The sequence below is a fragment of the Camelina sativa genome, chromosome 20 (genome assembly GCF_030686135.1).
Source record: "Camelina sativa cultivar CO46 ecotype springtype chromosome 20, ASM3068613v1".
Taxonomy (NCBI): Eukaryota; Viridiplantae; Streptophyta; class Magnoliopsida; order Brassicales; family Brassicaceae; genus Camelina; species Camelina sativa.
The window spans coordinates 19,481,441-19,546,611 of NC_141899.1; the positions used below are offsets into that span (position 1 = coordinate 19,481,441).

The following is a 65,171-nucleotide window of genomic DNA, read 5'->3' on the forward strand; positions in this document are numbered from 1 at the left end:
TTTTTATTCTAGATAACAAATAAACACACAAAATCTTTTTCATGAATCATTAAGAATGAATTCGAGTAGTCCACTTGAAAAAAATTCGAGGTTATCAAACTACTTTCTCGTCATGATAATATCAATTTTTCCCTTCAAAGATGCTTTGAAGATAAGTGTTATGTCGAGACGATGGAGAAATATATGTAGTGAAGCTATAAACATGAAGCCGAGATTGTGGGGACTTACCCCGATGCAAAAGATGAGGAAACCAGAAGGGCTGAGTTCTTTTGATATATGGTTGACTGGGTTTCCAACATTCCTGGTGGAGTTATCATAGCTTTTGCGCTCTCTTTTTCAAAATCGGTCGGTTAATAGGATATTTAAAAGATTTTGTACACATATCAAGGTTGTTTGTGTATACTTTAAAAGATTATACACTTATTCAAGCTCGAGTTTCCTGCATCGTGTTTCATTGTTGAAAATATTTGATTTTTGTTTTTATGTCAATTGGTATGATTTCAATTAAGTTATGATTAAATACGCCTATTAACATAACCCGCAGGGTCCGAATCTAGTTATATAACAAAACAGGGTTACAAACAACTTATTGTTATATGAATATTTATATAATACATGAATAATATCAATAGCTTATAAGGCACAGCTCACACAAACAACATATACTAATTATTAAAAAAAAGAATTCAAAGAGCATAGATCACACTAAAATGATCTAAGAAGGAATTCGGAGATAGAGAGGGATTGGATTTTTAGTAACCGGTGGAGAATCCCATACTGAAAATGCACTTTCGGAATTCATCCATTTATCGGTCATTTCAGGATAATGACGATCAAACACATCCTTGAGACTCTCTGTGGTATTCACCCATTCAAGTCCCTTCTTCGTATAAATCTTCTCATTGAATTCGCTTGTGAAAAATCTGTCCGCTTCTAATCGCCTAACATGTGTTTAACAAATATAGTATCAGATTAAGCTCTACTATGCTACTACATATTTTCCTATAAATTTTTGTTTTAAATTTAAAACAACCAAATAGGCAAATAACATACCTTGAGGCCATGATGAGGAAAATATAAAAAGCAGTCTCACTGATAGCGAAACCTTTGATTTTCTTCTCTGCCATAAGTCCAACTAGAAGATCAAGCTCCTCTATATCACTACCATACACATCATCCAGCACTTCAATCGCTTCCACATCATCCGTTAGATCTTCCCACTTGGCTATTGGAATCATAAACATAGCTCTCCTAAAATCGTTGTACCGTGCCACATTCCTCTCCCTGTCCCGGTAGACTAAAATAATCGACCAACCCAAATTATTCACGTGATAATCCACTATCAAAACCACTATGGTAAAACACACAAAAATGAACGGCTCAGATCAGATTGGCTTACTCTCTAAAGCAGCTAAGTCGACGTGGTCTGGACGTTCTTGGCCGTTGGGGTCTTGGGGAACTATATCTCTTAACCACATTGGATAGTTCATCAGTTCAAGTGCTCCACTTGCTTGGTGACCCATTGAGACCATTAGCTTAGTGAATCCAATCTGAGACATGTTTTGTTCGCCTTTACGACCAATCAAATTTTCCATATAAATCCTGAATCCAAAGGAAAAAAAAACCTAAATCTCTTAGAATCTTTGATTTGCAAGTTTCAAAATAAGGGAGATATATATAGAGCGATCAGAGGTAGAGTTATACTCTTCCATCAACGGTAGTGATTTATTAGTTCCCGGTACAACATCAATGTCACGCATCTGGAGTTGATCAGGTAAGAGAGAGTGCATTCGGTACACGCTAGTGAACTCCTCGGTTAAAGAATATGGGACACCATGATTTTGCGGTTTTTTCATACCCACGAGACCTCCCAAGATCGAACTGCCAGCATGTCCGAAAGAATCTTTAAACTTCTTTCCTAGTAGTCCGTACCTAAAAATTCACATTAATATTAAAACTGTTAGATTGCAACATGTGTAACAACGAGTTTGTCGATCGAAAAAATGTGCTATTCACCAATTCGCTCGCATTCCAGCTAGTAAAGTGTCGGTTTTGAGAAGCTGGGTTGTCCAATCTATGGTGTGAATCTTGGCTATCACTGCTGAGGTTACTAGCCTCGCGTAGCGGTACAAATCTTCGTCTTCCAAGTCACTATCCTCATCCTATAATATTGAATAGAGTTTAAAATTGAATTGATTTTTATATAATCTGTTCTGAATCTCAGAATCCGTATGAAAAAATTGTAATAACTAATAAGTGTGAAAAAGTCGTAATTTACATTTTAGAAAAGAAGAAAAAAAATACAGATACTGAACCTTGAGGGCGTCGCATACGGCGTTGTGTTCTTTGATGAAAAGAGCTTGCAAGGCAGAGAGGCCGACCCAACTGTTACGAATGTCACCAGAGATGGTTAAACCGTCTTCATCATGGAGAAGGAGACCGGTGTCCTCCGATATCTTAAGTTTACCATCTTTGTAAGTTCTTACTCTCTCCATTGTTTTTGAGTTGCTTCCGTAGAGGACGCTCGAATCCCTAATTTATGTATTATTCTTTGAATTATATATATACTATATAGTCATCATAGTATTATGGGAATAATGTATGGTTTCTATGCATGGATATGTGTCTACGTACGACTCTACGTCCATATATGTCTAATTGTCTATACGTATCATGCTAAGGTTGGGTGTTTAATTAGTCCCACGAGTCGCTTAAACAGATTTGAAATCAAATCGAAACCAAACCAATTTTTTTAAGAAATAAACAGTTCGTGTGTTTTTGAAACCAAAAGAAGTCAAACAGAAAGAAAAAAAAAACAAAACACTAGGTACTTTTATTTGGATGTTTATTTTTTATTCAAAATGAGTCAAAATTTAGTAATTATAACCAACCGAAACCCAAAAAAATGTCCATTCAATTTTCTAAACCAAGTAATTCCCCAAAATTAATTGAACTTTTCAATCTAAAGTCTAAACGGAGCCCAAAAAATGCATGGGCATGTAGCAGAAAAAAATGAATCGTATATGTAAGATTTAATGATTTATTTTATATGTTATATGTTCTTTTTTAAGAAAGGGTTCATAATTTATATAAATTGTGTTAGAAAAGTATTAGTGGTATTACCACCAAGGTGTACGGATATTTTGCGAACCGGTCTTGATTTCGAAGAAACCGGTAGGGACTTCCTTTGTCTTGAAGAACCTAAAGGACTTTAAAGGACACTGGTTCGCTACTTCTTTTGGAGCCACAAGCTCGATCTATGTTACCAATAAATAACCAGAACCAACCAATTTAATTGTTTCGTTATATAATTAAGTATGTAAATGGGATCAAATTGAATAATAATTCACGAACCTGGTGAGTATCTTCAAGATGATCAATCCAATCATGGATCATAAATTGAATCCAAGAAGCTGCAATCATATTGAACTGTTTTCCTGTGTCGACAAACTTTCTCCTTTCTAATAGTTTTGTCGCCACCACCATAGGATCTGGCCTCAATAACTTCAAAAAAAAAAAAAAATCTCAAAACAATATCCTTTTTTATATTACTATTTACTACTAATCAAATTAATAAAAGTAGTATAACGTCAAAACCATCTTTTTGCTGTACACATATAAACATGTAAGTCAAAGTTTACCTTTGTTTTCTGATCGACCGGAGGACAATTTCTTCCGAAGAAGCTATTTTGACTGCCGACGCCTTCATTAAACGGATCATTGAATTTTCCGTCAGCAGTACGGTACGGATAATTAGCAGGATCAAACCGGGTTCCAACCGGAGTTTGACCGACGTTGAGAAGATTGTATTCTTGGTGAAGATGCCTACGTATTTCAAGATAGGCTAAACCCAAGAACACCGGAAGCTTGTGCCATGGAACCATCTTATCCACTCCATGCACGATCTTCACCATGTAAACATCGCATCAACAATTTTTCACAATACTTCAAAAAATACTTATATGTGTAAACCATCCAAACTTAATGTGTCACTAGGAAATAATCGTGAGATTATCTTACATATATCAAAAACCTCGAATTACCGAAAGCAACAACAAAAAAATAATAATAATAGTAATAATAATTTTGCGTGATAATTAAAAGAAATATTCATAACAATTTAAATTCATTCAGTTCCATATTTTTTGTGTGTGTTGATGTGATTCTACGTGCAGTATATGTTAAAGTTGAGTTACAGCTTACAAGAAGTAGGAAACGATCGAGGAGGGACATTCTTGAATAAATCTCACGGAAGTCTTCGTGGATAAATTTAAGCAAAATAGAAGAGATTAGAGAAATGATTATTTTCATCCTTTAAAACGTAACAAGAGAAATGTTTAAATAGAGTTGTAAGAATTTAAAGCAAAACAGAAGAGATTAGAGAAGTGATAACTTTCATCCTTGGTGTTGATCAATTGTCTATTTATAAGCATAAACCATGAGACAGAAGAATATTCAAATGCATACACTAATTAAAAATCAAATTAAGTTTATTTTTTTGTCCTACTGTATTCTTTGTCTTATCATCATTATTTTATTGTTATTATGATTTTAATAATGTGACTCATTAACTTTGTATCATTGTAATTTATATATGCCATAGTTTTGAGAGTTTTACACTGGGAAATTAGATAATGGTCATCTAAAATGTAAGTTAACTTGAACTCAAATAAGTTGTGGAACATTCTTTTGGGGGGAAAGAACCCAAAAAAAACATGTGCGATGTTTTCTTTGCTAAAAAAGTAAATATTTTATTAAAAATGAATAGAGTTTAGGATTACAGACTTTACAGTCCAGATTATAAACCTAAAATGGTTCCATGACCAAAAAGAAAAGTAAAAATTTGGAAGCATAAGTCAGAAAACACAGGCGCACAGCCCATCCACTCAACATAATTAAGCACATGAGCAAATGGAGTTAGACGAAGTGATGACGTTTTTGAAATTCTCCTCATAATAGGTGCTCGAGAGGAGGGGCGAATGCAAATTGTAGAGGCCTTAATACGAAAACTCACAGCATGGACTTAATACAAATATGTACGATATAGTGGTCACTTGATCGGTTGATCCAAAACTAACAATATCGTTCTAGTAATAGAGTTGAAATGGACTTGCAGAATCTATCAACTACATTGTTGTGAACTAGAGTCAAAATATAATATAAACCGGTCCTTTAACCGTAAACAAGAATAACCCTAGTCCCATATCACTGTTGGACCTAGCTCGACTAGGCTCGTAGCATTCTTCTTTATTTTTTGTGTCGGTTCATTTTATTAACTCATACTGTTCTTAGTTGGGTATAGTATATTTAGCTAAACAAAATCAAAGTTTAATTAAAAGGTTGCCATTCAAAATAATGATCCATTAAAATAATTTTTATACACCCATCATGATCATGCCGGTAGGTGTTGGGATATATTATTTATTATTTTATTTTTCCGTAGAGAAAATAGATAAGAAAACGTCCGAATCTTTGATTCTCATCAGATATGTACACGTTTGTTTTTATAATATATATAGACGAACCAAATGTCAAAATGTCTTGAATTAAATGTTAAAACAATACCATTCTTGCTAATATCCGTGCATGCTACTCAAAATTAATAGTATAAAATGTAAAATTTATACATTTCAACGTCACAAAGATTAGTTGACAAAAAAAAAATGAATATCTATTTTGGGTTGCTTAAGTTGAACGACTTAACAGGTTGAGAATTCCAAATTTAGAAGTTTATGATTTATTGATTTCATAATAACAAAAGTCATACAAGTAAACTCTTCGACTAGGGTTAATTCTTTTTGTGTGTGTGTTTTTCGATCAATATTTTATCGACAAGTATGGCGTCTATTTAAATATTATATCTAAGAAAACTTCAAAATCAGATGAAGCCATGAAGGGGTGCCAAAACGAAAGGGTAATGCTAAACTGGCCACATACCTGAAAAATAATTTCTCGCCTATACTTCAAGATTATTCGGTTCCAGCTCCTAATATGACATAGATATATGAGATAATGTTCAATTATGATATTTCGTTTTAAATAATAGAGTTTTATGAATGGAAACCAAATTATACGTGGTAGATTTGATCCATTTTAAAAATAATATACGTTGTAACTGGATTTGATTCATTTTAAAAATAATATACGTTGTAACTGGAATTAATCCAATAAAAAGACAAATAATAATTACAATTTGTAGGAAATCTGTCTTGTATATATGAGCTGCCCTAAGTTGACATTGTACTCCATATCATACTACTATATATATTGATTTATCTTGCATACTTTGATTTGCGACCTTACTCTATTAATTTCATTTTTAATGGATAATTGAAAATAAATGTAATACTTTTTGCAAGTATTTATTCGTTTTTTTTGTTCGAGCAAAGATAAGCTAAAAATTAGATAGTATCAGCAAATGACAATTATTTAGATGTTTGTTAATATCTTGAAGGTAACTAAGGTCTTCAAATAAAATGTCTGGTACCCTTTTTGAGTTAAACTCGCTTCTTCAGATTAAGTTGTAATGACTTATCTATTTGAGTTCATTTGTAAGAACACACGTTGTATTTTATTTGCATGAGTGAGAAACACACGTTCGTTTCAGCTATTTACGCATCTTCATTCGACTAATATGAAAAACTGTAATAAAAAAAAAATCATCCACGGGTTACGGTGCTAGGGGGTGACTAGAAACAACATCAAGGAAGGAATGGGTGAAAGTGCTTTATGATGTGTGTGATTTCTTGTACCCATACTGTTACTATAGATTCCTTTCAAAAGTTCAACCTTTTCTAAATTTATAGGATAAGCACGATCAAATCAACTAGAAGAAAGAACACATCAGAAAAGAAGAACAAAAAAGAAGAGAAAACAAAAAACAGAAAACTTCACCAAAATAAGAATGGTGGTACAATCATAGTTTGTTAGACAAAGAAATACAGAGAGTAGTGGTTTGGTACATCAAGAATTCTATAAAAGGCCAAGGAGGATGCTGAACAAGCGATCCCATAAAAAGCAGAACAAGACGAGTCATGGTAACCAACCTCTTACACGACTTTTCCTAATTCAAATCATATTAACCTAATCATGATGTTACACTAATTCTTACACGCTTTGCCTTCATCCAAATCCTATGAACCTCTAAATCCTGATGCTACACACTAGTTTGAATGTTAATAAGATGTTACTTTGTTTTCAAACAAGTTATATTGATTCACCAAAAAACAAGTTATATAGATTATTTACTATTACTTTTTTCATGCCAAAAAGCAATATGATATCTTACTTTACATTTATTCCATTTATATTAATGTCCACTATATATATAGGTTTGGCGGCTCATACAGTCGTCAAATTTATATAGTTCATGTGCTATATTTGTTTAATTTTAAATCAGAACTACAAGTTCATGTGCTTTTAGGGCATCGTTGCCGTTGCCGTTGCCGCTTGGTTTGGGCTCATAGTTTTATTAGGTTTGGCCTTTTTAATTTTGTTAAGTTGATTATTGTTATTGGGTTTTGCCTTATAAATCTATACTAAATAGAAGTATGAACTATAAGCTTTTTAAGGTGTCCATATAGGATTTTAAACAACCAATAGAGATTAGCAATCTCAGTAATTAACAATTTTTTAAATTTCCAAAATTTTCTATATTAAGAATTATTTTAAAGAACCTATTAGGATTTGACATATCATTTATTAACATTTTCTAAGTTTCCAGAATTTTAGATTTATGGAAATAAAAGAACTATATACAACATCCCATATTGACTAAAAATTATTTAGTGTAACATCCGTGAACCAGAATCCCGGTTTGGGAGTTGCATCGGTCGATGCAGATGGTGCATCGGTCGATGCATGTTCAATTCTGTGCGTTTTGACTTAAGTCAAACGCTGCGTTTTGGGGTTAAGGAAAACCCTTAGATGCGAGTTTTGTCTCATTCGTGGTGGTGTGGCCGTTTTTGAGAAAAAGAAAGAGAGAAAAAGCTTTGTGAGAGTTCTTGAGCGTTTTTGGGAGATTCTTGGAGGTTGGTGACATTTCTTGGTGAGATCTGAAACAACCCGACCCCCTTTTTTTTTTTTAACAATTAAATACAATGTATAATTAAGCATCCCATACTACTTAATTAACCAACCTAAATCACAACTCAACATTAAACCAGCAATAACATTAAGCACAGCGGAAACATAACAATAATACAAAACCAACAACATCATCAATACAATAACATTCCTAACCATTCTATCCGGCAACCTAACATAACACTAACCAAGGTTCCAACAACATAACCAACAAATCCAATAACACACAAACGAGACCCTAGATCATCCTCCTCCTCATTGCCATGATTCCACGTCACAAACCTGCACACCACAAACAACAATTGAGATGCGTAAGTATTATCACAAATACTTAGTGAGGCAATCCTCCCATCTACTGGGCTATACACACAAGCAACTGAGATTCCAATGCTTAACAAATGACAACCAAACACAACAAACCAGGAAAAATCACGAAACAAGCAACTTGGTGTCGACCGACACCAGAGAGGTGTCGATCGACACTGACCAAACATCATGTCGACCGACACCTAACTGGTGTCGATCGACACTCCCTTCGCAGACGCGAACTGCACGAATCCGAACGACGAACCTCCGTTTCCAATCATCTCCAATCCGTTCCAACCTCACCCAAAACCTTCAGGAACCTATAAGAACCATAACACAACCACCACAAGCAAGAACAACACCACTAACACAACCAATCAAGCAAGAACAACACCACAAAGCACCACCAATCAAGCAAGAACAACAAAGGATTCTCAGGCTTAGATAAGCCATGGTCATGCACTCACCTTATCAACTGATTATAACAACCAATACAACCAGTTGAGACCCTCCTAACGTCTGAAACAGCCCAGAAACGCCCTACAACAAGCCACACAACCAAAAACGACTTATAACAAAACTGGACAGAAACATCAGAAAAGAACAGTCTCAAAGACGAAACCCTAAAATTAAAACCAACCGTTAACTATCAAATCGCTCTGGTGAAAAGCTACCCCTAGACGTCACGAAGCTTCCCACAAAATTTCAGCACGATCAGGCACCACACGAGACCACGATCTCAGTTACAATCTCCGATGGTCCCAACTCGCGTCTGAGAAAACGTGTCTCACGAAACTGCCAATAACTCATCGAGTTTAAATCCAAATCTACTTCTGTAAAAAGACGAATGACGATGAAAGACTTGGAAATAAACCTGCCAAATTTCATTACCTTTGAGAACGAGTTGATATGCCGAAACTGTTTCCTCCCAAACCCTAACGATTCTGATCTTTCTCCTTTAATCTCCTTCACACCACAATAAGCTCTCTCCTCTCTCTCTATCTCTGAAAACGGCGACAAGACACCCTAAAAACCTTAATTTGTCGTTTCTCCACTTATAACACGATTTAGGGATTTTCCTTGAACCAAACCGAACCAAACAGCAATTAAAACGAACCGGACCAAACCAGAAAACATGGTGTCGATCGATACACTAAGGGTGTCGATCGACACCCACACCAAAACCTTAAAAATTGGTTCGCGGATGTTACAAGATCTGTAGCTGGGATCGTTGTAGGAGCTTCCTAGAGGCTTGTTCTTGCTTGCTAGAGGTTCAGATTCTTCTGTGGCAAAGGTAAGTGCATGACCATGGCTTATCTAAGCTAGAGATCTCTCTGATTTGCTTGTTATGTGTTGTTAGGCTGGTTAGATTGTTAGTTGGGACGTTGGGAAGCTTTCTTGTGGCTTGGGATCGAGTTTTCGTGGTTGCAGGAACGAAGATCCGGCGAGAAGCTTCGGAGGAAAACGATGCTCGGCATTGCATCGGTCGATGCACTTTGTGCGTCGGTCGATGCAGATGTGAGGATGACGCGTAAACTCTAGGGTTTTCGTGTTATGTCGAGCATGCGTCGGTCGATGCATATCTTGCATCGGTCGATGCAAGTTAACATTGCATCGGTCGACGCAGATCTTGCGTCAGTCGACGCAACCTCCACCTGGTGTCGGTCGATGCATGTTGGTATCGGTCGATGCAGAGTCCTGGTTTGTTATTGTTGATTGTTGAATGTTGTTTGATGGTTAGAGATGTCTCTATTGCTTGTGTGTATAGCCCAGTAGATGGGAGGATTGCCTTACTGAGTGTTTATAAAATACTCATGCATTGCAATATGTGTTTGTGGTGCAGGTAAAGGCAAAGTGTGATCGTGGAATCAAGGCAATGAAGAGGAGGATGTTCTAGAGACTCGGTTTTATGTTGTCTGGCATTGCTAGGTTGCTAGAGTTGAATCATTAGAACATTGCTAGGTTGCTGGTTCTATGATTCCTGTTGTTTTGGATATTGATTATGTTGGAATATGGTTATATTTTATTATTGGATTATTATTGAATATTGGTTGGTTATTTCCGCTGTTGAATGTGTTTGTGGTTAGGTGGCTAGTGGGTATGGGACCACTAGTTGTAGTTTATTTTATTATATTATATTTATTATTTATTATTTTTTTTTAAAAAGGGTCGGTCGTTTCATTTAGACAATGGTTCAGAACAAATATAAATAAGATTAATATGCTTCCAACAATGAATGAGCAGGAAAACTTGATTTATCAGGCGTCCAAGTTTAGAAGATTTATTCGGTTTGATCCAGTTTTTTATTTGATCAAATTAAAACTTTAAAAGGTTTCAAAAAATATTATAATATTTAAAAATTTTAAAAGTTTAAATATTATAAAATATTGAAACTTTCAAAAGTTCTTAGCTTTTAAAAGATTTTAAATACTATAATTTATAAATTTTAATATTTTAACATATTATAAATATTGAAACTTATAAAAGGTTCAAATATTATATTTCAAAACCTTTTAAAAGTTTAAAATTTTATAAATATTGAAACTTTTAAAATTTTTAGCTTTAAAAAGGTTTCAAAATATTATAATTTATAAATTTTAAAAATTTCTTAGCTTTTAAATGGTTTTAAGAGAACTATAATTTATAAAGTTTAATATATTATAAATATTGAAACTTTTAAAAGATTCAAATATTAAAAATATTTAAACTTCATAGAATATTTTAAAATATTACAATTACTTAACCTCCATAAAAATTTTAAAATATTATATCTATACTAATAAAAAGTTGAAGCTATAAACTCCTAAAGGTGTCCATAGAGGATTTAAAACAACCAATAAGAATTAGATATTTCACTAATTAACATTTATGGAAATATAGTAGCAATCTATATTATTAAGATTTTTTTAGAAAAAAAAAGTAAAATCTATAGAAATAAAAAAAATATGTACAACGTTCCACATCGGCTAAATAACACCCAATAGGGATTAGCCATCTCAGTAATTAACAATTTTTTAAATTTCCAGAATTTCCTATATTAAGATTTATTTTAAAGAACCTATCATGATTTGACATGTCATTCATTAACATTTTTTAAATTTGTAGAATTTTTTTGAAATTTTTTTTTTGAAATTTATGGAAATAAAAGAACTATGTAGAGTACCCCACATCGGCTAGAAAAGATTTAGACAATGGTTCAGAACCAGTATAAATAAGATTAATATGCTTCCAACAACGAATGAGCAGAAAAGCTTGATTTATCAGGCGTCCAAGTTTAAAAGTTTTATTCGGATTGATCCGGTTTTTTATTTGATCAAATTAAAACTTTAAAAAGTTTTTAAAAAAATATTATAATATTTAAAATTTTTAAAAGTTTAAATATTATAAATATTAAAACTTTTAAATGTTCTTAGCTTTTAAAAAGTTTTTAAATATTATAATTTTAAAATTTTAAAAGTTTAAAATATTAAATCAAGCTTTCCTGCTCATTCCAACAACGAATGAGCAGGAAAGCTTGATTTATCAGGCGTCCAAATTTAAAAGTTTTATTCGGTTTGATCCGGTTTTTTATTTGATCAAATTAAATCTTTAAAAAGTTAAAAAAAAATATTATAATATTTAAAATTTTTAAAAGTTTTAATATTTGTTCTTAGCTTTTAAAAAGTTATTAAATATTATAATTCTAAAATTTTGAAAAAGTTTAAAATATTAAAAATATTAAAACTTTTTGAAAGGTTCAAATATTATATCTGAAAACCTTTTAAAAGTTTAAAATACTATAAATATTTATGTAAAACATAAATTATCTTATTTATCTACGTTTGTGCTTTTTATTTCTTATGAGCTATACAACATATTTTTGTGTATGATTTTATAGATGAGTTGATATTTTTTCATTAATTGTTTATTTTTGGATCTAAGGAAGAAGGATTGACATCGCAAGACCTTAATTTGATGTTTAAGTCAAGTTTTGGGGTTTAAAGAAGAAAGATGGCCGACAAACACACATGTTTTATTAGCTATACATAGGCATGACCAGGGTTACGGTTGTCACGGTTATGGTTTATTAACCATTGGTTATGGTTAGAAATTTTGTTTAACCTTAACCATAACTATTTAATAAACGGTCAAAAGGTTACGTTTAAATACGGTTCCGGTTCAAGCGGTTACGATTATATACGGTTATGGTTATTTGAGAATATGATACAGTTGATATTATTTGATGATATAACATAATTGATATTATTTATTTATAATTAATATGTTTTTATAGTGTACTCATATTTCTATATATCATATGATTCATATTAAATAAATTATTATTAGTATATTTTATTATGTTTTTGAAATATTATAAACAAAGTAAGGATTTTGGTTGGAGAAGATTCTAAACGTGTGGATCTAAAACCAAATAAGTATATGGATAAAATTATCAATAATTGGATGCATGTGTTGACTATGCTGCTCTTCATGAATTTCAAAAATTTTATGAGAAAAGAAATAATTTTGTTCTTAGAGTTTGATGGGTTAACAAGTTGTGTGGTAGTCTAAAAAAAGGTTTTTCAGTGGAAGAATGTGAAGAAGTTGACGAAGAAGAAGAAGAAAAAGAGTATAACGAAGAACCAGACGGTAAAAGTAACAATGAAAATTACCACAAATTTTGACAATGGAAATGATAATATTAATATAATTTTTTTATACGATAATATTTTATTACCGTCATCAGTCATATATAATTTTCATCAAAATATATCAAATAAACCCACGCGTCATGGGTTCAAAATCTAGTCTATACTAATAAAAGTAGAAGCTATAAGCTCCTAAGGCTGTCCACCTAGGATTTAAAACATCTAATCGGAATTCGACATGTTACTAATTAACATTTTTTAAATTTCCAGAATTTTCTATATTAAGATATTTTTTAAACGACCAATCGCGGTCAGACAGCTCAATATTTAACATTTTTGAAATAATGTTAAATTTCTATATTAAAATATTGATAAATAAGTGTATTTATAACTTTCCACATCAGCTAGAAAAAATTAGACAACGGCTAAGAACCATTATAAATAAGTCTAATATGCTTCCAACTACGAATGAGCATGAAGCTTGATTTATCATGCGTCCAAATAATTTTAAAAGTTTAAAATATTATAATTTTTGAAACTTTTAAAAGTTCAAATATTATAAATATTTAAACTTTATAGAAATATTTAAACTTTATAGGATGTTTAAAAATATTATAAATACCTCCAAAGAAAGTTTAAAATATTATAAATATTTAAATTCTATAAGAAGTTTAAGTATTGTTAATATTTAACTCTAACAATTTTTAAAAAGTTCAAATATTATAAATATTTAAACTTTATGGGATGTTTAAAAATATTAAAAATATTAAAAACATTCAATCAAGATTCGACATGTCATTAATTAACATTTTTTAAATTTCTAGAATTTTCTATATTAAACGACCAATTGAGATCAGACAACTCAATATTTAACATTTTTGAAATTATGTTAAATTTCATATTATAAATACATATAAATAAGTGTATTTACAACGTCCCACATTAGCTAGAAAATTTTAGACAATGACAGAGAACCATTATAAATAAGACTAATATGCTTCCAACTACGAATGAGCAGGAAGCTTGATTTATCAGGCGTCCAAATTTAAAAATTTTAAAAGTTTAAAATATTATAATTATTGAAACTTTTAAAAGTTCAAATATTATAAATATTTAAACTTTCTAGAAATATTTAAACTTTATAGGATGTTTAAAAATATTATAAATACCTCCAAAGAAAGTTTAAAATATTACAAATATTTAAACTCTATAAGAAGTTTAAGTATTGTTAATATTTAACTCTAACAATTTTTAAAAAGTTCAAATATTATAAATATTTAAACTTTATGGGATGTTTAAAAATATTAAAAATATTAAAAACATTCAATCGGAATTCAACATGTCATTCATTAACATTTCTTAAATTTGTAGAATTTTCTATATTAAACGACCAATTGAGATCAGACAACTCAATATTTAACATTTTTGAAATTATGTTAAATTTATATATTATAAATACTTATAAATAAGTGTATTTACAACGTCCCACATTAGCTAGAAAATTTTAGACAATGACAGAAAACCACTATAAATAAGACTAATATGCTTCCAACTACGAATGAGCAGGAAGCTTGATTTATCAGGCGTCCAAATTTAAAAATTTTAAAAGTTTAAATTATTATAATTATTGAAACTTTTAAAAGTTCAAATATTATAAATATTTAAACTTTCTAGAAATATTTAAACTTTATAGGATGTTTAAAAATATTATAAATTCCTCCAAAGAAAGTTTAAAATATTATAAATATTTAAACTCTATAAGAAGTTTAAGTATTGTTAATATTTAACTCTAACAATTTTTAAAAAGTTCAAATATTATAAATATTTAAACCTGATGGGATGTTTAAAAATATTAAAAATATTAAAAACATTCAATCGGGATTTGACATATCATTCATTAACATTTTTTAAATTTCTAGAATTTTCTATATTAAACGACCAATTGAGATCATACAACTCAATATTTAACATTTTTGAAATTATGTTAAATTTCTATATTATAAATACTTATAAATAAGTGTATTTACAACATCCCACATTGGCTAGAAAATTTTAGACAATGACAAGAACCATTATCAATAAGACTAATATGCTTCCAACTATGAATGAGCAGGAAGCTTGATTTATCATTCGTCCAAATTTAAAAATTTTAAAAGTTTAAAATATTATAATTAATAAAAAATTTTAAAAAAATATTATAAATATTTAAACTTTATAGGATGTTTAAAAATATTATAAATACCTCCATAAAAAGTTTAAAATATTATAAATATTTAACTCTATAAGAAGTTTAAGTATTATTAATATTTAACTCTCAAAAATTTAAAACATGTTCTTATGTATGACTTTATAGATGATTTGATATTGTTTCTGTAAAATTATCTTTTGGGTCAAAGGAAGAAGGATTGACATCGTAAGATCTTGATTTGATGTTGTTTGAGTTAATTTATGAGGTTAAAGAAGAAGAATCGATGACAAGCACACATGTTTTATCAGCTATACATGTGTTCATATTACTCTGTACAAGTAATTTACAATTTTGTAGTATTAAGGATTTTGGTTTGAAAAGTTTCAATATGTGTGGATATAAAACCGAGTAAGTATACAGGTGAAAGTATCAATAATTGGGTGCATGTAGTGACTAAGCTGGTCCGTAAAACTGCACAAATTTTACGAGACAAGAGGCAATGATTTTGGTATTAGAGTTTGATGGGTTAACAAGTTGTGTGGTAGTCTAAAAAAAAAGGTTATAATGGAAGAATGTGATTGATGGGTTAACAAGTTGTGTGGTAGTCTAAAAAAGAGGTTATAATGGAAGAATGTGAGGAAGCTGATGAGGAAGAGGAAGAAGAAGAGTATAATGAAAAACCGGACGGTAAAAATAACGATGAAATTTATCATAAAAATTTGACAATAAAAATGATGAGAAAGAATGAAGAGTAAGAAAACAGTGAAAAATAAATCACGAAGACATAGATGGTGGTGGCCAATTAAATATGAGAAAAAATATTAATTCATGATTATAAAAATGTTTTGTTTGTCTGATGGTCAAAGAAACGGTTTAGGATATGCTAGGTCACCAGTTCGATCCGCCTCGCCTGGACGTTCAATTAATTTCATGATTCTTTTGATCAGATTTGATTTTTAGTTTTTTGAAAGTAAAATTTTCATCAATCAATTGTAATTTAAAATTTTATATAAGCTAATATTTCTTAACTGTCATCAATCATATATAATTTTTATTAAAATATATCAAATAAACCAACGCGTAGCGTGAATTCAAAACCTAGTAACTTAAAAAAAAAATGAATTAGAAAAGTTTTGGTGTACAATTTCAAAACATAAATGTTAGTAAATAACCAATCCAAACAAACGGATTTCCTAAGTAACCCGAACCAAATTTTGATGGAAAATCGGTATTTTCATACCCCAGTTAAAAGGGTATGTTGAATTCCTACCCCAACTTTGACATTGAGCAAAACCATACATTATGTTCAATAATATTCAAATTCACGACACCAACTTGTGAAACTGTGTTGAATCATACACAAGCCGTTAACGGCTGCTTACGTGGAAGCCACGTAAGAAACGACGTCGTTTTGAGAAACAAAAGAAAGGGCTTGTTTTGGCTAAAACGACGTCGTTTCTATCTTCTTCTTCCTCTTTTCTTTCTTTCCCGAATCACGTTTCATTGGTAAATCTCGACTCTTGAGGTTTTCATAATTTAGGGGTTTTCTCATTTGAGAGAACATAACAATGTTGACGACGTTGAATCCTTGGTCGATGACGTTGCTGCTTTCCCCGTAGACGGTGAACTTATCGTCGTGTGCTGCGCTGTTATGGCTGTATCTCCGAAACGAGTTTGTTACGACGTTTCCGTCTTTGGAGTTGTTCTTGAATGAGTCATCTCCTTTGGGACGACCGCTGCTGTAGTTAGTGAAGTTCTTTTGGTCGTAAGTGGAGAACTTGACGCCTTCGTCGTGTTTCTCGAGACTGTTCCTAAATCGGGAAAACAGAAGATGTTAGCGCCAGAGCAGAAATCGGGAAACCGAGTCGGGAGCGAGTTGGTGGCGGCGAGTTTGGAGAAAGTGGCTGAGTCGATGGCGTTGAGTGACGAGGTTTTGAAGATTAAAAACTCCGATCTGGGAGATTCGCTACGGATCTCTTTGTTCCAGTAACTGACTATAGATGCTTTAGGTGTGAATGGATTCTGCTCCGCCGAGAAACCGCCGCCGATTAAACGTCCTCCGACGATAACAACCTGCATTGCCAACAAAAAACCACGCTAATTAATTTAACACTCGATTCAGGAAAGAAAGAAAAGAAGAAGAAGAAGATAGAAACGACGTCGTTTTAGCCAAAACAAGTCATTTCTTTTGTTTCTCAAAACGACGTTGTTTCTTACGTGGCTTCCACGTAAGCAGTCGTTGACGACTTGTGTATGATTCAACACAGTTTCATAAGTTGGTGTCGTGAATTTGAATATTATTGAACATAATATATGGATTTGCTTAATGTCAAAATTGGAGTAGGAATTCAACATACCCCCTTAGCTGGGGTATGAAAATATCAATTTTCCAATTTAGATTCCTGTCTATTCTGCCTAATACTGAATAATTCGATTTGAACAACTCGATTAGTATAAATTTAGGTAACACAAAACGATTTAGAAAATGACAACCTAAATCTCGAGATGGGTGGGGCTTGTAGCTCAGAGGATTAGAGTCAAAACGTCCACGACTACTATTTATGGTTAGGATAATTTATTTTTGTGCTATTAAGAACAAAAACAAGAAACTGTACTTTCACAATATTAATTGTTGTAGAATTACTTAGAAAGAGGCTATTTACTTTTAAATACATAGCTAATGACATTAAATATATTTTTTTATTATTAAAAAAAAAGGTGCAAGATAGATTTTAATTTTATGTCCAACGAGAGTGTTGAGGGATAATCTCAGAAGTCCCTAAATTTTTTTGACAAATCTCCTATCTCCTTCTCTATTCTTCATACCCTTACCTTTTTTAATAAGAGGTGGTGAGATGATTTTAGCCTTCTAGTTTCATTGATTTAAATTAATTTTTTTAAATAAAAAAATAAACCCAGCTGCTCTTTCAATTCAAGAAACCGACCTGGTTACTAACCTCTCAACCCAGCCGCCGGCGATTCTTCCGTTGTCAGAGCTCCTACTGCTGTCGTTCTTCACCAACTCAAGTTTAATCAAGTTGTTCTTCAAAATGCAGGTGCGTTACTTCACATTAAAGTAGCTTTTGGTTGAATTTGTTTTTGATTTGTAAATTTAGAAATTCAATTGGATTTAGATCGAAGAAAGCTTAGCACATTGGATGTTTTACAAAGGTTTAGGGGTCGATTGAGCTATCTATTAGATAAGAAAGGGATTTGGCTTTCGATTTCAGTGAATTAAGGAGATTAGAACTCGTTTACCATTCGATTCGATTCTGATACGAGAGAGAGAAGGTGGTGAAACTGGTAATACTGGTATATTTAGTAAAACTAGTAATACTGATTCATATAGCACAACTAGTAAAACTAGTAGTAGTACTAATTTAGATTTTTTTTATTGGTTGGTTTGGAAGGATACAATATGTGAGAACGTTAGCCTACATTTTAAACTTGAAGGTCGCATGTATAGTATAATGTTCAATAGGAATATAACATTGTTGATGTTAAAAGCAAGGATACAGAGGAAGCTTAGGTTTGTTGAAAGTAACGTTCAGTTGCAGCTGAGCTACAAGCCACTACTGGTAGAAACATTGGAGCATTGTGAGCTTAATGATGATGAGGATGTTAATGTTTATCTAGACTCCGTTAATTATGAGAAGCAAAGATGTCTGTTGTTTGTGAATGTCATCCCTTCCGAGCCTCAGCCTGAGCAAGTTCCCATAGTGCTCATAGTGCCCACAGTGCCCACAGTGCCCACAGTGCCCATAGTAGACCAAAGTTCTGTTGGTATGAACTTTGAAAACCAACATGCGAAGGATGGTGAAATCGGACCTAACACCATTGTTGTCTACGTAGGCAAAGAAAAGGCTGTAGAGGGTGATTCTAATAAAGAGGGTGAAGTTGTATCATGTGATGAAGGTGATGAATATACTGAGTCACGCCCTGTTGTAGAACCGTGTAAGTATATTGAACCATGGGATGATGGTTTGGGTCTGACTAAACTTCAAGAATTTCCAAACAAGAAGGCATTGCAATATGTGGTGGATAGAGCTTCATTCGCTAACTGTTTTAGTTTTGAAATAGTAAAGTCGGACAAGGTGTGTTATGTGCTCAAATGTCCTAAAGAAGGATGTAACTGGGGTTTACGAGGTGGTAAGATTCGAGATACAAATATTTTCTCGATTAGAATGCACAACAAGATGCATACATGCTCTCGGACTAGTCAAAGTTCAAGCAACAGTAAGAGACAAGGCACTCCACAATTAGTTGCTTCTCTTTTACATGGTGATTATCCAGGGCAAATGGAAACTCCACCTCCGAAAATTATCATGGATCTTGTCAAGACAAAATTAGGTGTTGATATATTATATTCCACGGCATTGAGAGAGAAAATTCAAGCTGTTACTTATTTGAAAGGTAGCCCAGAAGAAAGCTACAAGATGCTGCGATGTTATCTGCACATGTTAGAGAAGGTTAATCATGGTACAAGATCATATGTGCATTGCAATGAGAATAAGAAATTCATGTACTTGTTCATAGCTTTGGGAGCTAGCGTTGAAGGATTTAAAGTCATGAGGAAAGTTATAACTATGGATGCAACTTTTCTAAAGAACGGATATAAGGGTGTTCTTGTTTTTGCGTCGGCTCAAGATCCTAACCGTCACCATTATCCCTTGGCGTTTGGTGTTCTTGATGGTGAGAATGATGCAAGTTGGAATTGGTTTTTAGAGATGTTGAAAACCGTTGTTGGGATTCTTCTGAAATAGTATTTATGACTGACAGAAATACAAGTCTCATAAAAGCCATAGCTAATGTGTATCCTCTGACTCATCATGGTTTTTGTATATGGCATTTATCCCAAAATGTGAAAGGTTATGCTCGTAACGTCAAAAAAGACGTTGTTGCATGGAGATTCATGGAGTGTAGTAGGTTTTACATAGTGGATGAAATCAACATTGCTTACGCTTCTTTTACGACAAGATATCCTTCTGCTGCCAAGTATCTTGAAGAATCAACCCACAAAGAAAGATGGGCAAGATGTGTTTTCCAGGAGATAGATACAACCTAAACATTAGCAACTGTGTTGAATCGATGAACAATGTATTTAAAGATGCAAGGAGGTACTCCTTGATACCCATGCTGGATGCAATACTTAAAAAATTCTCTGAATGGTTTAATGAACATCAGAAAGATGATGTGTATGGATCAGTCGCAAATAAATTGGTGCCTTTAGTGGAGAACTACTTACATGATTTATGGGCAACTGCTGAGAAACTAAAGGTGATAGAGCTAAATGGTTTCGAACTTGAATACAATGTCATTGACATTGACAGAAAGCCTTATTTGGTGAAGTTGCGATTGAGAAGTTGCAGTTGCAGGTTTTTCAATATACAAAAGTATCCTTGTATGCATGCATTGGCGTCTTTCATTACATTCCAAAAATATGGAGGTAAGGATATCGAGTTACATGAGTTGTGTTCTAAGTATTATTGGACGGAGCTGTGGGCAATTGCATATTCCAGGACAATTTATTTAGTACCTGATAAGTCTCGATGGGATGTCCTAGATGAAGTCCAAGATATGCAGATAATTCCTCCGAATCGGAAAATAAAAAGGGGAAGAAAGAAAACAAAAAGGTATGCATCTGCTGGGGAAAAAACGACCAAAAACTCGACCTAGGACGCAGAATAAAAGGTGCCGGAGACAAGGACTTCAATGGTTGTTATTTGGAGATTCTTTGTAATGTTCATGTATCAACTGTGTTTGGTTTGACTACTCTCTACTTTTTTATGGCAGAACTCCCTCTTGAAACTTAATCTGAAACTTAATTTGAAGTCTATTAATGTTATCTTCTTTCAAAATATGTGTATATAAGAGAGTAAAACTGGCACAACTAAGATAAAACTGGTAAAAATGGTAAAATTGATACTACTGAAAATAATAAAATTGGTACTACCTAAAACCAGTGTTGACAATACATATTGTATAAATGTTCTACATAGGTTTTTACTTTAAATGAATATTTTTCCAAAATATACTAATTTTAATTTATTTATGAAAGAATCCCAACAAGTGTTTCCTTACACTTTTAATGTCACTTTGTAAATAATAACCAAGTAAGGATGAAAAAGTTATAGAATTACAAGTTTTAACTTATGAAGTTGCAAAAAGCTTGTAATTGTATGTTAATTAAGTTTAATCAACTATAAAGCTAGAAAAAGTAATGCTAAGGTTTAGTATAACTAATTAAACTGAGAAACCTCTAAAGTACAACTATGTGCAAGTTTAGTGCAACTGCATTAATCAGTAAAACTGTGTGTGAACACGCAGTGTGAACGCACACATCTTTTACACGTGGCCAGAATTTCCTTTTTTCTTTCTTCACCACAGCCCCGAAGATTTTTCTCAACTCAATCACTCTCATCCATTATCTTCTCTCTCTTCATTCTCATCCATTCATTCATTTTCTTCGAAACTGAAAGTCTTCTCTTCTCTCATCTTGAAAGTTGAATTCTAGATCTATAATTTCTCTCTTCTCAAACTATAGAACAATTTGAGGCCGACCCATACTATGCTGATCAGAAGAAGGCGAGGAAGTTAGAAGCGTTGCGACAAGCGATAGCCGATGGTGATTTGGGCATGCCTCGAATATGCCCATGTGGCGAACGAATCGTCGAAGAGATCTCTCCAACAGAAAAAGAGAAAAAGATATGGTTTACTTGCGTTAAGTATAAGGTAAATTGAATTAAATTAAATACAATTGAGAGATCTGAGTATGATGTATGTTCGTTGATATATTTTGCAGGATGATGGATTGCACAGGCGGAAAATATGGGCTGATGCAATTGAAGAAGAAACAAAAAGCTTAAGGAAGGATGTTGATAACCATTGGGAGAGATTGAGGGAATTCGAACCCCATCATACTCAGATCTATAATTTGCAGATGCAGCTTCAGGAGAAGAGTGACGAGATTGCCAAACTAAGGGAGGTGGTGGCGGAGCTTTCCAGTCGAGTCGATCTCCTTGATAAATTGTGTTATGATTGATATTATCTGAGTCGATCTTCTACGTTGGTTTAAAACTTGTTGAATCAGTTTCTTATCTTTTATATGAATTCTCTTGTTGAATCAGTTTCTTATCTTTTATATGACTTCTCTTGTTGAATCATGTTCTATATTTTTCTATGAATTCTCTAGTTTTGTTTAGTTTTACGTAGTTTTACCAAAAATACGAACGGCAAATCCAAGAAAATAACGTAGTTTTCCACAGTTTTACTAGTAATACCAATCGCAAATCCTTAAGAAAATAACATAGTTTTACATAGTTTTACTAGTAATACTAATTGCAAATCCAAGAAAATAACGTAGTTTTACATAGTTTTACTAGTACTACGATGACAAATCAAAGAAAATAGTTTTACTACTTCTTAGACCTTTTTCTCTTCGTCCCTCTTCCTCCTTCTTGTGAAGTACTCGGTTGCTCATCATCTACAGGCGCATGACGTGAAACCAAATATTGTTAACACCTTCTAGTATTACCAAGTATTATTATAGTATTACGAAGTATTACCTTTGATTTCTCTTGCTCGTTCACATATACTTCCAACGGTTCGATCCTTTTTTCAAGCCCATCAATCTTCGCCGAAATGTTACCGAACTGGGTTTTCATATCCTGCTTCATGGTGCTTAGAAGATCCACTAACTCAATAGTATTTTCTCTCGGTTGTTCATTGGCGTCTATTTCCTCATTCGCATCGTTTTGTCCTGAACGAGAAGCCACATCTGCTGTGTACATCTACTCCAAAAGTACAGGAAGTCCTCTACGAAGACGCCACATCCAACTGGCAACAACGATATCATGGGTATCATCTTCCTCAGCTTCTTCCATGATTAAATTGAGAAGAGGAATTTCTTCATCAATAGGAGGGATCACACTAGCAATTGCCTGTGTAAACGACCTACTTTAGATACATTACAAACCAATTTATTCAAATGATAAATAATTTTAGTTGTTAAGATAACTAACCATTGTTGTACCAAGTGTATCACCTATATCCATTAGAGGAAAACCTTTCTGACCGGTATTCTTAAATATCCTCCTGCACATCCTAGGACAACTTTCATTCACCTCAGGAATTTGGTCAATGTAAGTGTTCGCCAAAATTAGAACTGCCTCAAATAGTAAAAACTTCACAACACAAAAAAAAAACTAAAATCAGCTTCACTTATAAGAAATATCAACAATGAAAAGACTTCATATTTTAAACTAACTAACCTCCAATGGAATACAGAAACTTGGAACAGGCCATAACGCACCCTCTTTATGCACGACCCCGTTAAAATGCCTCATTGTATGGGTAATCTCTTTTAGCATGTTATTGAATGATAATCTCTCCCAAAGAAAAGACACACAAAAATCTAGATCATTCACTGCTCTTACAACAAAATCATCGATACCCGTAGCATCTTTCCCCGAGTCTTTTGTATGGCTTACAATGATGCTTCCTAAAAAGTAGAGAATCGCCATCTTCAACCTATCACGAGTACGACATGGTTGCATTACCATTAGCTTTTCCCTCACATCTTGAAGTCTAACCTTTTTTCGTAAAAAATACTTCCTTCGAAACTCGTCACTGCCGGCTTCCTTGTAATCAAGTGGATAGCACCGACAATCTAATCCAGACATCAACGTGTGTTCTCTCATACCATAACAGATTGGAACACCATTCACAACAAACCATGCTTCCTTCTTTTTATCAATTTCTGCCGTTCGAAGAAAGAGCAACCACATTCCCATAAGCTTGTGGTTTGGGTCCCTTGGCATGTGGAAAATGTGCTTTAATTGTGGATGTTTCTCAAACCAATCCCTCTCAAAACTAGTCAGTGGATGCTCTAATCCGTCAAGCGTTGTCAAAGTTTCAAAAATATGACACCTTGATTTTCTTATTGTACTGACTAGGATTGAAGTGCATTCCTAAAGGTTGCATCGCTTCTGTTTCCTCCTCCGATTCCTGCAACAATATCAGTTTTACAAGAGTTCTACTGGTTATACACCAACTAGTTGTACCAGTTCTACTAGTTCTACACCACCTAGTTGTACCAGTTCTACTAGTTCTACACCCAATAGTTGTACCAGTTCTACTAGTTCTACACCCAATAGTTGCACCAGTTCTACCAGTTCTACTAGATCGATTTCAAATTCCAATTCAATTCCGAATGACACAGACTAGTTGTACTTACACTTGCATCGTTGTTCTCCTCGTGCTCCCTCTCACTTTCGCTTGTACTCCTTCTCAAGTTACCTGCCGAGTTCGAACTTCCCTCCATATCTTCTTCTTCTTCTTCTCCTTCATCGTCTTTTTCTTCCCCTTCTTCTCCTTCATCGTTTTCTTCTTCCCCTTCATCATCTTTTTCTTCCCCTTCTTCACCTTCTTCTCCTTCATCGTTTTCTTCTTCCCCTTCATCGTTTCCTTCTTCCCCTTCATCGTTTCCTTCTTCTTCTCCATCGCTTGATTCCACAGAAGTAGATCTCTCGTTATCTCCTCCTTCTTCATCATCTTCTTCTCGATTACTTGATTCCGGAGTACCAAATTTTGCTTTCTCTCCTTTGTTCGCATTTTCTCCTTCGACCACCGGATTGGGTTCCTCCGAAACTCGAGTTTCACTTTCTTCCGCCACCGTACTCAAAGCTCTCTCTCCTCCTACTGTCGCCGGACTCACACCTACTTCCAGCGAATCGGATTTTGCTTTCGAACCTCCATCTCCTTGTGAGATCTTCTTTTCTTTCAAACGATCACTCCTCCTCACACTCTTTCAAACATAAATTTTACAGTTTTTTTTTAAAAGATACCGATTCAGTTTTTCGGATCTTAGATCCGATTTCGTTTGGTTGGGTGGATACTACCTAAGTATTTTTTGTAAATATCTTAGTTTTCTTTGGAAAATAATGTAAAACACCACTTTTTCGATTTAAAAAAAAAATCAAAGAGAAATTCCAGAAAAGAGAGAAGCTTTTGAGATTGTCAGAAATCTTTTAGGGACTGTCATCAATCATATATAATGTTTACTAAAATATATCAAATAAACCAATGCGTAGCGTGAATTCAAAACCTAGTAACTTGAAAAAAAAATGAATTAGAAAAATTTTGGTGTACAATTTCAAAACATAAATGTTAGTTAATAACCAATCCAAACAAACCAATTTTCTAACTAACCCGAACCAAATTTTGATTCATGTCTATTCTGCCTAATACTGAATAATCCAATTTGAACAACTCGATTAGTATAAATTTAGGTAACACAAAACGATTTAAAAAATGACAACCTGAATCTCGAGATGGATGGGGCTTATAGCTCAGAGGATTAGAGTCAAAACGTCCACGACTACTATTTATGGTTAGGATAATTTATTTTTGAGCTATTAAGAACAAAAACAAGAAACTGTACTTTCACAATATTTTCCTACTTAGAAAGAGGCTATTTACTTTTAAATACATAGCTAATGACATTAAATATATATTTTTATTATTAAAAAAAGAGGTGCAAGATAGATTTTAATTTTATGTCCAACGAGTGTGCCCTCTCTCGTCCTTCTCTCACACACGCACGCACTTGAGTCCAGGCGCGTGACAGTCACTTTCGAAACGGCGGCGCGTCCTTGTCGCTATCGAAATCGATAGAGCATCATTTAGTAGAGACCGGCAAGGAAGGCGTGGCAAACCTCATCGAGTAATCTCGGTACGGAAACTCGTTGTCAAAGTGTCCGGTTTGTTTCCCGTCATCGAAATTTAACGAGTAGCTCAACGGATCGTACCAGAATTTACCGTGATTATGGTTTCCAGCGCAGCCACCACCACCACCACCGTTTCCTCCTCCGCCGCAGCAGCGGTTGCGTCCGAATCGGCGGATAAAAGTCTTCCACCTAGGACCAGCAACAAGCTCAGACCACTCTCTCATCTTCCGCCACCCTCGAATCCACCATCATCGTTGGTCAGGCTCCACGGTCCTGATCCGTTGCCACCACAAAGATCCGCCGTGATTCGACGGCTTGGATGAGGCGAGGCATGGCATAAGGAAACAACATCCTCTCTTCGCGAACAATGCTTCGTGCATATCATCGGTGGCGTCCATTTCAGAGATCGGCGACGATTGAGGTCTCATCCTCAGTGGCATGATTCAGATCTCTCTCTCTCTCTCTCTGTGCCTCCTCAGATCTTCGTTCCTCTTCTCATAGCCTAAACCCTAATTTTCTCCCTCTCTCTCTTTCTCGGTTTCTCCAATCAACGCGTCTCTTTTGAGCTGGAACTAAAAACAGAGCAGCAGACGCCGTAACCGCCAAATACTGATTCTCATTTAACCGGATATAACCGGGAATTTCAGCTGTTAGTGATACATAGAACCATAATTAAATTGGTCCGGTTCTCCCTAGCCCTAAATTGGTTCGGTTTCTCAATTAGCTGACTTAGCAAACTTCTAATCTTATAGTAGTATTCCTAGAACAGATTCATTGCAGGTGAATGTTCTAACCAAATTCACCTAATTTTTTTTTTTTTCCTTTCTCTTTGCAGAAAATGATAATAGTAAGTAGGAGAATATCTTAACTTTAGTGGGATCACCTACTAGGCTATTACTGAACTAGAGACTTATGTCAAAATGGTTTAGCATAATTGCTCATGTAAGTTTTTTTTTTTATATATATAAATATCATCAATTCCAATGGTCTAGAAAAGGAGGAAGACAAATGTAGAGATTGTGAGACATAAAACAATATTTTCACGATTCAAAGATGAACTAGTTCATTACCCATTATCAAAGCCCTTAACTTCGATCAAGAAATGTATTGAACCCTTATATAAAACTTGTATCAAACAGGTTTGATCCTATTTGCACTAGCTTCATCTCGCGTTTGAGATTGCGACGTGGTATCCCCTAGATTCACTAAAATCTACATTTTTCACACAAAAAAAAAAAAGCACTAGTGTAAATGAAAATATTTAATTCTTTGATATAGGCGGAGTAAAATGTACATAACTCTTGGAATTACTCAAATTTCAACTAAATGTATATAAATTTTGGAGTGAAAAAAAAAAAACTCTTCAATTTTTCTAGAAATTTAATTGTTTCTACAATTATTCTAGAAATTTAGTTGTTTCTAATCATAAAAAGCCTAACTAATTAAGTATTTTAATAATTCGAATAAATAACAAGAATGATATTTTTCTAGAGAAAGTTCAAAAATATTATTTTTCCAAAACCACTTTAATACCCACTTTCTAAAACTTTAATAAAAATACCAGTAAAAAATAGATATTTATCCAAATATGTTTGAAACTATAAAAATTATACACAAGCTACTTTTATATGTCTACAAAATTTTATATACTTATATTTAATAAAAATTACTATACAAATATCTTTTAAAAACCTTTTAAAACCTTATAAATATTTGGATCGAGTCTCCAAGTATTAATTACTATACTGAAGTACCTTAGAAACCTTATAAGATTTTCTAAATTTTTCAGATTTAATAGGTAATATTTTTAAAAATGGATAGATGAAACGGATATCTTTGAAAATGGTACATCAAAAACAATTTTTCTCAAAAATCCTCTATTTTGTGTGTGTGTGTGTGTGTGTAATATATAACCTAATCCCTATCTACCCTAGTGGACTCTTAATTTAATATGTTAGGTAAATGTGAATTTCCATTTCTTTTATTTGGATTATAAATTTAGAATATGATATTATCTATTACTTATATTCAATAAACCTAAAAGTTGTTTTTCTTCTAAATGTGTTCCTATAATCTGAAATATATGTGTCAAAACTAAACATTAAAATTTAATAGAAACCTTAATTTTAATAAACACCAAAAGTTTAGTAGACAATATATTTAAAAACACATATATGGCAAAAAGCACATATCAAACAAAGAAATGACACAATAAAATAAGAATATCAAAATTCTTTAACATCGAAAGACTTAACATATCATTGTGAATAAAAATTAAGAACATAAACAATATGAAAAAAATAAGCCAATTATAATTTTGCTTGTAAAATTTTAAAATGCTTATTCTTAAAATTATCGTGGTACCAAATTCAACAAAATCCTAATGAAACCATAGATTATTGGTATTATTTGGATAAGTAACAGGGATTGTACTGTTTGAGTTGGCGGCATCGAGAGCGGTGGACGACTCGCCATCGATTTGATGTTGGTTCTCTTCTTGATGGTGGTGGATGTGGTTGTGGTTATGGTGGTTGTCATCCATGAATGAAAACTTCATGGGTTCTGATGGATACCTCATTTGCTCATGATTCGTCATTTCCATGAACCATTGTTGTTGGTTTTGATTGTTATTATTATTCAGATTTAAATTCAGATTTTGACGGGGCTGATAAACTCCAATTTGTGGAGCTGTTGGACGAAAAATTTGTTGCTGTTGAATAGGATTTAACAATGTCGTGACTGCCGCATATGAGGAAGAAGAACCCACCTCATAAGTTGTAGCAGTTGGAGTGGTTGTTGCCACCAAATCCACCATTAGTCTACTCCCTTCAGAAGTAGCTGCCACAGTAGAAGAAGATTTACCAATTTCAATACCCAAATTTTGCAAAATCTCGACCCTGCGATTAACATCTTTAAGATATTGCTCAATTAAATAACCCAAATCATTAAGATCCATAATATTTAGATGAAACATTCCAATATTTCCAATCAAACATTGGAACATGACTTCAGTCATCTCGAGCTCCCTATTATCTTTCCGTTGTCTCCTCAAATTCTCAATCGCTTTTGCTATTCTTTGTTTGAGAAAAGCCTCTTGATCTACCATCTTCTTTTGCTTGTCCATCTCTGGGAGTGTCCTAAATTCAGAGATTATCTTTTGCACACCAGAATTTGATGGCCACACTTCAGGAGTGGTGTCGTATGGACTGAAGATGATCGCGCATGAAGTGATACCACAAAGAGTGGAGAGTTCGTTTACTTTCTTCATCAAACCCTTCTTTCTTTTTTTTAAAAGTTGCTTTTCTCGAAGAATCATTCGAAATGTAAGCAAGTTTTACTTTCTTTCTTGTCATTACAAAGTATTTTTCTCTTTGTGTTTTTCTTTTCTTTCTTGTTTGTGCGTTTGTTTTGAAGTTATAAATGTGTATAGTATTATATAGTAATGAAGAGGTATAAAATTTTTCTTTTAATAAAAAACAATTAATTTTAGATTATGGGTAGACAAAAAAAAAAAATCTACCGCTAATAAAGTTGTGTTATATAGAATATCTTTCTTTTATTAGAAAAAAATTTGAACGTCCAAATCAGCCTTAATGCATGAACATTATATAAAAAAAAACTTCAATGTATTCAAGATACATGTGAAAATTGTTTTCCATTAATACATGTACTACCACCTAATGGTTTGACAGGTGAAAAAGTATAGTCCAAAAACTGTTAGAAGATGACTATTATATTAAACATGTGAGAATTATAATATCAAAACGATAAAATATGATAAACAATTTAAGCTAACAAATTTAGTTTTTTAAAAATAGATATATTTTAACAAACTAAGTTTGTAACCACAAAACCCATGAAATCTCAAAATCCAGTCATGTAATTAAACCAAGATCATATTGATACAGTTACTTAAAACATATAATCAAAACTATGTGATAATTACTAAGATTTGGTATTATAAGTAAGTCAAAGATTTGAACCAAAGATTTGAATAATTTAAAGATTATTTTCTTCTTCAATATATTTTTGTAATCACTTTCTTTATTAGAAAAGACATTGAATATGATTTATTGAGTTGTGAATTAATCATGCATGAACTAAGCGATAATTCTTAAAAAGAATTGTCTCGTGTGAACATTTACAATATATTTTATTTCACAATTATTAGTGTGAAACATAAAAAGAGAAACGCCGTCTGTGGGGATCGAACCCACGGCCACGTGGTTAAAAGCCACGCGCTCTACCACTGAGCTAAGACGGCTGTTGTTCACTACTGTTAAATTATAATAATTTAATTAAGTGTTGTGTTATTCATACTTGAAGACAATTAACACATGTTTAGTAGGTTGCTAAGAAAAGTGTGAAAGGCCTTCATTATAAATTGGAAGATTCAATCCTTCTCTTAGGATCGTTTTTTCATTTAAGTCTTCTACCAAATTCACTCTCAGATTCCGTCTATCATTCGTGATTTTAGCAAAATTTGGTTTATGCTCTGTGTTTGTGTCTAGCTTCCAGTCACTTCTGACTTCCCAGGATGGATGATTTATCAAATGAAAATAACAAATTTTGTTATCTTGTCTCCTTTGCTTCTACAAGATTCATCAAGAGAATCAAGATTGATCTTCTTGTCTCACTCTCTATGTTAAAAGGTTACAACCGTTTAATCTCAAAACTCTCAACTACTTTTTGTCGCTCGAGATAAAGATGAGAAAGAAAAGTCAAATGCAGCATCTTTCTGACACCATCCCAGATGTATCATCATGCACCTAACGCTCGAAGCTGGACTATCCACGTTTAGATCCCAAAGCAAGAAGTATCTTCTTCCTAGGTCCCTGAGAAAGAACACACCATTGTAAAGACTAAAGATTACAGAGAACTTGAATCGAATCATGTTGATGACTAATGAGTAATGACAGATGCATTATCGTATTATGAATGGAACTAAACTGAGGCAATGATTATTCTATGGTATACTGTAAAACAGGCCATGGTGAAAATTAAGTCATGTGTCAGCTTATCAAGGATTTTACCATTGGTATGAGCAGAGCTTTGAGGTCATCATCTGTCATATGCATTAGAGCATCCATATCAACCTGGAATAAGATGGAAAGCAATAAGACGCCTTCTGGTACATCTATAGATGGCATCAATAAGAGAACTCACAAATTAATCTAAACAGTAAATACATTCACATACTTCTTCCACTTGAAATGAGGTGGAATATTTCTCGAGACCCAATGATTCCAGGAAGCTATCAACCGATTCATCATTCTGAACCAAAACATAACAAACTGAGAGAGCTAGTACTGGTGAAACATCCATACACTTCGAAAGGGCCTTGCAAAGTTATATGGTATTAAAAATTTTACTGATTAAGGAACTAAGTTTGGCGAAGATGAATAATATGACCTGCTGTGATTTCTTCTTGGTTGCTCCGTTCGGAGCTGTTCTAGTCTCAGATTTGGTTGCACCTGCAACCTTCCTTATGACAGGTCTAGCAGCCTCCCTTCTAGATTGCGGATTCACAGTCCCAGAGAGCTTATTCCGTAGATCCCCAACGCTCAGACTAAATGCTCGTCCACCACTTTGCAAGCCATGATGTTTCTTTCGAAGCTTCAAACGGAGATCTTTAGGGTCAATTCTGCGGTCTTAGCAAGTCAATTCAACGGAGTCAAACAACCAAAACAGATATAAACACATAAACAAACATTCAATGATTCTCTAAAACTCAGATTTAACAACATACTTGAAAGCTGAGGCTCGTCGTAGCCTTCGAAAAGATCATGCTCCCACTTATCATCATCCGCCCTTCCTCTGAAACATACAACATTCATCAGACTTTGTTTCCAAGTAAATACAGAAGGAGACATCATCCCAATTCCCAAATCACCTAAACATACAGAGCTAAAATCTATCAACTGTTTGAATTTGTTAAGGATTAGCAACGCAACTTGACTTAATGAGCAAAATTTAAAGAACCAACTATACAAAGCCCAAAAGAGGAGATTCAAAAGAAGAACTCATAGGAGCAAGTTAAGATTTTTTACTAAAGGGAGGCTGAGTGAGAGATAAATAGAACTAACCTCTTCCTCGTGACTTGTGTGTTGCGAGAAGAGATGTGACCGGAGCCGCCATTGAGACGGTTCTTTAACGTTTTGCTGATTCCAGTTTCAGCTTCCACTCGATCACAGTACATATCGAACGGGAGGAAAATAAAACAATCGATTCCTACCTAAACCCTAAATCAGGAAATTCAAAGTGAATCAAGAGGGAGAGGAACGAAATAGAACTTCAGCATCAAGTTACAAAACCCAAATTCTGAATCCGGAAATTACAGAAACAAGAGGTGAAATCTCCAACTCGAACGGAAAAAAAAAACGATATGGGTAGTTCGACTCAGGGTTTCACAATTTGCAGTGTGTATCAGACACTACCGGGTCGAATCGGGTCTACCCATTAAATACAATCTGGTTAAATCGGGTGAGTCCGGGTCAGATAGTTAATATTTCTTTTTCTTTTTTTTCCACAATTTTTTTTAATAATAGTTTGCATTTGTTAATTTAATACTCTCTCTGATCCCTTAAAAATTAGGTCAATTGTCAATTTTTGTGTTTATGGTAATTTTGGAAAAAATAACTTTAGTGGTATTTTTTGGAAAAAAAACTACAATATGGTATTGTTGGAAAAAACCATTTTACTGATATTTAAAGGAATTTTTCTAAAAATTAATGTTGAGGGCTTTTACACAAATTAATAATTAATGATTATTAACTTTAAATATATTACTGTTTTCTACTAAAAAAGTATAATATATTATAGACCAACAACTATTCAGATTTTCAAATTTTCTTAATGATTATTTTTTAAAGTAGTTTACAAAGTTTAATAGTATTAATTAACTAAAATTGTAGAAAATCAATCTTTGTGAAACATGAAAAAATCATAAAACATCCATTTTTAGGGGACATAAGCAGTAGTAAATTAAGACTAATCACCAAAATTTTGTTAAGAATATCAAAAATAAAACAAAACAAAACAAGATAATAAAGAGCAGAATGCTAAATTCAGAACTGACTTAAGAGATGCACATTTCACATAAATAAAGAAAAAAACATTATACATGTTTAATTGCTCATATTTAATAAGTGTTTAATGATTTAAATTCAATAAGATGAGATTTGGGTTTAGGGGTAAATTAAGAAATTTAGCATAAAAATACATTGGAAATATAGAATGACATTTTTTATAAAACAAAAAAGTTTCTCTAAAATGATACTATTTGTGAAACAGAAACAATATGAAACTTGAAAAGCTTAACATGTGTTGACCAATATATAATTGTTTACCAAATATCATAAAATTCATTGTTTATATATAAAAGATCATTGCACCGATGAAGTTCACCGTAAAGATTATGGTCGGGCTCTTCCTTGACTCGGCTCGCCAGTCCTGGATTAGCAGCTAGTGGTGGTGGGGTATCACTTACGAGGTAGGCTGCTCCTCGCTTCTTAGTATCTGCTGCATATTCCTTGTCCAAATGTTGTCGTGCCTCATTCTACACCTCCTTCAACTTGTCGACTGGCGCCTTTGTTGGGGCATGCTTCATGGCAAGGACGGCATTTTCTTCCTCCATTTCGATGTAGCATGACCTGCGATGGAGGGCATCTTGGAGCATGGGAAATCAGTTTAATGACAAATCTTCTCGGAAATTGGACTCATACCACAAGGCGCTTTTTAGGGCTGATATTGACCCGCTGTCGGGGGATTTTCCTGTGTGGCGACTTTCTTGAACATTTCCATGAATTTTCACAGAGTTTCATGCTCCTCCTGGACAGTATTCCAAAAGTCTACATTTGTCGCGCTTAGGATAACCAAAATGGAGTATTGCTTAAGAAATATTAGTGATAGCTTATGAAAACTATCAGTAGAATTGGCCGAGAGAGTGGAGAACCAGCCTAACGCTTCTCCGCTCAAGTTGACACTTGCCATCATCGAGCTTATGAACAGCTGACACTTGATAGCTTCGAGCTCAGCAGGTGTGTAGTTGCAGCGGTGGATCGTGATTTTGAAAGACGTCAAATGGTGAGTTGGGTCTGAATCACCTTGAAAGTACACTATTTTAATTTTGCAATCCGGACGGACAACAACCCGGCAAATTTGAGCCGTAAATGGTGTCTCTGAGATTGCTCGAGCATATGATCAACGTTGGCGGCTGCGCTAGTGGCCCGGTGGAACTTATTCGATACGTCGAATCTGACTCTTGAGCTCGGTAATCTTATTTTCTTGGTCGGTCTGCTGAACTGCTTTGATATTCATATATTTTACCCTGTTTTCCCTTAATATATTCACATCTTTTGCATCTTTTCCTATCCATTTTGTCCATTATTGTGTAGCTTTAGGACTGTTCATGCATTAGAGTATAGATGCATTGCATTGGCATATTTTCTTGCATAAACAGGTGATATTGGAGCCTAAGGAGCATGGAAGCAATGCTAAAGAGGAGTAAATCTATCAAGAGAAGAAAGCAAGGGAGTTAGAGCTGAAGAACCAAGGTCCGGAGTTCCACTCGACTGCCCACTCGACCAGACACTCGACCATGTGCGGAGAAGGACTCGACCGAGTGGAAGGAGCAGAAGAAAAGCCAACTCGACCGGTCACTCGACCGAGCACCAGGTCGAGCTGACCAAGCCGCCTAGCTATTTTGTCTTTTAGCATTTTTAGGGCTTCCACTACTTTTCCTATAAAAGGACCTTGTACCCTTCAGCCACCAGGAGTCCAGTTTTTTAGATATTACCAGTTTTTAAGAATTCGAGTTTGAATCCTTCTTCAATATTGTAGATCTTTGCTTTATCTTTCTATTGATGCAAGTTTCGTTATTTTCTGGGTTTATGATTTCGTTTTTCATCATGTGTGATTGTGAGTAGTTTGCTTAGGATCTTGAGGATGGGTTAGGCTGGATTGTGGTTGAGGTTTGTTTAGCTAGGTCAAGCTTGATTGTTATAGATCTCTTCTAGGCTAGATGTACTCTATGCTGATCCTATAACCGAGAGGGTAGGGTTTGATTTCAAGCTTCTTAGCATCACACCAATGTCTAGGTTACAAGATAAGGCTAGATCTAGAGATTATCATTAGGCATGCTAAGAGATTAGATGTCTTGTTTGATTTTTGACATTAATGATCTGTTCCTTAATGCTTGCTTGTATAAGTTCTTTGCTTTGTGAGAACAAGTCTAGAAATATATGAGCTTGATTGTTTTTGCCATGAGAGTGGATTAACATGTTCTAGGAAGATCATTGTCTAGAGATTAGCTCAAGTTGTTTGAGATTTGTCGACCAAGTTAGATGACCACAATCATTAGTCCAGCCCATGAATCCCTCCTCAAGACCTTCCTTGTCTATTGATTTCTTAGTTTAAATCATGTTGTTTGGTCATTGTTTGATTCGTTTTTGTCTTGCTCTGTTTTATTGGGTTTGCTCTGTTTCTCGTATTTGTCCAACTCGACCATGTACTTGATCTACACTCGATCGAGTGCTTGCTCGAGCTCATCCCCATAATTCTTGTTTATGCTTTGTGTTTGTTCTATCTCAATTCCTATTTCATCTTAGTTGCATTTCTGTTGCATTCATTTAGTTTCCTGTTCATTACTTGCCTTGCATTAGTTCATTACTTGTCTTGCATATCTATAGTTTTTTTTTCATTGCATTGTTGTTTAGATCATCCTGCTCTCTTTACATTTAGCATCTATCTTAGTAGCTTTTACTTTCTGCATTTTACATTTCATCAATAGGTTGTTAGTGACAAACATCCTTCATATTTGGCTTGACTTAGACATATATGCACATCCTGATTGCTTGCAAACACTCATTTAGGATTGACATCTCTTATACTACAACAACATAAGGGTAATTGAAACACCTTTCACCCCATCTGTTCATCATCATTCATTCATATCTCATCCATCCATACCACACCACCATAAAAAGATTGTTTCAATTTGGCGCCGTTGCCCATTTGAGTGTGTTTTGTGACAATTAGGATCAATAGAAGTCTAAGATTAAGTTCGTTTATCCACTTGTTCGCTACTGATCTCGATTCTTCTACTGCTTGTCTGTGATTGAGTTTCAGGTAACAACTCGACCATCAACTCGACCACCACTCGAACGAGTGAGTGATCGAGTACCCGATCGAGTCAGAAGCTGGATACAAATAGACATCACTTCCTAGTCGACTCGACCACCCACTCGAGCCTGTGCTCGACCGAGTGCCTATCCGAGTCTGTACTCGCGCCTGTTGATGGAAACAAGTCCAAGGGTCATCACAATCTTCAGAGACTCCTTGATCACATCAACCGACCACCAAGAGACCTGAGACATCAGAGAATAAGAATCTATCAGGAACAAGAACAACAAGTGCTAATGGAGCAACAAGATCAACAAGCTCCAAGGACAAGAAACATTGGTGTTGGAGATGCACCAAACACACATAACCAAAGAGCTAGTATTGTGCCTCCTACAGTAGCAAACGACAATTATGAGATCAAGAATGGATTGATCTCTATGATTCAACCCAACAAGTTCCATGGGTTGCCAATGGAAGATCTCCTAGACCACCTTGATGAGTTTGATAGGATATGTGGTCTCACAAAGATCAATGGTGTGAGTGAAGATGGCTTCAAGCTTAGACTGTTCCCTTTCTCACTTGGAGACAAAGCTCATCTATGGGAGAAGACACTTCCAACTGGAGCAATCACCACATGGGATGCTTGCAAGAAGGCTTTCTTGGCCAAGTTCTTCTCCAATGCTAGAACTGCTAGATTGAGGAATGAAATTTCTGGGTTTGCTCAAAGGAATAATGAGAGCTTTTGTGAAGCTTGGGAGAGGTTTAAAGGATTCCAGACTCAGTGTCCTCACCATGGCTTCAGCAATGAGTCCCTACTAAGTACTTTGTATAGAGAAGTTCTCCCCAAGATCAGAATGCTTCTTGATACAGCCTCAAATGGTAATTTCCTCAACAAGAATGTGGAAGAAGGCTGGGAATTGGTTAAAAATCTTGCTTAGTCAGATGGAAACTACAATGAGAACTATGACAGAACAGTAAGGTCCACCTCCACTGATCAAGAGGACAAGTACAAGAAGGATTTGAAGATGATCAATGAGAAGCTTGACAAGATCCTACTAAGCCAACAAAAGGCCATTCATTTCATTGGTGAAGAAGAGGTTCAAGTTCAAGAGGGGGAGAGAGAATTTGCTGAGCTCTGTTATATGCAAAACCAGGGAGGATTCAAAGGCTACAACCAAGGAGGAGGGTTCAAACAAAAAAACCTCTCCTATAGAAGCACTAATGTAGCAAATCCTCAAGATCAAGTCTATCCACCTCAACAGCCTCAACAGCAAACCAACTATGCTCCCAACCAGCAACATCAAGTGTTCCAGCCTCAATTGTGTCCCCCTCCAGGGTTTCAGACTAACCAAGGCCAGGAACAAGACTTAAGAGCAATGATGCAGCAAATGTTGATTGGGCAAGCCAATGGAAAGATTGAGGAGGCTAAACAGTTTGCTGAGCTAAACCAAAGGCTCACATCCCAGTATAATGATCTTAACATGAAGTTTGAAGGTCTCAATTCTAGAGTGAAGTATATGGAGAGCAACCTTGCTTCTACTTCAGCTCCCAAACCTACTCAACTCCCTGGAAAAGCTGTTCAAAACCCAAGGGAGTTCACTACAAAAGCCATTCATATCCTTGAAGAAGAAGTCACTGAGGACAGTGAAGTTCAAGATGGGGAGGATTGCTCATTTCTTGAAGTTCAGAGTGAAGTTTGTACAAAGCAAACTGAATCCGGTATTGCACTCGACCAGGTGCTCGATCCGGCACTCGACCGAGTGCCTGATCGAGTGATCGATCGAGCTGAAAGATCAGAAGTTGTCAAGCCTACTAAGTACATTCCTCCTGCTTACAAACCGCCTCTACCATTCCCAGGACATTTCAAGGCACATAAGCTTAAGGAATTAAGGGAAATCATTGAGAAAAAAAGAAATGTTGGCTTTGCAACAAGAGGATGAGAAAGCTTTGAGGGAAGAGGTTATGATTGAGAAACAAGAGGAAGTGAGGGCCATACAAGAGGTTATCATTGCTTACCAAGAAGAAGAGAGAGGACCTGCCTTGGAACAATATGATCCATATCCTCTCTATAAGGATTTTTTGCTTGAATTGTCAAAGAAGAAGGCTCATGCTCAAGATGATAAGGATCTTGAAGACCTTGGAGGAGTTATCATCCCAATTAAACTTAAGGATCCAGGTCCATTCTATCTGCCTTGCTCACTTAGCTATCTTCACTACAACCAGTGCTTATGTGATTTGGGAGCATCTATCAGTGTGATGCCTTACTCTATAGCACAAAAGCTTGGGCACACTGAGTTCAAGTCCACCAACCTTCACATATGTCTAGCTGATGGATCAAACAGAGATGTGGTTGGTAAGTTGGAAAACATTCCAGTCAAGATAGGAAAAGCAAGGATTCATACGGACTTTGTGGTTCTAGAGATGGGTAAGGAGCCTGAAGATCCTATCATTCTAGGGAGGCCATTCTTAGCCACTTTTGGAGCTGTTATACATGTTAAGGAAGGTCTTGTGACCTTGAACATTGCTGAGGGTATAACCATGAAGTTTGACATCTATAACCCAGCCAACCTTCCTACCATTGATGATCAACCTTTTACTATCAAGGACAAAGGTGGTCATGAAGGCTTAAGTGAAATGGCAACTCCAAAGGCTAAGCCCTGTCTTCAAGAGGAATCAGTGGAAAAGCTCAAGAGTTCAGTTCAAGAGTTGACTGAATTGGTGAAGGATCTCCAAGTTAAGCTAAGCAAGAGGTCTTTGAAGAAGGCAAGACCAAGGCTCAAAATCAAGAAGAAATATGGTTTGTGTGTTAAGGGTGAAGTGATCAAGGGTCAACTTCACAGTGATCAAGAGGTGCCAGGGAGGATTTCATCACCTCCTTGGTATCTAGACCAAGCCTGAAAAGGCAACCAAAGTCAAGCTTAGTGACTTTAAACAAGCTCACTATGGAGGAAGTCCCTAAGGTATCATTGTAAATAAGCTTTATTTTCCTTGTATTTTTGATTTGTTTTCTTTTATGTTTGTGTAAGGCAGGCATTTCAATGAAGTGTAGATGAGTATGGAGAGATTTGGACTTGGGGAAGTAGATTCGCAAGCCCACTCGACCGGCCCACAAGAGGTACTCGACCGAGTTGTCAAAGAACTAAGGCCCACTCGATTCCCATTTCTCTAGAATGATCGAGTGGAGGGAAGAAAAAGAAGAAAATTTTGAATTTTCAAACTTTGTTCAAGGAGCTCGACCACGTGCGGTCGAGTGTGGGGTCTAGTGGAAGCAAAAAGCAGGTCAAAGATTCCCATTTCAAATTTGAATGGTATGGACGCTCCACTCTTGTCTCCTTGTCCCCTTAGCTTCTTTAAATAGAGCTTGATTCGATCATATACCTCTCACACTCTCTCATTTGCTTAAAAACAAGTTAAAATCATGTTTAAATTCTCTCTCAAGTTCATCTTTTTGCTCAAGCTTAGCTCTTTTAATTTTTGGGTCACTAACCTATTAACTTTAAGCTTTGAGTCTATTCCTTTCAGTTCTATTCGAAAATGTCTTCAAAGATTACTAGGAAGTCTCAACAAGCGGCTGAAAGCTCCCTGGATCGTCGTGATGCTCGTCTTAAATCGAGAGGAGGAACTGGAAGAACCACTCGACCCACCACTCGAGCAAGCACACGACCGAGTGGTGGTCCGAGTAGGCGATCGAGTGAGATTGCGAGAGAGAAGCATCAGTCAGCTGAGGAAGACCCTGAGCAAACTGAGAGTGAAGAAGAGATGGAGTTCACTCTTAGGGAGCATATTAGGAGACACAAGGCCAAGGGAAAGAGGCCAGCAGTTGAACAAGAGGAGGTTGAAGAAGAGAGTAAAGAAGAAGATGAAGAAGAAGAGGGAGAAGTTAATGGAGAAGAAGAATCTTGTGGTTTGACTAAAAGGCAAATTTATGAAGCCTTCTAAGGATGCAGTTCTTGGGGACTAGATACCCACACAAGGAAACCATGGAGAAGCTAGGCATTGATGAAGATGTGGAATATCTTTTTGAGAAGTGCAACCTAACCAAGTTCATGGGGCTTTGCATGGAGGGTTATAAAGAAGAAAGCTGTGAGTTTCTAGCCACAGTCAAGTTGCACCAGTTCTACCAGCAGCAAAGTCAAAATTTTGGCAATCGCAGTCCAACTCGACCCCCCTACTCGACCGAGCACTCGACCGAGTGCCAATCGATTGCTATAGTCGAGTTGCCCCAGTCTCCTTCTCCAAGTCATCAACAAGACTCCAACTACACTTTTGACAGCATGAATGAGGATGTGGACAGCTTCTTCCACAATCCTTGAGGTACCACTATCACCTTCCCTTGTAAATACCATAGCATTTCATATTGTGTTTTGTTTTAAGTCTTGAATCCTCTTACAAATTTCTTTCACACAGAGGACTGTGTGATTTAAGTTTGGAAGAGGGTTTGAGATAGCATTTGACATTGTTTTCTGTTTTCTTATTTCAAATTTTAGCATAATCATGTTAGTATTTGCATAGCATCTAAGACATAGAAAAACCCTAAAAATTTGAAAATTTTTGCAAAAATCTTTATATAAAAAAAAGAGTGTTCATGTAGTTTGCATTTCATATTAGGATCTTGTTTAGCATGTTCATGTAGGACTGTTAAATATTTGCATTAAGGATCTATGATGAGTTTATGAAGTGGCACACCACTGTCCGTACAACCGTACGGACGTCCGTACAATCAAGAGGATGGGCGTCCGTACAACCGAGAGTCTCATGAGTCTGGTCCATTAAGGAGAGCCCCCAACGGTCGCATATCCTCGAGAACCTTCTATGGAGAGCCGTTGGGCAAGTTGCACAAGTGGGAAGTCAATGAGAGATCACATGTTGAGTTAAGGAGATGCCGCTTTCTCCATGTATATGTGTGCATAGTATCCTAGAGAGAATATACCATTTGTAACTCTCTATAAATGCATTGTAAGTATGATCTAAATAAAGTAAGAAAAGAGTTTATCTCTCTTTCTCCAACACTCCCTCTCAATCGCTCACTCTTCTCACTCTCTTCACACTCTATACGATTTCAAACTCTTGGTTAAACACACAAATCATTCTTCTTTAATTCTTTCATGGTATCAGAGCGGATTGTTCCTGTTTCTTGACTCCATTTCCATCGTCATCTTCCGCATCAACTCTATTTTGTTCTCTAAATCTTTGTTCTTAAAAACTCTCTTTCTATTAACCGTTGGACAAACACTAAAAACAACGATTTTTCCATGGAAAACACCAAAACCATGATTGTTCCGGTTACTCTCAAGGGAGAGAACTACTTACTGTGGGCTAGGACCATGAAGACAGCCCTATATGGCCGAGGACTTTAGTCCCATGTTGAAACGAGCGAAGCTCCAAGTGGTGAGACCACCAAAGACGGCAAGGATCTTGTCGCGGATGAAAGAAACAAGTGGTTTCAAGAAGATCAAGGAGTTCTAGCCATTACTCAAAACTCCCTAGATGCTCTTATCCTTGAAGCTTACTCCTATTGCGAAACCGCAAAGAACTTGTGGGACACTCTCAAGAATGTCTTTGGGAATGTTACCAATGTGAACCGAATCTTTGAGATTAAGAGAGCCATCAACAATCTCAACCAAGAAGACATGGAGTTCACCAAGCACTTTGGGAAGTTTAGGTCCCTTTTGGCTGAACTAGAGATGCTCCGACCGGCGACAATAGATCCGGCCATCTTGAACGAGAGGCGTGAACAAGATAAGGTGTTTGGCTTACTCTTGACTTTAAACCCTTCCTACAACAACCTTATCAAGCATATATTGTGATCTAACAAGCTCCCTAGCCTCGACGACGTATGCAACCAAATTCAAAAGGAACATGGTTCCATGGGGCTATTTGGAGGCAAGGGGGAGCTAGTGACCGCCAACAAGGCAGAGGCAGCCTCCGAAAACAGAAGCTTCTACAAGCATGATGACAAGAACACACCATTTTGCGAGCATTGTAAGAAGGCTGGCCATTTCAAGAGTCGTTGGTGGATTCTCCACCCTCACCTCCGCATAAACCGTGGAGGAACAAGCCGAGGTGGACCGAGGGCTCACCAGACGAACATGATAGGAGAGGCGACTACCTCGACACCAAGTGGCCAAGCTCTTGAGGGGAATGGAGCGGCATTAGCGGCGTCTTCGGAGCTGGTGAGGAAGTCGGACCTTGACGCTCTCATCAAAGCCCTCAAAGAGGCGTCCGGTAACTCTAACCTTGCCTCAAACTCCTCTAAACCTCTTATCATTGATTGTGGAGCTTCACATCACATGATTAGTGACTCTAGGTTGATTAGTGAAATTGAACCCACAAATGGTAGTGTAGTTATTGCTAATGGTGATAAAGTTCCGGTTAAAAGGCATTGGTAACTGGAAACCATTTAACAAAAGCACTAAAGCCTTTTTCATGCCTACCTTCACTTCAAATTTATTATCAGTCAAGAGAGCTACCAATGATTTAAATTGTTATGCTATATTCGGTCCTAATGATGTTCATTTTCATGATATTGACACAAGTAAAGTCCTCGGCCAAGAAACATCGAAAGACGACCTCTATGTGCTTGAGGATTTGAACTTAGCTCCTTCTAGTTCCTCTTGTTTTAGTTCAAATATTGTTAAGGCTAATAGTGCTATTTGGCATGCTAGACTAGGACATCCTCACTTTAGGGCATTAGAACTTATGCTTCCTAATATGTTTTTTAAGAATGAAAATTGTGAGGCTTGTATCCTTGGTAAACATTGGAAATCTATTTTTCCTAAGTCTATTACTATTTATGAGAATTGTTTGATTTGGTTCATTCTGATGTTTGGACATCTCCTTGCTTATCTAGAGAAAATCAAAAAAATTTTGTTACTTTTATTGATGAAAAATCAAAATATACTTGGTTGACTTTACTTCCTTCTAAGGATAGAGTTCTTGAGGCTTTTACTAACTTTCAAAATTATGTTACTAACCACTACAATGCAAAGATTAAAATTTTGAGATCAGATAATGGTGGAGAGTACACAAGTCATGCCTTTAAACAACATCTAGCCAAACATGGGATCATTCACCAAACTAGTTGTCCATACACACCACAACAAAATGGAGTGGCTGAGAGGAAGAACATGCATCTCATGGAGGTAGCAAGGTCTATGATGTTTCACACAAGGGTTCCAAAGCGTTTTTGGGGAGATGCCGTACTCGCAGCCTGTTATCTTATCAACCGCACACCAACGAAGATCCTTAACGACATATCCCCATTTGAGGTATTAAACAAGGAAACACCTATATTTAGTCATTTAAGGGTGTTTGGTTGTGTTTGCTATGTGTTGCGACCAGGTGAACTACGAGACAAGCTTGATGCCAAGAGCGTTAAAAGCATGTTTATCGGCTATTCCACTACACAAAAAGGGTATAAGTGCTATGAGCCGGAGACAAGGAGAGTCCTAGTATCTCGTGATGTCAAGTTTGTGGAGTCACAAGGATTCTATGATGAGAAAAACTGGGACGAGCTTCGCAATCTATCGACCTCACCATCCGACCGGACGCGAAACCTACGTGTTATCCTTGAGCGGCTAGGCATCAAGAATGATCGGGTCACCAACGAACCAGCCGGGTCAACATCAGCAACACACACTGAGCCACCTATAGAAAGAAGCTCCAAGGAATCTAACACTCAACCCGCTCCGACGGATCAATTAAATCATGAAGAGACTCACTTGGAGAATCTTGATGATGTGGATCATCCGGAAGAAACCATTGAATCGCATGACGATGAAGCTGAAGAAGATGATCCTGAGGAAAATGATCATGAGGAGGTCATTCCACTAAGACGTAGCCAACGCCTGGCCGTATCACCTTTACGATGCAGCCAACGTATTGCCTCGCAGCACAATCGGGTTTACTACAACAACATAGCCGTTGCACACCCTATTCAAGCCGTGTGTTCTCTTGCTCATTTTCCTAAGGATCATCAAGTCTTTCTTGGCCATATTGACAAAAACTGGATTCCACGGACGTATGATGAGGCTAAGAACCGTAAGGTATGGCGAGAAGCGATGGAAGCCGAGAACACGGCCATGGTGCAAAACCACACATGGGATGAAGCCGAGTTATCCAAGGGCAAGAAGGCTGTAACGTCACGATATATCTTCACTATCAAGTATAAAAGTAATGGGGAGATCGAACGCTATAAAGCGCATCTTGTAGCTCAAGGATTAACACAAACGTATGGGGAGGACTATCTTGATACGTTTGCTCCGGTGGCTAAGCTTCATACTGTTCGAGTGGTTCTCTCTCTCGCCACAAACCTTGATTGGGAGCTGTGGCAAATGGATGTTAAGAACGCCTTCTTGCAAGGAGAGCTTGAAGACGAAGTATATATGCGGCCACCACCGGGCTTAGAAGACACCATTGGTCCGGGAAAGGTTTTAAAACTCAACAAAGCGATCTATGGTTTGAAACAATCTCCAAGGGCATGGTACCATAAGCTAAGCACCACACTTCTTGACAAAGGATTTCGCAAATCCGAGGCTGACCACACCCTATTCACATTACCAAGCAACAAAGGTATAGTGGTCATTCTAGTGTATGTTGATGATATCATCATCACTGGAAGTGACACGGTAGGTATTCAAGAGACTAAACCTTCTTGAAATCAGTCTTTGACATAAAAGATCTTGGAGAATTGAAATATTTCCTTGGGATAGAAGTATATAGATCGGATGAAGGTTTAATCTTGTCAGAAAGGAAATATGCGCTTGACTTGTTGAGTGAGACAGGTAAATTAGGATCAAAGGCAGTGTCAACACCTCTTGAAGAGAACTACAAGGCTGGAGGACAGGGGGAGCTCAATACAGCTCCATTCAAGGACGTTAGCCTCTACCGGCGCCTAGTAGGTAAGCTTATCTACTTGACCATCACATGGCCTGACATTTGCTTTGCTGTGAACCAGGCAAGCCAGCATATGAAGAATCCGACGGTCCATCACTGGAACATGGTAACTCGAATCCTCAAATACATCAAAGGCTCTCCGGGACAAGGCATTTTGATGGGGCGCAACAAGAACACCGAACTAATAGGCTATTGCGATGCTGACTATGCCGGAGATCATGGAGACCGCCGCTCTACCATAGGCTACTGCACGTTCCTTGGAGAGAACTTGGTCACTTGGAAGAGCAAGAAGCAAAAGGTCGTATCGCTTTCAAGTGCCGAATCCGAATATAGAGCTATGAGGAAACTTACAACGGAACTGATGTGGCTCAAGGCTCTTCTCAAGGATCTTGGAATTGAGTCGACAAAGCCAATCACAATGCATTGTGATAATGAATCCGCCATTCATATCGCAACCAATTCGGTGTTTCATGAGAGAACCAAGCATATTGAAGTGGATTGTCATAAGGTTCGAGAGCAAATCAAACTTGGAATTGTCCTACCGTGTCATACCGAAAGCAAGGAACAGCTTGCTGACATTCTCACCAAAGCAGCAAGTCCACAAGTGTGTGAATACATTCACTCGAAACTTGGTCTCATGGACCTCACTCGGCCATGAGTTCCTTGCTTGGCACCTACACTCTTTTTCCCTTATGTATAGTTTTTCCCAAGAGGTTTTATATACTAAGGTTTTTAATGAGGTGGGTGCCTATGTTGTCAAGCTTGACCAATATCTTAAGTCAAGCTTGAGGGGGAGTATGAAGTGGCACACCACCGTTCGTACAATCAAGAGGATGGGCCGTCCGTACAACCAAGAGTCTCACGAGTCCGGTCCATTAAGGAGAGCCCCCAACGGTCGCATATCCTCGAGAACCTTCTATGGAGAGCCGTTGGGCAAGTTGCACAAGTGGGAAGTCAATGAGAGATCACATGTTGAGTTAAGGAGATGTCGCTTTCTCCATGTATATGTGTGCATAGTATCCTAGAGAGAATATACCATTTGTAACTCTCTATAAATGTATTGTAAGTATGATCTAAATAAAGTAAGAAAAGATTTTATCTCTCTTTCTCCAACACTCCCTCTCAATCGCTCACTCTTCTCACTCTCTTCACACTCTATACGATTTCAAACTCTTGGTTAAATACACAAATCATTCTTCTTTAATTCTTTCAGAGTTTTGCCTTGTTAGCTTGCTAGATTCATCAAACTAGGATTAATGCCCAAGTTAATAGTACTTTGATGCTTGTTGAGTGGTTAGAAGCATAAGATTGAACCAAGCCTTGAATTCCTGCATTGCATTTGGTCTAAATTGAAGCATGTTGTGATTTGATGTCATTTCCTATTTATAAGAACCTAATATTGACTTACAATTATCAATGTGTGCATTGCTTTAAACTCATGGATACCATATACATATTTGGATCATCTTTCTCTTTTTTACCACTCTTGTTGATCCAAGTAGCTGATTAAACCATTAAAATCAGTTTTCCTACCCCTTAACCAACCCTTCGTTCAAGCCATCTTTATTCTTGTGTGTGTGAGGCCTATTTTGGGATTGAGCTTGGTAGAAAGTGTTAAGTTTGAACTGAAAAGAGTAAGACCTTGTGTAGTTGTAGTTTGCATTTTTCAAACTAGATAGGACTAGGTGGTTCACTTGTTGGGTTTGGGATTTGGCTGTTTTGAAAAGAAAAGAGGAGAAAGAGAAATAAAAAGGTAGAATGTGTTTAAGCAAAATCAAAGTCTAGTGAAAGAATGGGAAGTAAAAAAAATTGTTGTTGAAGATGGTTCTAGTTAAAGAAAAGAAAAGAAAGAAAAGAAGAGTCTAGCAAAATGCTTGTATGTCTTAAGAATAAGAAGAAAAGAGAACCATAGCAAATATGTAAGAATCCCCCATTCCACTAGAAAGATCAAATAAGAAACCTCTCCTAAGACTTTAAAATCAAAAGAGAAAAGGGTTTAAGAGAAGTGAAGAAGTTAAAAGGGTAGAACTAGGATCATTTGGGTTTAGATTCATAGGATAAACACTTTGAGTGCCTTTGGGTAGAAAAAGTTTTGTTCTTGTATGTGTCTAAGTGTTCTTACCCTTAGCATTCTTCTAAAGCTCAATCCATTTTTTTATGAGAGAACCTTGATATTGATAAGCCCCACTCTAAAAAGAGACCATCATTGTCTCTAAAACCTTTTACTACCAAGCCAAATGAGTTTAAGCATTGCATAAGATTGATTCATGTTCTTGATTAATGAATGTTAAACGAAATGGTTGATTTGAATGCATGTGGATATCTAAGGCTCAAATCAGTAAAGGTTGAGATAGACTTGTCTAAAATCCTTAAGTACAGCTCATTCAACTTGCATCATAGTACTAGTAACTTGGACATTGATTCTAGCTGGTCTATTGGCAAGCTTTAGCAGCTGAGATCCAACTTTTAAACCTTACCTACCTTCTTATGTCTTGTTTATTTGCTTGAGGGCAAGCAAAGACTAAGTTTGGGGGTGTTGATGTTCATATATTTTACCCTGTTTTCCCTTAGTATATTCACATCTTTTGCATATTTTCCTATCCATTTTGTCCATTATTGTGTAGCTTTAGGACTGTTCATGCATTAGAGTATAGATGCATTGCATTACCATATTTTCTTGCATAAACAGGTGATATTGGAGCCTAAGGAGCATGGAAGCAATGCTAAAGAGGAGTGAAGCTATCAAGAGAAGAAAGCAAGGGAGTTAGAGCTGAAGAACCAAGTTCCAGAGTTCCACTCGACCGCCCACTCGACCAGACACTCGACCGTGTGCGGAGAATGACTCGACCGAGTGGAAGGAGCAGAAGAAAAGCCAACTCGACCGGTCACTCGACCGAGCACCAGGTCGAGCTGACCGAGCCGCCTAGCTATTTTGTCTTTTAGCATTTTTAGGGCTTCCACTACTTTTCCTATAAAAGGACCTTGTACCCTTCAGCCACCAGAAGTCCAGTTTTTTAGATATTCACAAACCTAGTATTTACCCTTTTGGGGGAATTTATGCTTTTTGCACTTTTATTTTCTTAGATTTCTCTTCTACTTTTGAAGGAAAACAAGAGATTCTTCATATTTGTTGGTTTCATAACTTTTAAAATATTAAGAATTCGAGTTTGATTCCTTCTTCAATATTGTAGATCTTTGCTTTATCTTTCTACTGATGCAAGTTTCGTTATTTTATGGGTTTATGATTTTGTTGTTCATCATGTGTGATTGTGAGTAGTTTGCTTAGGATCTTGAGGATGGGTTAGGCTGGATTGTGGTTGAGGTTTGTTTAGCTAGGTCAAGCTTGATTGTTATAGATCTCTTCTAGGCTAGATGTACTCTATGTTGATCCTATAACCGAGAGGGTAGGGTTTGATTTCAAGCTTCTTAGCATCACGCCAATGTCTAGGTTGCAAGATAAGGCTAGATCTAGAGATTATCATTAGGCATGCTAAGAGATTATATGTCTTGTTTGAATTTTGACATTAATGATCTGTTGCTTAATGCTTGCTTGTATAAGTTCTTTGCTTTGTGAGAACAAGTCTAGAAATATATGAGCTTGATTGTTTTTGCCATGAGAGTGGATTAACATGTTCTAGGAAGATCATTGTCTAGAGATTAGCTCAAGTTGTTTGAGATTTGTTGACCAAGTTAGATGACCACAATCATTAGTCCAGCCCATGAATCCCTCCTCAAGACCTTCCTTGTCTATTGATTTCTTAGTTTAAATCCTGTTGTTTGGTCATTGTTTGATTCATTTTTGTCTTGCTCTGTTTTATTGGGTTTGCTCTGTTTCTCGTATTTGTCCGACTCGACCCTGTACTCGATCTACACTCGATCGAGTGCTTGCTCGAGCTCATCTCCAGAATTCTTGTTTATGCTTTGTGTTTGTTCTGTCTCAATTCCTGTTTCATCTTAGTTGCATTTATGTTGCATTCATTTAGTTTCCTGTTCATTACTTGCCTTGCATTAGTTCATTACTTGTCTTGCATATCTATAGTTTCTGTTTCATTACATTGTTGTTTAGATTATCCTGCTCTCTTTACATTTAGCATCTATCTTAGTAGCTTTTACTTTCTGCGTTTTACATTTCATCAATAGGTTGTTAGTGACAAACATCCTTCATATTTGGCTTGACTTAGACATATATGCACATCGTGATTGCTTGCAAACACTCATTTAGGATTGACATCCCTTATACTACAACAGCATAAGGGTAATTGAAACACCTTGCACCCCATCTGTTCATCATCATTCATTCATATCTCATCCATCCATACCACACCACCATAAAAAGATTGTTTCATGCTTCTTCACCGATTTTTGTAAAGGATGGTTGTCCAGATTGGTTCTGGAGAATGGCGCAGATGTTGGAGAGAGCGGTGAAACGATATGTGTAGTTCCGATTTAGTTCCACTCAGAGTTTCACAATTTCCAGTATCAGGCACAACTGAGTCGAATCGGGTCTATCCATTAAATACAATCTGGTCAAATCGGGTGAGTCAGATCAATAATATTTCTTTTTATTTTTTACCACAACTTTTTTTTTATAATAGTTTTTACAAGAATGCTTTTGTTTATTTTATTTTATGGTAATTAAAAAACACTAATCACTAAAATTGTGTTAAGAATATCGAAAACCTTAAAGAAGATAATAGATAACAGAATGCTAAATCCATATCTGATTAAAGAGATGCACAAAACTAAAATTATGAAACTTGAAAAGCTTAACTTGTTTTGAACAAGGTAATAATAGTTTACCAAATATCATCAAATTCTTTGTTTATATATATTAAATTTTCGCTTTGTCCAAAAAAAAAATCTATAAAAGTTTCTCTTTAGTTATACATACTTAAGAGAATTACATGCAACGATTTTCTGAATATATCTTTGTTAGAGTTATAAATAATGTCATTAGTGGTTTTAGGAAGTTTGATTGGGTTAAACGATCTATTTTCCCCTCGAATATTTCTATGTAATATAATATATATCAAACTGAAGATGCATTGTGTTGACAGAATTGTAAGACTGACAACAAGGCGTAAAGGAGCAACTATTGAAACAGAAGAGAGAAGATCACAATGACAGAATCCTCTTAAGGACAATGAAGCTACCAAAGTTTCAGTTACAACATGAAAACTTGAAGATCATCAAGTGCAAGAATAGAGAAAGCTTGAGTTCTATAACTCAGTAACAAAGAGAGAGATTGAAGATATATTGGTGTTGTTACTGGTTATACAACACAAGAGAGATGATCAAGAAGCAATGAGTAAACTTGATACAACCAAGAGTAGAGACACAGATTCATTGAATGTTGCAGTGAACAAGTCTGATACAAACACATGTTTAGACATAGAAGCAGTGGACAAGTTGGAGCATGTGTAACCAGCTACAGACACAGACGCAATGATTCCTCAGATAGAGAATCAAAAAATCTACCACAGCCAAGATAGCTCAATGTGAAGTCACATGGAATGAAGTGACATGCTGAACCTTGGAGTCTTATCGAGAAGATCCAAGAAGTGAGAGCTCAACCAGTCATGCTTTAAGCTCATGAGAACAAGTCTTCCATTAGCAGTTGCGTAAACCTGAAAGCACAACAGAGCATAATTTTGTTTTAGCAGTTGAGTATACTTGAAGCGCAACAGAGAAGAAAATAGAGCAGACAACGTGAAGTGGTTGTGTAGTGCAACAGAGCAGAAAACCTGTAGTGGTTGTGTAGTGCAACAGAGCTGGAAACAAGGTAAACCTCGTGAAGAGGTTCTGTAGTGCAATAGAGCGGAAAAGCGTCAAGTTGCAGCAAACAGTAGAAAGGTTGTGTCAGAGTAGCATGCTTGTGTTAGGCATGACAGGAACAAAAGCATGGTTCAAGTTGATAAAAAGAGAAACAAGTTTTTACCCAAAAGATAATAGGAAGAAGCTTGTGAAAACTAGGTGTTGTAAATGTTTGCTTCATATGGGCATATTTGGTCTGAACCAAGAACTAGGCCTATATTGGTGTGAAGCCCATACAGGATCCGTGTTGTGTGGCCTGCAGGACTAAACCGACATAAGCTCTAGGGTTTCACTATAAAAGGGAAACTAGGGTTGAAGAAACATGTATGCTGTAGAAGAGCACGCACTAAAGAAGCTGGTGGTACATTGGTGACGGCTGTAGGGCACAGCGCAAGGCGCTGTGCATGGCAGACGCAGAGACGCAGGGCGCAGTGCAGAGAGCATGCGCAGGGCGTCGTACATGGAGCTTGAAGCTGTGCGCAGAACCATGATAAAGGAGCAGAAGCTTGGCTGGGGTCAAAGGGCTGAGAGTCGGACATAACCTTGTCTAGGTTTAAGGTGTCTTCAGGACACTCTGATGAGAGACGAAGGTGGAACTGCTTCTTTGGGGTTCTGGAGGTGTTTCAGGGTTATACATGGAGAGGAGAGCTGAACCAGAGACAGAGAGAGAAGAAGAAGAAAACCTAGATCTAATATGTGTTTTCTTCTTCAGGTTCTCTGTAGTTGTTAGTTCTCTAAGCTTGTATATGTAACACTATGTAAAACCTTGGTTGATTGATAGTGGATGTTTGTGGGAGAAGGTTCCCACACGAGATGTACCCTATGCATGAGGGGAACTCATTAAATCTCTGTGTTATGTTTATGTTGTGCAAACTGATCTGTGAAGTAGAAGAGGAGTAGGGGCAGAGTCGCGGTCTGCAGTTCACTACAGAGGTGTAGCTCAGACAAGATGTTCTCTAACATTCTTTTCTGTTTTGTTCAACGAATTTGGTCTTCTAATTTGAGTGGGTTTGAATCGTCTGTGTGAAGAAAAGATGTTCCTCTCCGAATTAAGCTTCAAGGCCTAGAAAGAAAGAGAATTAAGAGCTTATTCAATATGGCTATAAGATCAGAAGTTTGGAGTGGCTATTGAGCTTGGTTTTTGGATTTGAAAGATGCTCTGAAACACTGGAAGTGAGGTCTTTTAGTTGATATTAAGAGTGCAGTCTGGTTCTTGGTGGTCTTTCAGGTTCAGTTTTTAACTCTGAAAGTTATTCTGGAAACGTTTATGCAAGATATTTCCAATGATATAGATATCTCTTTCTAGTTCCTTGTTTTTTTTATGGGAATCTGCTCTCAAAGTTGGCTGATCACATGTTGTATATTTCTCGATATGTTTTGGGGTTTGGTCATAACTTCCAAACCGTAAACCCAAATCATGATCTGCTTTCACCTGTGGCTCTGTATCTCTGATCTTGATCTTGCCACCAAGTTGCAGAAGTTTCTGGGTTGAGTTGCTGCTTCGTTTGTGTCGTGGATCAAGAATGGTGAAGAAGTTTTTATGAAAGTAATATCAAAGTATTTGAAGTCGACAAACAGACAAGGTCTGTGTTGATTGTGTGTTTCCTATGGAACAATTATTGGTTGAAACACATAATCAACATGGGGGAGAAAAACCAAAAAACCAAACTCATGAAGCTAAAAGAAGAAGATATGAAGAAGAAGTTATGAGTTTGATGGAGTTGCAGGCTCATGAAGCTGGGTTCTTGTCTGACTTTGCCTCTGCATTTGACTTTGCTATAGACCTTAGATTTGTGCATTGAAAGATGTTTTGGAATCTTGAAAGCAAGATCTTTCCAGTGATATAAAGGTCTTCTTCTGATTCTGTGTCAGTTGGTGGGAAACTGTTCCCAAAGTTGGATGTTCGCAGGTTTATAATAGTATGGATCTGATTTTGGAAATTTGGCTATATCTTTCAATCAGTAAACCCAAAGTGTGATCGCTTTCTCCTGTGGTTTTATACTGCTGTCCTTGATCATCCCACAACATTTTGGATTTTTCTGGGCTGTTTTTGTTATCTCATTTATGCTCTGCATCAAGGCAGGAGAAGAAGCTCAGTTCAAGTCCTCATGGTTGGAAAAAGAAACAGAAGTTCTTAATGTCCTAGGTCTGGTAATCACAATCAAAGTATTAAGATCCATCAGTGAGTAATACGAAGTTGATTGTGAAGAAGAGTGCAAAGGAGTATGATCTAAAGGTGAATATCTTGCACCAAAGTCTGAAGTGTTCAAGGCAGACATTCACTTCTATGTCACTATCTCAAAGCTATGACAATGTAAGTAAAATCTTCTACGTGATGGAATATGATTACAAGGAATTAATCTCTGCTGGGAGTTAATGTCACGAGAGAAGTATTACTATGGAGATGTGAAACCGATATTTTTCTGTTGAAAATTTTTATGGTTCTCTGAAGCTTTTTAGTAAGGGAGGTTTTTTTAAGCTGCTGAAGGTGATAGTCTGTTGTGTAGTCTGAGTTTGTGCTATGGTATGTTTGTTTTTTGCAAAGAAAAATGCTGCAGGAATTGAAGATAAGCTAAGAGAGAGAAACCATTGAAAGAAGAAACATTTGCGACGATTTACTCTGGGAGAGAAGTGAACTCTTGGTCGGGATCAAGATGATAAAGAAAACTCAGAGTTGTGTAACTCCAGTTCAGCTCTGCAAGGTTAGCTTAAGTGACATCTGCAAGGAGATGCTGGTCGGGATCAATCTGAGGTAGAATACTCAGAGTTGAGTAACACCTGTTAAGTTGTAACCTAGGAAGCTGAAGTGTCTTGTCAATGAAAGTTGGGACATCAGTTTTAAAATTTGAGAAGTTGTTGCTACTCTCGTTTTTAAATCTGAGGATTTTTATGAGGTTCTTCTTATGTGTGTTGAAGAAGGTTATTCCAAATACTGACAGCAACTACTACAGAAGCTGCAATCATCTGTCTTATTCACTGGTTCACTGTTGGGATCAAAAGATGTTGTTTAAAGGTTACCTCAAGGTATGTTCACCTGGATTTATCTCAATGTTGCTCTTAAGCTGAAGTATAGTTTTCTGGTTAAAGTCAGTGTGCACATGTGGTTGATATTATGGTCATGATGTCTTGTTCGGTGTTGCAAGCAAATGTTGTGTGTGTGTGGTTTTGTACCACAATCTCTGGTTTTGTATATTGCTTGAGGTTCAAGAGGAGTTTCAAGAAAAGCATGGGTGTGATCTGTATTGTAACTGGTTGTTATGGAAGATACCTATACTTCATAAAGTACAATATATAGATCTCTGATCTGACTTAGTAAAGAAGAGCGTTTTTGAAGTCTATATTTGCAAGGATGAAAAACAGTTTTCGATTAAGACTACTTGAACAAGCTAGTCTGCAGAAGCAAAGACAGAAGTTGAGGCTATTCAGTCAGTGCTACATTTCACAAGATCATCATGGTTCGATAGAATTGTCTATGTTTCCGCTGCGACTACAAAGGTATTATTTTGATGATCATGTTACTGCTTCTGATCAGTTTTGTTCAAAGGCTGCACCTTGAAATGAAGCACAATGCTTGCTAGTGCTAATGAGGTTCTGATCAAGTTAAGATTCATGAGGTTCAAAGAGAATTTTAAGATGTTTGACAATTGTGTTCTCAAGGAAGTGTTCTAGGCTCATAACTGGTTTGTGCTTTTGTCTTCAGAAATTAGCTGTCCTGTGCGTGCGGCAGGCTTTGATCCTGTTCCTATTAGCGACAACAGTACATTTCTGAAGATGGGTTAACTAGTTCTGAGCTTCTCTCATCTGTGTCATTGTAACCAAGCAATCATTGTCAATGGTTTGATGGCTGATATTGTGTTCTCGTTTTATGATTTTGGTATGTGTGAAGTTTCTGCACTGTTCAGGCAAGTCTGAGCAGACTCTTAACATCAAAGCAAGATGAGGATCAATATTATGCTTAATGAGTTATTTATTGGACTATGCTCTTGATATGTTACTTTTTACCATAGTTATGCACTCAAGCAGGGGGAGTTTTTATGGTTGCCTAGCAAGATGATTTGGTGCCACTGGTGGCTTGAGTATCAAACTGCGCTAAAAAGGAAGAGTTCTTGTATTTCCTCCCATTTGCTAGTTGTTGGGGCTATTATGCTTGTCATTGTTGCTATCACAACTTGAAGGTGTTTGATAAATGCACAAGATGGTGTTAAATTCAAAATCTAAGGTTTGAAGATGATGAGTTGGTTTCATTGTATGAAGTTGAATATCAAACTGAGCTATAAAGGGAGACTCTCTGAATTACTCCCATATGCTAGTCGTTGTTGCTGCTACGCTATGTCGTGGTTGCAGGTAACACTTGGAGGTGTTTGATATTCACTGAAGATGTGATCAGGTCAAAATCAGGAACTTGATGGGTTATTATGATTAAGGAAGAGCTAGAGTCCTTCAACTCAGTCAACAAGGGAGAGATTGATTTGCGTGTTGACCGAGATTGAAGTTGTTTGAAACGGATGTGCCAAAAGAAACAACAACATGATATGTAGAGGTTGCAGATCATCAACATTTACTATTCCTACAATTCAGTCAACAAGGGAGAGATTGAAGATGCATTGTGTTGATAGAGTTGTAAGACTGACAACAAGGCGTAAAGGAGCAACTATTGAAACAATGAAGTTGCCAAAGTTTCAGTGACAACATGAAAACTTGAAGATCATCAAGTGCAAGAATAGAGAAAGCTTGAGTTCTATAACTCAGTAACAAAGGGAGAGATTGAAGATATATTTGTGTTGTTACTGGTTATACAACACAAGAGAGATGATCAAGAAGCAATGAGTAAAGCTGATACAACCAAAAGTAGAGACACATATTCATTGAACGTTGCAGTGAACAAGTCTGATACAAACACTTCAGACATAGAAGCAGTGAACAAGCTGGAGCATGTGTAACCAGCTACAGACACAGACGCAACGATTCCTCAGATAGAGAATCAGATAATCTACCACAACCAAGATAGCTCAATGTGAAGTCACATGGAATGAAGTGACATGTTGAACCTTAGAGTCTTATCGAGAAGATCCAAGAAGTGAGAGCTCAACTAGTCATGCTTTAAGCTCATGAGAACAAGTCTTCCATTAGCAGTTGTGTAAACCTGAAAGCACAACATAGTAGAATTATGTTTTAGCAGTTCAGTTTACTTGAAGCGCAACAGAGAAGAAAATAGAGCAGACAACGTGAAGTGGTTGTGTAGTGCAACAAAGCTGAAAACAGAGCAGACAACCTGTAGTTGTTGTGTAGTGCAACAGAGCTGGAAACAAGGTAAACCTCGTGAAGAGGTTCTGTAGTGCAACAGAGCGGAAAAGCGTCAAGTTGCAGCAAACAGTAGAACGGCTGTGTCAGAGAAGCATGCTTGTGTTAGGTACGACAGGAACAAAAGCATGGGTCAAGTTGACAAAAAGAGAAACAAGTTTTTACCCAAAAGATAATAGGAAGAAGCTTGTAGAATCTAGGGTTTGTGGAGAACTCTAAGGAGTATAAAAGGAGGAGGTGACAACAAGAAGAAGGTTACGCACCTTAGACCTAAAATTAAGAGAAGCACACATGTTTTGTGTGGTGTCGTCCCACCAACAAGATAGAGAATCTGTTGGTGGTTTTTGTAGAGGTTCACACTCGTCGGAAAAGACAAAGAGTTGTGGTTCTTTTAGTTCATGTAGATAAGAGTGATAGGCACAAGTGTGTGCTAGATACCATTGGCAAATGTGACTTTTGCGTTCTTATTCTAGTGAATGATTCTGGACTTGGTCCCGGGGATGTAGGTTATCCGAACCCCGTTAACAAATCTCTTGTGTCGTCTCTCCTCTATACTCTCCTCTCTCTGTTAAGCATCGCAAATACATATCAGTGACACAAGCTTTGTAGATCTAGCCGCATATCATTATTTCACAAACAAGTAATGGTGTTCGTCTCTTATTCCTGAGGTTCTTCATACTCTTCATGAGTTTAATTCGATGTTGGATCTTTGTGCTCTTGATACTAACAACACTCAGGATTACCAAAATTGGAACAACCTGTTCATGGACCTTTTTATATATTGAACTAGAAATTGATTACTCAATTGAGTTGTTAGCAAATGGCCTTGACTTTTTTACTAGCTTTAAAGTGGGTTTTGGTTTTTGTTTGTTTGGATTTTTTTTTTTATCATTCAAGACTTAAAAAAATTAAACTCTTTAAAATTTAGGAAAACTAATTTTGGGTTTTGGTTTTTGTTTGTTTGGATTTTTTTTTTTATCATTCAAGACTTAAAAAAATTAAACTCTTTAAAATTTAGGAAAACTAATTTTGGAGTGATTTTTCTCCAAGTTCCAAAGAGAAACTAAGGAGAGGGTAAAAAAAATTTAAAATTAGGAAAACTAATTTTTGTCCCTTTTATGCTTAAACTGTGTTTCAAAAAAAAAATTATACATTTGATTTTAACCTTTCTACATACAATTATTTGTCACAGTTTTTTTGTTATTGGAAAAATTTTGATTTAACTAGATTACTATTTACGACTGATCACAAAAAAAAACCTACTCGTTGAAAACAATTTTATTGATGATCTTTACTAGATAAATATAAGGTAGATCAATAATCAATTTAAAGCTTGGTTTTGTGGTTCTTGTTCTTGTTTGATACTAGTTAACCTCTCAAAATCTAAGTTTGTTAATTCCCAATGTAATGAAGATATTTTACAAATTTGTTTCTAGAAATCTTGCTCATAAATACTCTTTGGAGATGCAAGAAATTTAATGATTGAGCTAATTTTATTACTACTCTAATTATTTTTTAGAAATTATCACTAGGAAGAAAACATACTTTTGTAATATTATACTGTATTTATTTTTTTAGAAATTGTTTCGTGCGTTCTTTTCGATTTCATGGAAAAAATTATTTTAAAAGGCAAACAGGACAGATAGAGTTGTCGAAGAGTGTAAAGCAGAACAACAACTCAGCCCTTGTTGTTTCGGTCCAACAAGGAAATACAGTGGACCTTGTCAATAATATTAAGCCCACTAAGAGTCTAAACCTGTAATATTATACTATATTTATTTTTTAGAAATTGTTTCGTGCGTTCTTTTCGATTTCATAGAAAAAAATTATTTTAAAAGGCAAAAAGGACAGATAGAGTTGTCGAAGAGTGTAAAGCAGAACAACAACTCAGCCCTTGTTGTTTCGGTCCAACAAGGAAATACAGTGGGCCTTGTCAATAATATTAAGCCCACTGAGAGTCTAAACCTTGAAGCTTCTTCAGTCTTTAACGGTAACAGAGGTGTACCATTACCTACGCCATGTGCCTCTGTTCGTACAGTCAAACCAGCCAAGGCAGCTCATACTACAGCTCATGCTATGCTCCAAGTCTCGGATAGATTTGCTCCTCTAGGATCAACAATTCTCTGCAGGTGATGACATTTGTCATAAATCAATCCAACCTTTGTAAACCTAGTCTTTGCTATATATAGACTTTGAAGTGTAATAAAAATGATAAGAAAGAAGTTATACTTTTGAGTCTCTCTTCTCTCATTTATTAGGTTATTATTATCTCTAGCTTTCATGGTATCAGAGCGCCAGTAATACGATCTATGGCTCTAGAAGATTCTTTTTCTTCCGCTCCTCTTTCTATATCTCTGGTTGTGACACTCAAACTTACTGAGTCCAACTATCTTCAATGGAAAACTCAGTTTGAGTCGTTTCTTTTTGACCACAAATGCTTCTTGGTTATCTTAATGGTTTGATTCCTCAACCATAACCAACTCGATCTGTCACTAGTGCTTCAGGAGTTACTGAAGAACATCATCCAGAGTTCCTGAAGTGGGTTCGCAATGATCAACTGGTCATGGCTTGGATCTTAGACTACTCTAAAGCAGCCATCCGAGTAGTCTATGGTCTGCAGTCTGATCCAAAGGTATGGTCTACTCTTGCTAAGAAATTTAATAGGGTATCTACATCTAGGAAGTTTGAACTGCAGAATAAGTTGCGTGCTTGCCTTTAGAATGGTAGATCTATGGAAGAATATCTTAGTGAGCTCAAACAAGTGTTTGATCACCTTGACTCTATTGGCTTTCCTATGACTGATTTAGAAAAGATTCAGGCTTACTGTTTGGTCTTGGCAAGGATTATGAGACTGTTTCTACTGTGATTTAACATTCAATGGATTCAATACATGATCCTTGTTATGACGATGTAGTCTTCAAAGTTATTGCTTTCGATGATAAACTGAAAGCATATTCTGTTGTGCCTACTGTTACACCTCATCTTGCCTTCCAAGCTGAGCTAAAACACTTCGATAAAGGTGGTCCAAACAATAGAGGAGGTCGGTTTGGTGGTAATTCAGAGGTAAAGGCAATTATTCTACAAGAGGTCGTGGTTTTCAGCAACATGGTGGCAATCAGAACAGTCAGAACAAAACTGTGGGCTCTTCTCGACCAACTTGTTAGATCTGTGGGAAATATGGCCATAGTGCTTTCAATTGTTACAATCGTTACAATGAAGACTTTATTCAATTTGAACTACCCACTGCTTTAGCTGCTATGAGAGTATCTGATGGAGAACATCACAAAGGAAATGAGTGGCTGCCTGATAGTGGTTCCACGGCTAACATTACCAACTCCACGGGAAACCTGCAATATGCTCAGCCTTATCAAGGCCATGACTCAGTGATGGTCGGTAATGGTGAATTTTTTCCTATAACTCATATTGGCTCGGTTCCTCTACAAACACTATTAGGTAAATCTATACCTCTTAACGATGTTCTTTTGTGTCCAAATGTGACTAAATCACTTCTTTCAGTCTCTAAGCTATGCTCAGATTACACTTGCTCTGTTAAATTTGACTATGATGGTGTGCGTGTAAAGGACAAGCATACCAAGCAGCTCCTCACAACCGGAAACAAGAGTAAGGACCATTATGTGCTTGAAAACCCTTCACAGCCTTCTACTCTACTCTCCAGCTTGCTACCAATGATGAAGTTTGGCACAAGCGTTTGGGGAATCCAAGTGCAGAGGTTCTTCAGCAGTTGTCTTCGGTTGCAGGAATTATAATAAATAAGCGCACAAACAAGCTTTGTGAATCTTGCAGACTTGGAAAGAGTGCTCAGCTTCCTTTTTCTTCTTCTAATTTTGTAGCTACTAAGCCTTTTGAGAGGATACATTGTGATTTATGGGGACCTGCTCCATCACTTCTCCTCAAGGCTTTAGATACTATGTTATCTTTGTTGAAAATTACTCTCGCTATTGTTTGTTTTATCCTTTGAAGAATAAATTAGACTTCTATTCAGTATTCATTTTGTTTCAAAATCTTGTTGAGAATCGGCTAAATCAGAAAATCAAGATGTTTCAGAGTGATGGTGTTGGAGAATTTTTAATAAGCAGTTTGTTACACACCTTGCAAACTGTGGAATCAAACATTTAATCTCCTGTCTTTACTCGCCTCAACAAAATGGTCTAGCAGAGAAAAAGCATCGCCATTTAACTGAATTAGGTCTCAGTATGATGTTTCAGAGCAAGGTGCCACAACATTTCTGGGTAGAAGCCTTCTTTACTGCCAACTACCTGAGTAATTTGCTTCCTTCCTCTGTGTTAAACGCTTCTCAGAGTCCTTATGAAGCATTGTATGCCCAAAAGCCTGATTACTCTTCCTTGCGAGTTTTTGACAGCGTTTGTTATCCCACTCTTCGGGCTTATGGTGAAAATAAATTTTATCATAAGTCCTTGAAGTGTGTGTTCTTGGTTATAATGATAAGTAAAAGGATATCAGTGTATTTATCCTCTTACAGGTCGAGTTTATATAAGTAGACATGTTCTCTTTGATGAACATGTCTACTCTTTTGCAGATGAATACTCTCACTTGGTTCAAGAAGGAACAACAACTCTTCTTTCTGCTTGGCAACGAAGCTTTGTCTCTTCACAATCTGGAGTGTCTTCACAACCTGGAGTCTCTGCAGCTTCCACTTCTCAAGAAATCTTTGTCGCTCCAGCTGAACAGGTTGTTTCAGAGGCTATTCAACCATGAACTGCAGAACCTGCAACTGCAGAATTTGAAACTGTAGAACCTACAACTGGAGAACCTGAATCTCCTGTTATCTCAGAAAGTGATGATGCTTTTCAGGATGATGCTCCCTTGTTTACTGAAGCTCATTTCCCTCCGCTGGTTGCTCCTGTTTTTAATGATCATGCTATGATTACTCGGGGAAAGGATGGTGTTCGAAAACCTAACCCGAAGTATGCTCTCACTATCACTCACAACATTGTTAAAGAACCCAAAAAACTGTAGTGTCAGCTCTTAAACATCCAGGATGGACAACAGCGATGGGAGATGAAGTTGAGTCGTTTGTTGAAACTAGAACCTCTTCTTTGGTACCACGAGAACCAAATATGAATGTTCTTGGCTGTAGGTGGGTTTTCAAGACAAAAATCAATGTTGATGGTAGCTTGGATAAGCTCAAGGCTCATCTTGTAGCAAAAAGCTATGATCAGGAAGAGGGAGTCGACTTTATTGAAACATATAGTCCTGTTGTCAGAACTGCAACAGTGCGTCTTGTCCTTCATGCTGCCACAGTCAACAGATGGCCACTCAAACAACTTTATGTAAATAATGCCTTCCTCCATGGAGACTTAGCGGAAACAGTTTACATGAATCAGCATCCATGCTTTGTCGATGATGTTATTCCGTCTCATGTTTGGAAACTTCACAAAGCTGTCCATGGTATTAAGGAGGTGCCTAGAGCATGGTTTGACAAGTTCAACACTTTTCTCCTGGAATTTGGCTTTGAATGCAGTTTTAAAGATCCTTCTCTCTTTGTCTATGATAGAGATAATGATCTCATTGTTTTACTGCTCTACGTGGATGATATAGTTCTGACTGGTAGTAATCCAACTCTACTTTACAAGCTTCTTCAGTCTGTAAGTGATGAATTCCGGATAATAGATTTGGGGAAGTTGAGCTATTTTCTCGGTATTCAACCTCATCATCACTCTGATGGTCTGTTTCTCAACCAACATAATTATGCAGAGAATCTACTTATTGCTGCCGGAATGACTAATTGTGCTCCTGAACCTACACCATTACCTCTTGAACTACAAAAGGTAAAAGGTCAAGAAGAAAAATTTGATCAACAAACTTTCTTCCGAAGCTTGGCGGGAAAACTTCAGTATCTGACTCTAACCATACCATATATTCAATTTGCTGTTGACATGGTCTGTCAGCGGATGCATTCTCCTATTGTAGCTGACTTCAGTCTACTGAAACGGGTTATCAAATACATCAAAGGTACCATTGATCATAGAATTTCATTCACTCACAATATTGATTCTACTTTGAGAGCATACAGTGACAGCGATTGGGGTGGCTGTCAGAGTACTAGTCGCTCAACTGGTGGCTTTGGTAGCTTAATTGACACCAACATCATCTCCTGATCTGCAAAGCGTCAGCCGTCTGTCTCTCGAAGTTAAACAGAAGCAGAGTATCACTGCCTTTCTGACACTGCAGCTGAAATGAATTGGCTTCGAGACTTGTTAGAGAACATTGGTATGCCTCTTTCTCATCCTCTGGAGCAATACTGTGATAACTTGTCTACAGTTTACTTGTCCACCAATCCTACTCTGCATAAGCAGGCCAATCACTTCAAGATTCACTATCATTATGTTAGGGAATAGGTTGCATAAGACACACTTACCGTCTATCACATTCATTATGCTTATCAACTTGCTGATATCTTCACCAAGTCATTACCTATTCCAATATTCAATGATTTGAAGTACAAACTTGGTGTGGTCTCACCTCCCACACAAAGTTTGAGGGGGGATGTAAAGCATAACAACAACTCAGCCCTTGTTGTTTCGGTCCAGCAGGGAAATACAATGGGCCTCGTCAATAATATTAAGCCCACTAAGAGTTTTAACCTTGAAGCTTCTTCAGTCTTTAACGGTAACAGAGGTGTACCATTGCCTACGCCATGTGCCTCTGTTCGTACAGTCAAACCAGCCAAGACAGCTCATACTACAGCTCATGGCCATGGAGGTCAAGGAATTCCACACAAAACTTGTAGTCGGTTTGGCCCTAGGATATAGAAACAGACCAGAGCATTTGATCTTGTGGCGGTAGGTGGCATATGGGGGCAATGGGTAAAAGCACCTTCAACCAGACTGTCGGATCAAAATCACCATTAAAACTCAACATTGTATACCTCCAAACAAAACTATTAACCTGGGCTCGACATAAACATTTTCCAAGCAATTCAGAAGAAACCAATGTTCTACTACCGAGGAATCCTCGACTAGACCAACTGACCAAGTAGAGATAATCAGCACTAAAGAATTTGAGCTTGACATAAGACTATTATAAGCGGATCTGGGTAGGGAAGCTCTACAGCCAGAATCATATTGTCGTAAGGAGGCTAGCAGGTTTAAGTGTTCACAAAGCCTTACCAAAGATAAATGTGGCAGCAGGATTTCAAGATAATGGAACCAAGACCAACTCAGCACAATCAATTCACAACTCAGATGGATTACGCCATAGAGATTAGAGAAAGGATTGATGAGAGATGTCGTTTGTATAGAAGAGAAGTACACAGACCTGGGCCATGAAATTGAGAGCATGGATCAATTCTTTTGGCAGTGGGCCAAAATATGGGTAATGGGCCGAAAGGTGACCAAAGGTCCATCAGGGGGAACCCTAGTTCATCTACGGCTGAACAGGGAGTGGCGGTAGTGTGGCAGCGCAAAGACGAGTAAGATTTCAGCCTGTATCCACTTAGCAATGGTGAAGAAGGGTGGCAGCAAAGATCTGAAGCACAAGTTCTTTGAGGTAAAGAAGGGTTTGGTGGGGAGCAGAGGTAGCTTCTTTGGTATCGTCTCGGTATTTTGTAGCCAAGAGCATTCTATCCAAGAAGCGGCAGCGCCGTGTACCGTTGATGCTTTCGCCAGACGGAGAGAAGCCTCAACCAATGGAAGAATTAACTCAAATCTGAGGAATTGAGGAAGCACCAAATTTACTCGTTTCATCATAGGGTTTGGGAGAAGGGTTTGAGATGGAACGAGGGCCGCCGGATGACTTATCCACCCTTTATCTCCGGAAGAGAATTGGACTTTGGAGCTCAGCAGCGGGGTAGAGAGAGTTTGCGCGGACCTCTGAATCTTTTGGAATGATTGAGATATGAGCAAGGAAAGGGTTAAAGGGGAGCAAAGCATGCGAAAATAAGCAAAAAAAAAGGACTCAACATCCCGATGCTGGCAAGCCAAAGCTTCACCAGCGTTGGAGCAGGCTATTTTTGCTAGTTTCTCGATATTCAGGACAGAGATAGAAATATCAAGTGGTTGACTATAATTTCTTGATTCTTTGTAGTCACAGCTTGTTTATTAGAAGAGATAATTCTTCGTATTTGCCTTAGGATCACCCTCAACTTATTTGTTACATTCATAAATCAACACTTGTGGTTTCGTTTTAAACATTCTCTCATTTCCCTTGCTTTTGAGACTAGGCTTGACCTTGAGATTGATATCCTCTATAATATTAATGTCAGGGATATATCCACGCTGCAAGGTCATCGAGAATCCCATATCTTATACTTCGAGCTCGTCTAGCAATCCACGATTAACCTCAACTACTTCAGTTTCTTTTTTACCAAAACAAAGATGATCCCACAAAACAACATAACATTGATCTGATCTGATCTGATATTGAAACAGAGAAGGAACTGTACTATCAACAATTTCTGCTGCCATATTCTAAAGATCTCAAGTATTTCTTGAACTCCCAGTCCCAGTGATGAAAGAAGACGATGCAGTCGAGTTCTAAATGGCGGCTTGGGATATTATAGGAGGTGAGTTAGTTATCGGCTTATCGCCGTTCAGTCTTTCTTTGCCAAGGGTTTCTTACCAAAAGGCATTAATTCGACTATACTAGCGCTAATACCGAAGAAGAAAGATGCAAAGTTGATGAGTGATTATAGGCCTATTTCATATTGCAATGTTATATACAAAGTAATCTCGAAGATCATTGCAAATAGGTTGAAGAAGATACTGCCTAAGTTTATTGCTGGAAACCAATATGCTTTTGTGGCAGATAGACTGCTTATTGAAAATGTTCTCCTAGCAACAGAGTTGGTTAAAGATTATCATAAGGACAATATAACGACAAGGTGTGCCCCGAAAGTTGACATTTCGAAAGCCTTTAATTCTGTTCAGTGGTCTTTTTTATGAATACTTTGATGGCTTTGAACTTTCCTCCGGAATTTATTCATTGTGTTGGAGTAAGCTTCTAGAAGATTGAAGCTTGAAGCCCAAAATATCATTAGCAAGTCGGTTAATGACAAGATAGGCTTAAAAGGAAAAGTTCCAATTGTAATAGGTTTAGGAAAAGAGAAGTTTTCCATTATCAAAA

The 65,171-nt window shown here is 36.5% G+C and overlaps 4 protein-coding genes, 2 non-coding genes and 3 pseudogenes across 6 annotated transcripts; 2 read left to right on the forward strand and 7 right to left on the reverse strand.

The window, feature by feature from the left end:
* Positions 1–528: 528 nt before the first annotated feature.
* LOC104722852 (alpha-dioxygenase 1-like) lies at positions 529–4,566 on the reverse strand. Its single transcript, XM_087506542.1, has 10 exons — positions 4,204–4,566; positions 3,642–3,905; positions 3,355–3,504; positions 3,124–3,257; positions 2,316–2,532; positions 2,017–2,162; positions 1,705–1,932; positions 1,400–1,602; positions 1,054–1,297; positions 529–941 (listed from the first exon to the last, which is right to left on the reverse strand). Exons 1-10 carry the CDS (start codon positions 4,309–4,311, stop codon positions 716–718), a joined length of 1,920 nt encoding a protein of 639 aa, XP_087362668.1. The 5' UTR covers positions 4,312–4,566; the 3' UTR covers positions 529–715.
* Positions 4,567–15,660: 11,094 nt separating this feature from the next.
* Positions 15,661–17,289, reverse strand: LOC104751149 (polygalacturonase 1 beta-like protein 3 pseudogene; annotated as a pseudogene).
* Positions 17,290–18,677: 1,388 nt separating this feature from the next.
* On the forward strand, positions 18,678–22,249 carry LOC104751158 (uncharacterized). Its single transcript, XM_010473053.3, has 5 exons — positions 18,678–19,843; positions 19,933–20,236; positions 20,392–20,653; positions 21,752–21,939; positions 22,010–22,249. The coding sequence occupies exons 1-5, from the start codon at positions 18,678–18,680 to the stop codon at positions 22,247–22,249; spliced, it is 2,160 nt and encodes a 719-aa protein (XP_010471355.2).
* Positions 22,250–25,564: 3,315 nt separating this feature from the next.
* LOC104722861 (uncharacterized) lies at positions 25,565–26,782 on the reverse strand (annotated as a pseudogene).
* Positions 26,783–28,314: 1,532 nt separating this feature from the next.
* On the reverse strand, positions 28,315–29,287 carry LOC147919172 (agamous-like MADS-box protein AGL80 pseudogene; annotated as a pseudogene).
* An 839-nt stretch (positions 29,288–30,126) lies between these two features.
* TRNAK-UUU (transfer RNA lysine (anticodon UUU)) lies at positions 30,127–30,198 on the reverse strand. The gene has a single exon. It is a non-coding gene; the product is annotated as a tRNA-Lys (tRNA).
* A 281-nt stretch (positions 30,199–30,479) lies between these two features.
* LOC104722870 (uncharacterized) lies at positions 30,480–32,343 on the reverse strand. Its single transcript, XM_010441133.3, has 7 exons — positions 32,273–32,343; positions 32,021–32,176; positions 31,684–31,751; positions 31,347–31,585; positions 31,134–31,208; positions 30,968–31,030; positions 30,480–30,769 (listed from the first exon to the last, which is right to left on the reverse strand). Exons 2-7 carry the CDS (start codon positions 32,131–32,133, stop codon positions 30,722–30,724), a joined length of 606 nt encoding a protein of 201 aa, XP_010439435.1. The 5' UTR covers positions 32,134–32,176; positions 32,273–32,343; the 3' UTR covers positions 30,480–30,721.
* Positions 32,344–36,748: 4,405 nt separating this feature from the next.
* LOC147919174 (small nucleolar RNA R71) lies at positions 36,749–36,855 on the reverse strand. The gene has a single exon (XR_015594224.1). It is a non-coding gene; the product is annotated as a small nucleolar RNA R71 (small nucleolar RNA).
* A 5,068-nt stretch (positions 36,856–41,923) lies between these two features.
* On the forward strand, positions 41,924–45,609 carry LOC147919175 (uncharacterized). The gene is made up of 7 exons (XM_087503878.1): positions 41,924–42,413; positions 42,514–42,807; positions 43,470–44,286; positions 44,533–44,627; positions 44,735–44,931; positions 45,013–45,057; positions 45,337–45,609. Exons 1-7 carry the CDS (start codon positions 41,924–41,926, stop codon positions 45,607–45,609), a joined length of 2,211 nt encoding a protein of 736 aa, XP_087360004.1.
* The last annotated feature ends 19,562 nt before the right edge of the window (positions 45,610–65,171 follow it).

What these genes read in the sequence shown, in the direction of transcription:
- LOC104722852 (XM_087506542.1), bottom strand. Translation starts at nt 4,311, where the DNA reads ATGAAAATAATCATTTCTCTAATCTCTTCTATTTTGCTTAAATTTATC. An exon ending in AATATCCGTACACCTTGGTG is followed by an intron (nt 2,533 to 3,123) that starts GTAATACCACTA and finishes TACATAAATTAG; the next exon opens with GGATTCGAGCGTCCTCTACG. An exon ending in CCGTATGCGACGCCCTCAAG is followed by an intron (nt 2,163 to 2,315) that starts GTTCAGTATCTG and finishes TCAATATTATAG; the next exon opens with GATGAGGATAGTGACTTGGA.
- LOC104751158 (XM_010473053.3), top strand. Translation starts at nt 18,678, where the DNA reads ATGTTCAATAGGAATATAACATTGTTGATGTTAAAAGCAAGGATACAG. An exon ending in CAACCCACAAAGAAAGATGG is followed by an intron (nt 20,237 to 20,391) that starts GCAAGATGTGTT and finishes AATGAACATCAG; the next exon opens with AAAGATGATGTGTATGGATC. An exon ending in TTACTTGCGTTAAGTATAAG is followed by an intron (nt 21,940 to 22,009) that starts GTAAATTGAATT and finishes TATATTTTGCAG; the next exon opens with GATGATGGATTGCACAGGCG.
- LOC104722870 (XM_010441133.3), bottom strand. Translation starts at nt 32,133, where the DNA reads ATGTACTGTGATCGAGTGGAAGCTGAAACTGGAATCAGCAAAACGTTA. An exon ending in ACACAAGTCACGAGGAAGAG is followed by an intron (nt 31,752 to 32,020) that starts GTTAGTTCTATT and finishes TGTATGTTTCAG; the next exon opens with AGGAAGGGCGGATGATGATA. An exon ending in CCTCATTTCAAGTGGAAGAA is followed by an intron (nt 31,031 to 31,133) that starts GTATGTGAATGT and finishes ATCTTATTCCAG; the next exon opens with GTTGATATGGATGCTCTAAT.
- LOC147919175 (XM_087503878.1), top strand. Translation starts at nt 41,924, where the DNA reads ATGGGGCTATTTGGAGGCAAGGGGGAGCTAGTGACCGCCAACAAGGCA. An exon ending in CACATTACCAAGCAACAAAG is followed by an intron (nt 44,628 to 44,734) that starts GTATAGTGGTCA and finishes TTGACATAAAAG; the next exon opens with ATCTTGGAGAATTGAAATAT. An exon ending in ATACAGCTCCATTCAAGGAC is followed by an intron (nt 44,932 to 45,012) that starts GTTAGCCTCTAC and finishes GCTGTGAACCAG; the next exon opens with GCAAGCCAGCATATGAAGAA.